General features: G+C 48.8%; 1 protein-coding gene across 1 annotated transcript; it reads right to left on the bottom strand.

The window, feature by feature from the left end:
- Nucleotides 1–25,129: 25,129 nt before the first annotated feature.
- On the bottom strand, nucleotides 25,130–62,793 carry ERI1 (exoribonuclease 1). The gene is made up of 7 exons (XM_075337804.1): nucleotides 62,532–62,793; nucleotides 59,802–59,962; nucleotides 58,401–58,605; nucleotides 37,935–38,018; nucleotides 26,697–26,806; nucleotides 25,730–25,844; nucleotides 25,130–25,563 (listed from the first exon to the last, which is right to left on the bottom strand). Exons 1-7 carry the CDS (start codon nucleotides 62,625–62,627, stop codon nucleotides 25,321–25,323), a joined length of 1,014 nt encoding a protein of 337 aa, XP_075193919.1. The 5' UTR covers nucleotides 62,628–62,793; the 3' UTR covers nucleotides 25,130–25,320.
- Nucleotides 62,794–72,089: the final 9,296 nt, after the last annotated feature.

Raw genomic sequence — 72,089 nt, 5'->3', positions numbered from 1 at the left:
GGGATGGTTAGTATAGAATTCAGTTTCGCTTACATATTTTTATGGAAGAAAAAACAAAAAACAATCTGTACATGACCATTACTTCCATTTGTTACTTGTCATTTAGTAAAAATTAAAAGGCAGGTCTGGGATTATGCAAGAAGTCTATTTTTAAGAAAGACTAAATTACTTACCGGTAATGGGATTTCCCGGGGTCCACGACAGCACCCACAAGACAGGGATCCGCCCCCTTCAGGACAGGAAACCTACAGATAAAAAAGGGGCAGTCCCCCTCCCTCATCAGTTGGTTTCAGAGTATGTGAGAGGAACCGCCATGGATTAGTAAAATAACCAGAGAACACCAGATGACACCGAAGAGTGAAAGAGAAGAAGGGTGGGGTGTAAAGGTTGCTGTTGTGGACTCCGGAAAATCCCATTACCGGTAAGTAATTCAGTCTTTTCCATTCGCCACGACAGCACCCACGAGAGACTTGGAGAGAAGCAGACACCTAGGGAGGGATCACCACTTGAAGGACCGATCTCCCGAATGCAAGGTCTGAGAAAGAAGAAAGGTCCAACCTGTAGTGCTTGTAAAAAGTAGAAGGAGAGGACCAGATAGCAGGCTTACAAATATTGTCGATGGAGACATCCGCCATTTCAGCCCAGGATGAGGCCATCGCCCTAGTAGAATGATCCCGCACACTGGGAGGCAGTGGCTCTCGCTTAATCGTGTATGCCAGGGAAATGGCGTCACTCATCCATCGAGCTAAGGTATGTTTCGTCACCTGGCGACCCCGTCTAGAACCCTGAAAAGCAATAAACAATGCCCTATCCTGTCTCCAAGGGGCCGTCCTAGAGAGGTACGTGAGTATGGCTTCCCTGACATCGAGGGTGTGAAAACATCATTCCTCCGGCGCGGTAGGGTCAGGAAAAAAGGAAGGGAGAATGATCTCCTGACTCCTGTGAAACTGGGAAGCTACGTTGGGTAAATAAGCCGGGTCTGTCTTGAGAACGATCCTATCCGGAAATATCCGAAGGAATGAGGATCTATGGACAGGGCCTGAATGTCGCTGATGCGACGGGCAGACTTAAGGGCGACTAATAGGCAGGTTTTGAGGGATAGCAATTTATCTGACGCTGAGGTGAGGGGTTCGAAGGGTGCAAGGGTTAGGGCATCCAGTACTAGAGCGAGATCCCAGGGGGGGTGGACTGGCCATACGGATGGCCTGGCTGCGGTCGCATGCCTTAATGAAACGCATGATCCATCGATTACCCGCTATGTTGGTATTGTAGAGGGCGCCCAGGGCAGAAACATGAACTTTCAGGGTACATACTGAGAGACCCATATCCCGTCCAGACTGGAGAAAATCCAGAATAGAGGAGATCGGGACCACAGCTGGAGAGGAGTCAGGAAATGAGGCAAAAAAAATGCTTCCATACCCGGCCATACTGTCTGGTTGTGACGGGTTTTCTATTGCGCAACAGGGTGTCAATAAGACGGCTGGAAAATCTGTGGGCGGCTAGTAACTCCCTTTCAAATTCCATGCCGTCAAGTGGAGACCCTTGACGCGTGGATGAAGGATAGGACCTTGTGACAGGAGATCTGGCCTGGATGGGAGAACCCAGGGGTCTGTGACCGACATATTCGTCAGGAGGGAGAACCATGGTCGCCTGGGCCAAAAAGGAGCTATAAGGATGATTCGTGCCTGTTCCTCCCTGATCTTCCGGAGGACCATGGGTAGGAGAATCAGTGGAGGAAAGGCATAGGCTAGGCTGTACTGCCAGGGAACCTGAAGGGCATCTAGGACCGTCGGCTGATCCCCCCTGTTCCGGGACCCAAACAGTTCCAACCTCCTGTTGTCTCTGGTAGCAAAATAGGTCTATAACCGGTTGACCCCACCAATGGACTATCTGAGCGAAAACGTCCTGATGCAAAGTCCATTCCCCCTGATGGAGAGTGTGACGGCTGAGGAAGTCTGCCTTCACGTTGTCCACCCCCCCCGGATGTGTACAGCTGAGAGGGACAAAAGATGTTTTCGGCGAGTTCCAACACCTGTACTGCTGTCTTCATTAGGGAACATGACCGTGTCTCCCCTTGGTGGTTGACGTAGGCGACCACTGTCCGGTTGACCGTATAGAGTTGCACGTGGATGCCCATGAGGAGAGCCCCCCACCCCCAGGGGCTGACGTCGGTAGTGATCAGACTGGTGGGGTGAACATGCCATTCCTTGCCACTTGTCAGGTTCGTGTCAGTCAGCCACCAGTTGAGGGAATCTCGGGTGGTGGTGGTCAAGGTTAGAGGAGAATCGAGCAACCCCCGATTTGACCTTGCAGCTTCCAGGATTTCCCACTGCAGTTGCCTGGTGTGAAGTGGGCCCACTGCACAGGGGGAATACATGAAGTTAGTGATCCTAGCAGAGACATGGCAGTCCGGAGGGAGAGTGACGGGTGACCTTGCGTGTGTCGAATGACCCCTTGTAACCTTGCGACTTTGTCTGGTGGTAGAAAGCAACGCTGTTGTCGGGAATCCAGGAGCATGCATAGGAAAGACTGAAAGGTGGTAGGTGTGAGTGTAGATTTTTGCAGATTTAATATCCACCTAAGACGTTGCAGGGTCGACATAGTATGACTGGGGTGGGATGAACATTGTGCTGCCGTGCTCCCCATTACCAGAAGGTCATCTAAATATGGGATGATTAAAGTAAGGTGTTCGCGAAGGTGAGCTGTGGCCTCAGCCATGATGCCGAAGGGCATGGCCGTGAACTGAAAATGGTGAATGGAGTGGTTAATCATGAGAGATACCGGGAGGTATTGTTGAAAACGCGGGTGGACAGGTATGTGGTAATACGCATCCATTAAATCGAGGACCGCCATGTAACAATCAGGAAAGAGCAGTTTCATAGTGGACAGGAGGGATTCCATTTTAAACGGACGGTATCTCGTGAAGAGGTTAAGCTTTTTTAGATTAACAATGGTTCTGTATGACCCATCTGGCTTTGGGACCAAGAAAAGGGGAGAGTGGAACCCCCGACCCCTTTGATGTAACGGGACCGGTGTCAGGACCTGTTTATCCACCAGAGTGAGAACCTCCGACACCAATGCGTGTTTTTGTTCCGCTGATCTCCTGGTGGGTGTAACGAAAAGGGACTGCGGAGGGAGGGATGAAATTCCAGCCGGAGGCCCTCCGAGATCGGGTCTAGAATAAAGGAGCTGGAAGTGATGGTCTTCCATACGTCCCCGAAAAAACGGAGTCTGCCTCCAACCAGAAAATCAGGATTACTGTTTGGGATATTTTCGGCAGAAGGAAGGGTTGCCAACCAGGGCACCGTTGGACCCAGAAGCGGGATGGTCAGATCTGTTCCGGCGCTCGGGTCTGATGGGCTGGAAACTGCGCTTGTGAAATGGGTGCCTAGAGGGAGGAGTAAATGTATTAGGGAACCCCTTCTTACTATCTCCTGCCTTGGTGAGGATATCATCCAGTTGGGGGCCAAATAAGAACTCACCCTCACACGGAAGCGTACACAGTCTCGATTTTGAGGATGTGTCCCCCTTCCATGATTTCAGCCATATAACTCTCCGGGCCGCATTAGAGGACCCTGCTGTCCGGGTTGCCAGGTGGACAGAAGCAGCCGATGCGTCTGCCAGGTAATTTGCCGCATTCTTGAGTAGAGGCAGAGAGGATAGGATCTTATCCCTTCAGGTTCCGGACTTAAGTTGCCTCTCCAACTGGTGTATCCAGACCGAGAGTGATCTGGCCGTACATGTGGCAGATATGGCCAGCTTCAGTGCCCCCGCTGAAGCTTCCCAGGTCCGTCGAAGAAATGCATCTGATTTTCTATCTAGAAGATCTTTCAGAAATCAGATATCCTCAAACGGCAGGGCAGATTTATTGGAAGATTTTGCAACGGCCACATCCACCTTCGACCACTACGAGAGGTCCTCGTCGTCAAAGGGGTATCGCTGTTTTGAAGAGGATGGGAGGAATCCCTGGTGGTCTTGCTTCTGCCACTCCTTACGGACAAGGGATTTGAGGGCATCATTCACTGGGAAGGACTTTCGCTTTCTCTGGGTTAAACCAGCGAACAAAGCATGGTCCGCAGATTTGGGGGTTTTCTCCTCTGCAATTCCCATAGTCGAGCGAACGGCTTTTGCAAGGCCGTCCATCCCTTCCAAGGAAAAGCACGCCTTCCCTGCTTCATCAGAGGAAGATGACAAAGAAGACGAAGGTGAGTCACTGTTGCTACTGTCTGAGCCAGAAGATGGGGGGGGGGATCTGGATGTTGGTGATCTTTCTTGTGCTTCTTGGGCCCTTTAAGGGACTTTAAAGAAGCCTGGATCTCTGAGCGGATCAGTTCCCGCAGATCCGGAGGGGGGGGGATCGACGAAGCCGGAGCTTCCTCCTGTATAGTGGCCTGTATACATGTCCCACAGAGGCGCTTCTTGTAGTCCTTTGGGAGGGTACGGGCACACAGGGGGCATTCCTTATTGTTTTGCTTAGAAGCACACTTCCTAGGACCCTACAATATAAACCGGAAGGGGAACATCAGTATAGGGGAGCATTCACGCAGGTCACTCACCCATACCAGGCAAAAGACGGATACCGGCTTCGGAGGCGGAGATGAGATCTTCGTCTGGTGACCCTTAGAGGATGTGGAGCCGGTGTGGTCCTCCTTCCTCTTGCGACCTGCAGAGTCCCTGGAAAGCTGGAGTCCTTATGGCCAGTATCCCTGGAAGGAGAAGGGTCCTGAGATGGTGATGTGTGCGGGCTACCCATAATGGAGAGGGCCGGAGCACACTCTAGCAGGTTCAACTCCACCTTTAGTAGTGGAGGATCCTACAGCCCTCTCCAGGCCACCTCTTCCGGATCATTCCCCCCGGAAGGGTCAGTGCACTTCCGGGTTACTGCTGTGGAGGCCGCGTTCTGGTGCGGCAGGCCCCGGACACTCTCCCCCCTGCACACACATGCCGTGCAACCCAGAAGCAGGGCCATGCCACAGGGAGAGCTTCCGGTCCCACCGCGCATACGATACTTACCGGCAGCCTTCCGCAGGTGTCATTTCCCTGGCGGCGCTACCCGGACCAAGGCAAAGGGGATGCGATGCACTAAGAGGACGGAGTCCATGAGGGGAGCTCAACCGGCCGTGCTTCTGGATCTTAAACTCCGCCGTTCCCCTTGAAACCGCACGGACGCTTACTGGACCCAGGTACCTGTAGGTTCCGATCCATTCAGGACAGGAAACCAACTGATGAGGGAGGGAGAGCGCCCCTTTTTTATCTGTAGGTTTCCTGTCCTGAAGGGGGCGGATCCCTCTCTCGTGGGTGCTGTAGTAGCATATGGAAAAAAAACCCTCATAGTTTTGCCCTTGGGTTGTGTCTGGTATAAGAGCTTACCTAACCCTTTCACTGCTAAGGACACGTGTATTATATTGAGACTTTATTGAATTTATATGACCCCTTCCTGTTAATGAAGCAAAAAAATAAATCTTGTACACAGACATTTGCACTTACCAACCGTTTTCAATGCATTAGACTCGGAGAGTCAGAAGACTTCCAAAGTATGACAATTAAACTATTTGAGTGCAGTCGTAAGCAATCTCATTAATGATGCTTAAAAAGCATACTTGTTGAGCATGTATTCAGGGAAATATAAAATACGTATTGAGAAAGTGCAGCAAACTAGAGACTAAAAACTATTTTTGGAATTTTAATCCCCCCCCCATTCTGTTCAATCTCACCGGAGTGTGATAAATACAACATGAATTAAGAGGGCACAGACACTTGTCCTCTTTAAAATTGTCACCCAATTAGCAAATGATTTATCACTTAGCTTTGATCCCAAGATTTGCAAAAGGGCATAACCACATGCTAAGGACCTAAAGGTCCAGTCACACTAAGCAACTTACCAGCGATCCCAACAACGATAGGGATCGCTGGTAAGTTGCTAGGAGGTTGCTGGTGAGATGTCACACTGCGACGCTCCAGCGATCCCACCAGCAACCTGACCTGGCAGGGATCGCTGGAGCGTCGCTACACGAGTTGCTGGTAAGCTCACCAGCAACCAGTGACCAGCCACACGTGCAGAGAGCAGGGAGCAGCGCACACTGAGCGCTGGCTCCCTGCTCTCCTAGTTACAGCACACATCGGGTTAATTACCCGATGTGTGCTGCAGCTACATGTGTACAGAGCAGGGAGCAGCGCACACTGCTTAGAGCTGGCTCCTTGCTCTCCTAGCTACAGCACACATCGGGTTAATTAACCCGATGTGTCCTGCAGATACATGTGCACAGAGCAGGAGCCGGCACTGACAGTGAGAGCGGCTGAGGCTGGTATCAAAGGTAAATATCGGGTAACCAAGGACAGGGCTTCTTGGTTACCCGATGTTTACATTGGTTACCAGCCTCCGCAGAAGCCGGCTCCTGCTGCCTGCACATTTAGTTGTTGCTGTCTCGCTGTCACACACAGCGATCTGTGCTTCACAGCGGGACAGCAACAACTAAAAAATGGCCCAGGACATTCAGCAACAACCAACGACCTCACAGCAGGGGCCAGGTTGTTGCTGGATGTCACACACAGCAACATCGCTAGCAACGTCACAAAAGTTGTTCGTTAGCAGCGATGTTGCTAGCGATGTTGCTTAGTGTGACGGGGCCTTAAAGTGCTCATTGGCACCAAGGAGAGCTTCAAATTTAGATAGTGAGAGCATAATTTTAGAGCGCCAAATTGGGCCCCGTGAGAATGGTGGAACTGGAGTGCAAGAATGTAAATCACAGGATCACATAGTTTTCTAGAAGTACATTAAAAGTAGGTTGCCTGTTATGAGAAAATACATGGATTAGATTTTTAACTGTTGCACTTGCTCACATTTAAGCCCTGGAAGATCCTAAAGAGGAGGTACGTTAGGATTGGAACACAGGGGAGGTTTGGGCAAAATAGTTAGGTTAATGCTAGCTAACAACTGTCCTCAAGACATTGAATGTACTTGGGTAATGGTTTTAAGAAGGATATGATACCATTGGGCCTTCATATAAACACAACATCCCCAGTCAAGGCAGTTGCCCCATTGCTTTAGGTTAGTATTAGTGATGAGCGAGTACTAAAATGCTCGGGTGCTCGAGGCTCGGGCCGAGCATCCCAAAATACTCGTGTACTCGGCCCGAGCACCGAGCCCAATGTTATCCTATGGGAGACCCGAGTATTATTCTGAAATGACCCCCGGCAGCATGTAGAAACTATAAAACTGTAAATTATAAAAAAAACGTGCGTGTGTGTGTAAGCGTGCATATATATATACACGCGGAGTGGAGTGCGGGAGGGGCCGTAGCCGAGCGGGGATGTGTCGGGCTAAAGGCACGGTCATGCTGTGAGGGCCGGCCAATCACTGCAATTCCACAAGTAACAGGGCTGTGGCATTGCAGTGGTCTGCCAGCCAATCCCTGCATGAGGGTTGGCTCTAAAAAGAGCGCCAACATGAAGACCACGAGTACAGCAAGAGTATCGCGAAATTACTCGGTCCCCGCCGAGTAGCCCGAGTACAGTGATACTCGTGCGAGTACCGAGTAGTGACAAGCATACTCGCTCAACACTAGTTAGTATTAATCCACCAGGAAGGATATCCAAATTGGAAAGTAAGAAAGTCTAAATACGTTAGGCGAGACCATTCTGACTTACTTTATGAGTGTGCAGGTGGTTATGCCACTTGTCGCCGGGCAGTCGCGGGTCGTGTCAGGCGATGTCATGGGTGGCCTTGCCCGGTTCTGTTGCCCCGAGGTGTGCAGTATATGGTTGGGGAAAGCGGGGTAATTGGGAGAGTGTGTCGTGACGCCACCTGTGGTATGCAGACAGGGAGTAGCCGCTGCTGCAGAATTCCCCGCCGGGGCAGGTGTTATGGCAGCCGGGATGGTGTCACTCCCCACAGGCGGAGTGGGCCCCGGGTGGATAACGGGAGGTTGGCGGTCCCTTGGGAGCGCCGGGCGACGGCGTCACTAATCAGAGTCTGAGTCGGCATTTGCGGTTCCAGGTTCTTTTACTCACTGAATTCAAGCTGCACCCAGGTGCTGGTCTCTGCCATCGCAGGCTCCGGTCAATCACAGGCAAGTAAAGGGGCCCCCACCGGTGTTAGAAGAGAGAAGGAGAGTGAGAGAGAGAGTGTCCTATTCCTAAGATATCCCCCTCAGCAGTCAAAGTGTTCCAGTGATGTCTTGTCAGAACTATGGTCCCGACGGATCTGTTTTTGATGTGAGTGTGTTGCGCCTATTTCTACCCCCAGTGGAACCCGCCCCCCACGTGGCTGGCTTCAGTGACCGGGGAAGTCCCATGATCGTGATGGCCACCCCCGTCAACCCTGAGCCATCTCACCCTGTGTGAAGGCTCCTAAACTGTATGTAGAATGTGAAACCCCGGTGATTAACACCCCCCCCCTCTTACCTGAGATGAATACTGCACCTTAACTGAGACGCAGTACCCTGTGGCTACCAGAGCCTCAGGGGCACCACAAGTGTATGGAGGTTGGCTAAGGTAAATGAGTTCTTTCCAGTAGAAGGATCAAAGCACATTATCCAAGGGACATTGGATGAAAAGTGTCTAGCATCAGTAGGTCCTTCCCCAGTTTCTTGAAATAACTGAGAATCATTCTTATGGATTCCAGAGACCCACTAAAAGTATGCCTTAAAAAATGTTCGCACAGCCTGGGAGCCACAATAGAGTTCACCAAGAACCATTCCCCAGGTGTCTAAAGATAGAATTAATCTATTAATTCATTTTAATATTGGTGCCAATATTGAAACCTTGGTCAACAGAGAATTGAGTCAAAACCAATCAAGATGAGGCCCAAAACAAAAGCCTTCTGTTGTCTCCCAATTCCAAGTTAGCAGCATATCCAACAGCAACATTAGTTCATAACAGCGGATGGTTTGGTATTTATAGCTGATAACGGCAGACAGTGTGGCGGGTGTAGCTCAAGGCCACATTACATAGGAGACTTATTTAGAACACAGTATAGACATATTTGTATGCAGAGGGCATTTTAATAACACTTAATTTTAAGGGCACTGTGTCAGGATGTGCTGCAGAAGAACAGAGAAAACACAAATCTGCAGAAACGAGCTGTGGATATGAAAAAGTCATCATGTCCTCTGGATCTGGACAGGTTGGAGGTGAAAAAAAGGAAACGACTGCCAATCAAAGAAGATTAAGCAAAGGAAGAAAAAAGGAACGGCACTCACCGGTAATTGCTGTGAAGTATTCAGGTTTATTTCATGGTCAGAGGATACATGCTTCGGCGTTACAGGGAGGGAATGAGGATGGTTAGGTGCTAACCATCCTCATTCCCTCCCTGTAAGGCCGAAGCATGTATCCTCTGACCATGAAATAAACCTGAATACTTCACAGCAATTACCGGTGAGTGCCGTTCCTTTTTTCTTCCTTTGCTTAATGTTCTATGCTCTGATGCTTTTGGAACAAGCACCCCGCAGCTGTATTCAGTATAGTCCGACCTGGAAGTCTCCTTTGGTCGCAGCAGAGATCAATAGCACCGCGTGTGCTTTCTATAACTAGCTGCTGATTGTTTGATGTGGACAGTCCTCAGTGAAAGTAGTGCCCCGCAAATCCTTCTTGTTACTAAATCAAAGAAGATGTCATCTAGTCACCTTGATGAAAATGTTTATTTGTTATACTGACTACATCTCAACATTACTGTGGTTACTCTATGGTTTGCTGTCTGATGCTGACTGTTAAACTCAACTCCCATTATCTCCTTACCATTGTTAAGGACATACTGGGAGCTGTAGGTTCATATGTTACAATTGTATATGGGGCTAAGTTGAAATTACAATTGATTGGTTTACCAAGCTTGGTTCTTGTATTCAAGTACTTATGGTGGTCCTGGCAATGTATTCATGTAGTGGTGTTGTATTTATTTACTAATGGTGGTTCTGGTGATGCATTCATGTACTCATGTGGATTCTAGCGACATTCCTGTACCGATAGCTTTGATGACATTCATATACTGATGGTGGTTTTAGTGACCCATTTATTTACTGATTATGGTTTTGGTGCTGTATTTACGTAAAGTTGATGGCTCTAGTGTTCTATTTACGTTCTGATCAGGATTTAGGTTTTGTAATAACTTACTATTGATGATTTTGGTGAGGATCCAGAGTAATAAATAGTGCAAAAATATGACAATGTTTATTAATATGCAAAATAGACACACAAAAGAAAAAATGGCCAGTATAAAACACCATTAAAAGCATCAATGGAGGAGATATAACCCCAAGATGGGACAAGGGAATAACTATATGAGTGCACAGAAAAAATGACATAAGTTAATGTAAGATCAATTAAATATTATATGCAGAGTACTACAAGTAACAGTAAGAAGAATTAATTAAGAAAGACAGAAAATGAGCCATAATGTAAGTGTCACAACATAGCTAGCATTTTAGCCAGCACAATGCAAATATAACAACTGGTAGAAAATAGGTCACTACAGACAGTTATAAAGTGCTATGTGCAAACACCACAAGTCCCAAAAAAGAGGACCCCCCATGGAGAAAAGCCCCCTAATCCTCAAACGTACGTTTCGCAGATCTATCAATACCCCTGTGGACACCACTTCATCAGGGAGGGAAGGCGATTGTCAAGCTTTATTTGTTGTATGATGTATGCAAAAAAGATACAACATATCACTATCTATATTGGGGTTTGCTAAGTTTCCATTAGGGTATCTACTAACTGCTGGTCACCTTAATTGAAACTAAACGCCCCCCCCATCATAGTTAAAGGGGTTGTCCCCAAGTTTCCCCTAATTAAAATAAAAAAGCTTATACTCACCTCTGCTGCTGTGCCATAACAGCAGTGTTAGCACTTTCATACCTGGAGCTAATGTGACTTTGGGTCGTCATGCAAGTCTCGCACCAATTCATCACCAACTTCTCTCTCCCCGCCTATGGACGTATAGGTAAATAAGAGGTAGTGATGTCACAAACTCACCTGAGCCTCGGGAACACAATTGCCGACATCACTGGGACAGCGCCGGAGGCGGTAAAAGTTTATTTTAAATTGGGGGAAAGCTGGAATGAGAAAGGGTAGTCCTACTACTGTACAACGCTTTTAAGCTATATTAGTTTCCATGACTGTTGCTTGTATTGTGTAAATGGTCCACAAATAATGAGTGGTTCTATATCAAACTGTGAAATTGCACTGCCTGATTAGGAGTATAACTTAGGTAAAAAAAAAGGTTGTGTACTTATTTCACCCAAAAATACCAGCAAAAGTTGTAGTTCTAGTGGAAGTGGTCATCAGAGCTTCTTACTGGACCAATCATGGAGTAGATAGGGTGCATTGGTGGTGTTGTTACCGTTAGACTCCGACCCATTCCTTTGTTTGGGGGCTGAGGACACCATTGGCTTCATCTGCTTAGGGCACCAAAATACTTTGTCCCAGTACTGGTAGTCAGCATAAAGGTCTCTGGTAATCCTTGGATCATTTTACAAGCTACTTATAAGCAAATTATGTTAAGAAAATGCTTTCAGAACATGAAAAGGAAAAGGTTACTCTTATATTTTGAGCAATGTAGTTGAATTTTAAAACTACTGCCATGGCTAGGACATAATGCCCAGAGAACTGATCTCATTTATCCACAAATGTTTAGAAGCATTTTGGTTGCAAAGATTTTTGGTCTCTTCAGGTTTAAAAGCAATAAGCTTGGGTGCTGTCTTCCAATAACAGCACCACACCTGTCTGCAGGTTGTGTGCTGCTTTCACATCAGCGTTTTTTTTCCAACTACGCCACAAATGGATTTTTTGCCGCAAAGCCAGATCCTTTACAAATGCGTTGTCATTTCAATGCATTTGCAATGGAATTGTGGCAATATGCGGTCACATGTGGTTGAATGCAGCACACACTGGATCCGTTGCTTTGCGGTATTTTACCTTTTTTCAAAAACGCTACTTGCAGCGCTTTTGTCCTCGGGCAAAATACTGCATGTCAATGGATCCGTTAGATTGCGGAGGTAGCTGCAATGTATTTCAATGGGAACCAGATCCTGCTGTACCGGAAGTCGCCGTATCCTGATAGACAGGATCCTATTTTCTGTACTGAGCATGCCTGGCATGGTCAGTACAGAAATCTCTCTGGCCGGTTTCAGACGTCCATGTTTTATCAGGTACAAGCCACACGCAAGGTTATGGTCATATGTGTGACAGTACCAGAGTAAAAACATGTCTTTGAAATAAAAAGATGTTCTATATTTACCTGTATCCAGCGGTGCTGTCTTGGGCTCTGCTGCCTCCCGCTTCTGATCGCCGCTCATTATACTCACTGAATATTCACTGCCCGAGGATCTGCAAGCTGGAGCGCCGCGGGGACAGGTGAGTATACAGCAAGCAGTGTGTGCAGTGATGTCCAGGTGGTCATTGGAGTTCCCAATGAACTCTGATGACACCCCCGCGACATCCGCACTACAGCTGGCGTCACCACGGTGACTTCATGGGTTCATCAGAGTTCATTGGGAACTTTGATGATTCCCCGATGCTGTACCCACGATGCTCCGGCTTCCAGGTCTACACGTGAGCATATATACACACACACATGTGTATACACATACACCGAGCACATACACACACATAGCGCACATGCATGTCTACACACACACACCTATCTACTCACCTGTCCCCAAGCGATGCTCCTGATTCCAGATCCTCAGTGGAGTGAGTAAATATTCAGTGAGTATAATGAGCAGTGGTCAGGAGCGGGAGGCAGCAGAGCCGAAGACAGCATCGCTGGATACAGGTAAATATAGAAAGTCTATTTAAAAGTCCCGTGTTTTCTCCGGTACCTCAGAGTGTGCGTGCGGGGAATAGCAGGGCCACACGGTCCGTGTGAAAACACGGCCAAGTGAGTATACAATAGGACAACATGGGTACGTGTGGCATCAGTGTTAAAAACGGATGTCACACGTACCTGAAACACGGACGTCTGAAACCAGCCTCTCTATCTCTCAGACAGAAGACGAGGATCATGGAGGGGTGAGAGGGAGTAATAAAGATGGAGTCCCTAAGTGTGTGTGTATTTATTTTTAATTATTTTTTCTCTGTGCGATGTCTTTTTTTTTAACCCTTAATTGGAGATTCTTAATGGCCGGGTCAAACTTGGCCTGACATTAAGAATCTCGGGCTTTACACCAGCTGGTACAACAAAGCTGGTAGTAACCCCTTATTACTCAGCGTGCCACCCAGCACCAGGGCCGCAAGAAGAGTTGGAAACAGCGCCAGAAGTTGGCGCTTCTATGAAACCGACATTTTCTGGGGCAGCTGCGGACTGCAATTTGCAGCAGGGGGGGGGGGGGGGCAGAAAGCTTGGGCCACCCTGCGCTGCGGATTCCAATCCCCTGCTGCCTAGTTGTACCTGGCTGGACATAAAAATTGGGCGAAGCCCACGTCTTTTTTTTTTTTTTATTTCATGAAATTCATGAAATAATTGAAAAAAGGGCTTCCCTATATTTTTGGTTACCGGGTACAAATAGGCAGCTGGGGGTTAGGGGCGGCCAGTACCTGCCTGCTGTACCTGATTAGCATACAAAAATATAGCGAAGCCCATGTCATTTTTTTTTTTTTTTTTTTAGTTTTTGGGCAAAAAAATTAAAGAGAAAAAATGAAGAAAAAAAAAAAAAAGCTTCCCTAGATTTTCCACTGCCAGTGAAGGTAATACCAAGCAGTGGGGTTAGCAGTCAGTAGCTGCTTGGGTTACCCTTAGCAATAGAAAATGGAGTGGGAGCCCTCGCATATTTTTTTTTTACCCCTAGCGTTGGGGTCGTGTGTTGGGGTTTTAGTTTTTTTATTTTAAGGAGTTTAAAAAAAAAAAAAAAAAATTAAACATGGGCTTCGCCCATCGAGCACCCGAGCATTTTACAGCTCACTCATCCCTACTCCTAACCACATAGCCAGCAGAACAAGTAATCAGATCAGCTGACTCCAGTGTCTGCCGATTATTTGTTCTGTGTCCCCCTGCATCCATTGCGTGTGCTGGCTGCGAGGACAGCTGAGTTCGACCAGCACTGGAGTTCGCTGATCTGAACTCAGTTGAACTCCAGCCCACACACTCTGTGATGGATGCAGGGGACACAGAACAAGTACCGTATTTTTCAGATTATAAGACGCACTTTTCCTCCCAAAACTTTGGGAGGAAAATGAGGGGTGCGTCTTAAAATCCAAATGTAGCTTACCGGGGGGTTGTGCAGAGGGGTCAGAGGCGGCAGGGAGATGCTCCGAGCAATACACTGTGCTGCCGGAGCTGCTGGTTTGTGCGACGCTGTTCTGTGCATCGGGCAGCGCCGCTCCGTTCTGCTCGGCTGCTCTGTGCACGGCTGCTCCGTCCTGCTCGGCTCCTCAGTTCTGCTTGGCACTCGGTTGCTCCCTCACCAGCCCCGCACAGAGCAGAGCGGCGTTGCCGGCCTCGCACAGAGCAGCACCCGCAGTGAGTATCTGGGCCCCCTCTATACTACTTGCAGTACTCCAGTATCGCCCCTGCCTCCTGTGACCCCCGCTCCTCTGCAGGCCCCCCCCTCCCTGGTAAGACACCACCAGATTATAAACAGACCCCTTTTTTTTTTAACCTTTCTTTCCCTCCAAATTTATGGTGAGTCTTATAATCCAGTGCGTCTTATAAAACGAAAAATATGGCAATTGTCCGGCACTGGAATCAGCTGATATGAACTCAGCTGAACGCCTGACCACACAACCCACACACGGTCACACATGATCGGCAGAATGTAGTGGCTGCTGTTAACCTGCATCCATTGCAGCAGCCATAAAAAGTAGAAGTAGATGGTAAAATAACAATCGAGGTTGTTTGCGTTGCCCATTCAATCCACAGGATCCCGGTCATAAGCGGTTTGTGGTTTTTTGCCTATAGGCAAAAAAACCGCTGATGTGAAAGCAGCCTAATATTGCAGATGAACTCTATGCAAGTAAATAGGGCAGGACAGCAATACAACACACAGCATGTAGAAAGGTGTAGTGGGATTTTTGGAACAAAGTTAAATGAGCTTTGAAATACACATCAGGCAAAACTTAATGAAATTTCATGATGGCATCAACAATAGTAAAACGGCTTTTTTCATGACTGAGGTGTCTACCTTCACAAAAGGTTTACCGTACATATAGGTGTATTTTTTTTTTTACTTTTACAATTCAGGGTTTATTTTTATATGTCTAATGTGTAATCATTACCCATAACCATAACACCTTTTTTGTAGCATATACTTTCTATGGAAGTCATTTTTTTTCCATTACATTTTTTGCACAGTAAGCAGGAAAAGGATAAAAGCAACAACAACAAAAAAACAAAGTACGGTATGTTAATGACACTTATGCTTAGGCATAAATGGATTTCCGGGGTCAGCCATCTAACAAATCACAGCTGCATTCTTGGTTAAACAAAACAGACTAAAGGCTGTGCTGAAATGGATCAGTTTGAGAAGTCTTCATTAACATCTTCAAGATATTTTTACAATAGTAGTAAAGTGAAGCAGTGATGTAAAACTGGCCTTATCCATAGGCATGCTGACTCAGGTATCATGTGTGCGAATGTGCAATTACAACGCACTGGTGCCATCTAGAGGATGCATTCAGCTCCGCTCCGTAAGAAGAACAGCTGTCCTGTTTGCACAATTTCCACTTGACCTATTTCTAGAGAGCTTGGAAAAATTAATATAAGTGCTTCCATGGTGAAATTAAGTATTCACATTATGTAATAAGTATACATCCCCAGATGCTAGATTCAATGAGCCATTCAGAGGTTGTAAATCCAAGCCATAATCAAATCATGGAGGTGAATAATCATGCTTATGTTAGGGTATTGTCAGTAGGATCAACCTTCAATTGTATATAGGGACATGTAGATAATAGAAAATTTAATAAAATCATACCTTGATATCTGCAATCTGATGTCCTATTCCAGACTAATCCACATTTTTCTTAACATGTAAAATTAGCTGTTAAGATCTATGGATCATAGATCTCCTCTAGAGGCTACCGCCAAAGCTTATAAATGAAAAGGGGATGATACCAGTTTGAGAAATGTAATAACTGACAGTCCGCTCTCCTGAAGGTCTCCCGATAGCAATACCTTCCTTCATTTAAATTATGCTCTGAAAGCAGATTCGCAGGTAGATTCATGTAGATGCAATAGTTTGTAACAGCTCATTTACATATAAATAAAATCATGGATTTCTTGGCAATAAGAAATTGGATCGCAGATATCAAGGTATCATTTTACCCAACTTGCTATGACCGATGTGCGCATATAGGACGCTTATGAGGGTTAATCCAAGTGACAGATTCCCTTTAAGGGCTTGCACACTTGCACCCATGTCATACCCCTGCACAGGAATTTTTTTATTCAGTACTAATTAAAAAAAAAAAAAAAGGTAAAAGGAACTTAAAAAACCTGATGCTATCTTATCTAGACTTAAGAAAATAATGTCATCTGGGCATAAATTGGGCCACAGCTGCCGTAAGATTGTAACAGCAGACTTCCAAGTCTCGGTATGGTGCTATCAACATAAGGGCACAACTCATAGTTTATGTTTCCACATAAGCATAAATACAGACAGCTATGGGTAGCTGCGGATTCCGGGGAGGAGCTGCTGCGTGAAACCTACGGACATACCTGCAGATATATCCGAGGGGGTACATTGTCCCATGGGCACATAGCCTAAGACTTCCTTTTCCAGGACCTACTGTTCCACCAGAGAACCTAGCTCCCTTATCACAAGGTTCTGAGTGGTTCTTGAGAATCCACTTATATGTGGATATCTGAGCTCAGGCAGGAATAAAGAATCTCAACCTCCCTTCAATCTGGGACATAGTGTCACTGTATAGACTGTTTGAGACGCGACCTCCAAACATGAATCCTCCAATTTTCTATTTTTGGTCACCCCACTGATCCTGGTTTCTTGGAAGACTTTTTACGATTATATTCTCCCTCTAAAGAATTTCCTATATGAGGCTAAGACCAAGTTTGGGGACCCTTTTTACGATCCCCTGGTTTCTCTAAGATTTCATCCAACATACGTCTATGAATAGACTAGGCTCTGATGGGTGCAAAGGGGTCTGGAAGAAACCAGGGAAAAATGGGCTAACTGAGAAATTTAAGAAACTGTTAAGTACGGTGGAGGAAGCCTGATAATGTGAGGTGTTTTCACAGTCAAAAGGCATTGGATACTTGATCAGGATCATTGGTGGTCTCAATGAAGAGCTATATGTAAGTATACTAAAGGAGAAATTATTTTGCAAACTCGACTACTCTAAATATGAAAAAGGATGACAGTGTTCCAGCAGGATAACGACGGTAGCGTATATAGAGATTGGTGAAGAAAAAGCTGTATATATGCCCAAGTTAGTCGACCAGTATGCACCACCAATGGGACTGTGTAGAAGTGGAGACTTGGGATAAGATGTCTGTAGAGACATCGATAAATCTGATTGAGCGCATGTGCAGAAAAAATGTTTAATGAAAAAAAAAAGGTGGATTTACAAAATCTTAAAATAATTAAAATTTGATTTTTAGGAGCAAAAAAGTACCAATGCAGCGAAATGAATGTGCATAACTAATTATATGCTAAATAGTTGCAAGTCAAATTTATGTATGAGATAGCCAAGATGATTGTCTATAAAATTAAGGTCGTCTCACGCTCAAAGCTGTAGTGAATGGGGAGATATTGAGCTTGAAAGTGTATCTCCCCTAAATTCTTTACAGTGAATTAGGGCTTTAAAAGGGAATATTTTTCCCCCAGCACTTGGCAGCTTCACTTTACATTAGACAAAGCACAGGAAGTGTGTGTTATCAACACATCACCTTGGCCTATCCTATAAGAAAAAAAAAATTATATAAGGCTATGTCCGCATGTTGCTTTTTACCTGCTTTTTTGCTGCTTTTTCAACTGCAGCGTTTAATGCCAAAATAGTTGTGTTCTGCTTTTCAAGCAAAGTCTATGGGAATTTGGGTTTCTTGTCCGCACTATGCAGTTCAAACTGCAGCCTTTTTGTTGCAGAACTTTGGTCAAAAACTCAGCTTTGCAGTGCAAAACCCAAATGGCAAAAACAATTGACATGTCAGTTGTTTTTGCCATTTGGGTTTTGCACTGCAAAGCTGAGTTTTTGACCAAAGTTCTGCAACAAAAAGGCTGCAGTTTGAACTGCATAGTGCGGACAAGAAACCCAAATTCCCATAGACTTTGCTTGAAAAGCAGAACACAACCATTTTGGCATTAAACGCTGCAGTTGAAAAAGCAGCAAAGAAGGGAATTTTGTTTACTTACCGTAAATTCCTTTTCTTCTAGCTCCAATTGGGAGACCCAGACAATTGGGTGTATAGCTATGCCTCCGGAGGCCACACAAAGTATTACACTTAAAAGTGTAAAGCCCCTCCCCTTCTGCCTATACACCCCCCGTGCATCACGGGTTCCTCAGTTTTAGTGCAAAAGCAAGAAGGAGGAAAGCAAATAAATTGGTTTAAAGTAACTTCAATCCGAAGAAATTTCGGAGAACTGAAATCATTCAACATGAACAACATGTGTACACGAAAAAACAACAGCCCGAAGGGAACAGGGCGGGTGCTGGGTCTCCCAATTGGAGCTAGAAGAAAAGGAATTTACAGTAAGTAAACAAAATTCCCTTCTTCTTTGTCGCTCCATTGGGAGACCCAGACAATTGGGACGTCCAAAAGCTGTCCCTGGGTGGGTAAAATAATACCTCGTAATAGAGCCGTAAAACGGCCCGTTCCTACAGGTGGGCAACCGCCGCCTGAAGGACTCGTCTACCTAGGCTGGCATCCGCCGAAGCATAGGTATGCACCTGATAGTGTTTGGTGAAAGTGTGCAGGCTCGACCAGGTAGCCGCCTGGCACACCTGCTGAACCGTAGCCTGGTGCCGTAAAGCCCAGGACGCACCCACGGCTCTGGTAGAATGGGCCTTTAGCCCTGAGGGAACCGGAAGTCCAGAAGAACGGTAGGCTTCGAGTATTGGTTCCTTGATCCACCGAGCCAGGGTGGATTTGGAAGCCTGTGACCCCTTACGCTGACCAGCGACAAGGACAAAGAGTGCATCCGAGCGGCGCAGGGGCGCCGTACGGGAAATGTAGATTCTGAGTGCTCTCACCAGATCTAACAAATGCAAATCCCTTTCACATTGATGAACTGGATGAGGACAAAAAGAAGGCAAGGAGATATCCTGATTGAGATGAAAGGTGGATACCACCTTAGGAAGGAATTCCGGAACCGGGCGCAGCACCACCTTGTCCTGGTGAAACACCAGGAAAGGAGCCTTGCATGACAACGCTGTTAGCTCAGACACTCTCCGAAGTGATGTGACTGCTACTAGGAAGACCACCTTCTGCGAAAGGCGAGAAAGAGAAATATCCTTCAAAGGCTCAAAAGGTGCCTTCTGAAGGGCCATCAGAACCCTGTTCAGATCCCAGGGTTCTAACGGCCGCCTGTAAGGAGGAACAATGTGACAAACCCCTTGCAGGAACGTGCATACCTGAGAAAGCCTGGCAAGACGCCTCTGAAAAAACACAGAGAGCGCTGAGACTTGTCCCTTAAGGGAGCCGAGCGACAAACCTTTTTCCAATCCTGATTGAAGAAAGGAAAGAAAAGTGGGCAATGCAAATGGTCAGGGAGAAAATCCCTGATCAGAGCACCAAGATAGGAATATCTTCCACGTCCTGTGGTAGATCTTGGCAGACGTTGGTTTCCTGGCCTGTCTCATAGTGGCAATGACCTCTTGAGATAACCCTGAAGACGCTAGGATCCAGGACTCAATGGCCACACAGTCAGGTTGAGGGCCGCAGAATTCAGATGGAAAAACGGCCCTTGAGCCAGCAAGTCTGGACGGTCTGGTAGTGCCCACGGTTGGCCCACCGTGAGATGCCACAGATCCGGGTACCACGACCTCCTCGGCCAGTCTGGAGCGACGAGAATGGCGCGGCGGCAGTCTGACCTGATCTTGCGTATCACTCTGGGCAACAGTGCCAGAGGTGGAAACACATAAGGGAGTTGAAACTGCGACCAATCCTGAACTAAGGCGTCTGCCGCCAGAGCTCTGTGATCGTGAGATCGTGCCATGAATGCCGTGACCTTGTTGTTGTGCCGGGATGCCATTAGGTCGACGTCCGGCATCCCCCAGCGGCAACAGATCTCCTGAAACACGTCCGGGTGAAGAGACCATTCCCCTGCGTCCATGCCCTGGCGACTGAGAAAGTCTGCTTCCCAGTTTTCTACGCCCGGGATGTGAACTGCGGATATGGTGGAGGCCGTGGCTTCCACCCACATCAAAATCCGCCGGACTTCCTGGAAGGCCTGACGACTGCGTGTGCCGCCTTGGTGGTTGATGTAAGCCACCGCTGTGGAGCTGTCCGACTGAATTCGGATCTGCTTGCCTTCCAGCCACTGCTGGAACGCTTTTAGGGCAAGATACACTGCCCTGATCTCCAGAACATTGATCTGAAGGGAGGACTCCTGCTGAGTCCACGTACCCTGAGCCCTGTGGTGGAGAAAGACTGCTCCCCACCCTGACAGACTCGCGTCCGTCGTGACCACCGCCCAGGATGGGGGTAGGAAGGATTTCCCCTTCGACAATGAAGTGGGAAGAAGCCACCACCGAAGGGAAGCTTTGGCTGCCTGAGAGAGGGAGACATTCCTGTCGAGGGACGTCGACTTCCTGTCCCATTTGCGGAGAATGTCCCATTGAAGTGGGCGCAGATGAAACTGCGCAAAAGGAACTGCCTCCATTGTTGCCACCATCTTCCCTAGGAAGTGCATGAGGCGTCTCAGGGGGTGTGACTGACCTTGAAGGAGAGATTGCACCCCTGTCTGTAGTGAACGCTGTTTGTTCAGCGGAAGCTTCACTATCGCTGAGAGAGTATGAAACTCCATGCCAAGATATGTCAGTGATTGGGCCGGTGTCAGATTTGACTTTGGAAAATTGATGATCCAACCGAAACTCTGGAGAGTCTCTAGAGTAGCGTTGAGGCTGTGTTGGCATGCCTCTTGAGAGGGTGCCTTGACCAGCAGATCGTCTAAGTAAGGGATCACCGAGTGACCCTGAGAGTGGAGGACCGCAACTACTGTAGCCATGACCTTGGTGAAAACCCGTGGGGCTGTCGCCAGGCCGAACGGCAGTGCCGCGAACTGAAGGTGTTCATCTGCTATGGCGAAGCGCAGGAAGCGCTGATGCTCTGGAGCAATCGGTACGTGGAGATAAGCATCTTTGATATCGATCGATGCAAGGAAGTCTCCTTGGGACATTGAGGCGATGACGGAGCGGAGGGATTCCATCCGGAACCGCCTGGTCTTTACGTGTTTGTTGAGCAGTTTTAAGTCCAGGACAGGACGGAAAGAACCGTCCTTCTTTGGAACCACAAACAGGTTGGAGTAAAAACCGTGACCCTGTTGCTGAAGAGGAACCGGGACCACTACTCCTTCCGCCTTCAGAGTACCCACCGCCTGCAGAAGAGCATCGGCTCGCTCGGGAGGCGGAGATGTTCTGAAGAATCGAGTCGGAGGACGAGAGCTGAACTCTATCTTGTAACCGTGAGACAGAATGTCTCTCACCCAACGGTCTTTTACCTGTGGCAGCCAGGTGTCGCAAAAGCGGGAGAGCCTGCCACCGACCGAGGATGCGGTGTGAGGAGGCCGAAAGTCATGAGGAAGCCGCCTTGGTAGCGGCACCTCCGGCGGTCTTTTTAGGACGTGACTTAGACCGCCATGAATCGGAGTTCCTCTGATCCTTCTGAGGCCTTTTGGACGAGGAGAATTGGGACCTGCCCGCGCCCCGAAAGGACCGAAACCTCGACTGTCCCCTCCTCTGTTGGGGTATGTTTGGTTTGGCCTGGGGTAAGGATGTATCCTTTCCCTTGGATTGTTTGATGATTTCATCCAATCGCTCACCAAACAAACGGTCGCCAGAAAATGGCAAACTGGTTAAGCACTTTTTGGAAGCCGAATCTGCCTTCCATTCCCGTAGCCACAAGGCCCTGCGTATTGCCACCGAATTGTCGGCTGCAACCGCCGTACGGCTCGCAGAGTCCAGGACAGCATTAATAGCGTAGGACGCAAATGCCGACGTCTGAGAGGTTATGGACGCCACTTGCGGCGCAGACGTACGTGTGATTGCGTCAATTTGCGCTTGACCCGCTGAGATAGCTTGGAGTGCCCATACGGCTGCGAATGCTGGAGCAAAAGACGCGCCGATAGCTTCATAGATGGATTTCAACCAGAGCTCCATCTGTCTGTCAGTGGCATCCTTGAGTGAAGCCCCATCTTCCACTGCAACTATGGATCTAGCCGCCAGTCTGGAGATTGGAGGATCCACCTTGGGACACTGAGTCCAGCCCTTGACCACGTCAGGGGGGAAGGGATAACGTGTATCCTTAAGGCGCTTGGAAAAACGCTTATCTGGACAAGCTCGGTGTTTCTGGACTGCCTCTCTGAAGTCAGAGTGGTCCAGAAACATACTCGTTGTACGCTTGGGAAACTTGAAACGGAATTTCTCCTGCTGAGAAACTGACTCCTCCACTGGAGGAACTGAGGGAGAAATATCCAACATTTGATTGATGGACGCGATAAGATCATTCACTATGGCGTCCCCATCAGGTGTATCTAGATTGAGAGCGGCCTCAGGATCAGAATCCTGATCAGCTACCTCCGCTTCATCATACAGAGAGTCCTCCCGCTGAGACCCTGAACAATGTGATGATGTCGAGGGAATTTCCCAGCGAGCTCGCTTAGGTGGTCTGGGGCTGCGGTCCGTGTCAGAGACCTCACCCTGGGATCTATGAGACACCCCGGGAGGACATGGTTGCTCCAACTGAGGGGGACCAGGGTGCAATGATTCCACAGTGCCCATGGTCTGAGATACCGGTCTGGACTGCAAGGCTTCTAATATCTTAGCCATAGTCTCAGAAAGTCTATCAGTAAAAACTGCAAACTCCGTCCCAGTCACCTGGACAGTGTTAGCAGGTGGTTCCCCCTGGGCCACCCTTAGCAGAGGCTCCGGCTGAGTAAGTGCCACAGGGGCCGAGCATTGCACACAATGAGGGTCAGTGGAACCTGCCGGTAGTATAGCCGTACATGCGGCGCAAGCAGCATAGTAAGCCTGTGCTTTGGCACCCTTGCTTCTTGTGGACGACATGCTGTTGTCTCCTCTGAGCAATCCAGGAGGGTATATAGCCAAAAATCAACCGTGCACCATACAGTGTAAAGTATAGCCTATAAGCATATAATCTATATGTACACTTCTGCACTAGTGGGGCCAGCACCTCAGGTGCTGCTTACCGCCCACTCAAAGCGGTTGTGTGATCACCAGAATCCCTGCCTGGGTCTCCCAGAGCTTGTCTCCCCTCTCCAGCGTCAGGAGAGCTGACAGGAATGGCTGCCGGCGTCCTGAGGAGAGGAGGGGGCCGTGGGCGTGCCCTAGAAAGTGCGGGAATCTGGTGCCCCACTGTGCACAGTGAGGGGGGTGGAGTATGCAAAGCACGTTCCAGCCCTCAGCGCTGACGTCCTGTACAGCGTCTTGCCCTTCCCCTGACTGGCAGGCCTGGGGGCGGGAAAAGAGTGAGACTAGGCCGCAAAAGCCGGGGACTCAAGTTATAAGCGCGGCCGGCGTATAAGCGCGGTCGGCGCGGTAGTCCCCGGCGTACTAACACTCCCAGGCGCGCTGCAGTGTAAAATGGCAGCGCGCGGTCAGCGCGGTAGTCCCCAGTAAACTAACACACCCAGCCACGCTGCAGTGTGTGATGGCACAAGCGCGGTCAGCGCTGCGGTCCCCGGTGCACTAACACACCCAGCAATGCTGGAGTGTTTGTGCGCGGTCTTCACGGGGACACAGAGTACCTCAAAGTAGCAGGGCCTTGTCCCTGACGATACTCGGCTCCTTGTCCAGCAGAGACCCCAGGGGCTGTGGATGGAGCACGGTCTCAGTGCCTGGAGACCGATTAGGATCCCACTTCACCCAGAGCCCTAAAGGGATGGGGAAGGAAAACAGCATGTGGGCTCCAGCCTCCGTACCCGCAATGGATACCTCAACCTTAACAACACCGCCGACAAGAGTGGGGTGAGAAGGGAGCATGCTGGGGGCCCTGTTATGGGCCCTCTTTTCTTCCATCCGACATAGTCAACAGCTGCTGCTGACTAAGCTGTGGAGCTATGCGTGGATGTCTGCCTCCTTCGCACAAAGCATGAAAACTGAGGAACCCGTGATGCACGGGGGGTGTATAGGCAGAGGGGAGGGGCTTTACACTTTTAAAGTGTAATACTTTGTGTGGCCTCCGGAGGCATAGCTATACACCCAATTGTCTGGGTCTCCCAATGGAGCGACAAAGAAAAAGCAGGTAAAAAGCAGGTAAAAAGCAACGTGCGGACATAGCCTAAAACCCCTATTACAAGGTGTACGTTCATGGTGATCACTTACCCCCACAGGAAACTTCAAATAAGAGATTAGGGATCACATCTTCTGAAGGATGCCCTCTTGAGCCTGTCAGCTTGTTCATCGTAAAGTCCAGGCACGATCCTGCAGCAGAGGCTACCACGCTCCGCGCTATAGCCGGCTGACCGGCAACACACTGTCGTTAGATCAAGGCATCGCAGTCTTTCAAATTGTCCGCCTCCATTCAGTGTAACCCGGAAGCCTAGCGTGTGTTCCTGACGTCATCAGGGCAAGCTCATCAGATGCCCCATGCCTGCGCAGTCCCAGGGATCATTCAAGCGGACGGCTTGCTTCAAATACGCACTTTTGTAGTCACTCCTCAACTCTGCAGCAGCATTCCCGCCCTCCACCGGAAGTGCGGAAATGCCCCAACAGTCCACCTAACCGACCGCAGGCAGTACACTGACTGCCCTTAGAGGGTGATTGGACCAGGAACTGGGTGAGTATTCCATGAGGAAGATCTCCCCGTACAGACCTCAGGGTGTAGATTCCCTCTCCAAACACACTCACTCACTCATACTGCTGCAATCATATTGACCACCGCATTAATCAAATATTGAAGAGATTTGAAAAAGCCCTGATACTCCTTGGGTTCAGTGTACTATCATTAGTATACCGGTAAAATGTACAAAATTACAGACTTTTTTTTTTTTTTTAAGAACTTTATTTTATAAATTATGAAAACACGAGCACTATTACAACTTCTATTACTGAAAGCAATGAAAATTCAAAACCCAACATTATTTATATCTTTGCCCCCACATGGACAGTGGGAATTTAACAAACTGATACTTTGTCTTTAAAATATAGTTTTGATTAAAGTGCTCGAAAAATAAAAAACTTTGACTAAAAAAAATGCTAGCTTTTGAACTGTGGATATTGAGGAGCAGCAGCCCCTTCAAATGGCAGGGAGCTGGATACAGTCATTAACTGTCCTGAGTGGATTTTCTCATTCATACGAAGCTCACAGCCATCTTGAAGCATGCGAATTGCTATCCTCGCAATGTTCTTAGAGTCATCTAAACCAGAGTGAAGGCGTCCATTATATTTCATGCCTAGTTTCTCAAGCATCGTAGTTAGCTTTGTCCGATTTCTTAGAACCTATGAAATCAGAGAAAACAACATTTGAAAGACACACGGATCGAGTTTGAGCTTTCAAGACATTTTATATGTAAAATATTTTATGATCTGAATATAATAAAAAAAAAAAAGTGTCTCTACACTGGCATAAATAGCTACAGGCTAAAATACGCTATTTTGTACCAACCTTGTAAAAATTTCCATAACACTTGCGAATGTTAATCCATTTCTTAGCAAACCGTGGGTATTTTATACCACTGATGTGACACTGCATATTTAAAAACTTGCTCATATCCCATGACCTGCAAAGGAATATTGAGAAGAATAGCCTACGGTTATTACACCTGATTATCAATGACCAGATGCTACACAATTCTTCTTTACGGATATTACATCTCTATAATGTAGGATTAACCCTTTAAATTTACTTAATGATCCACCTCTATTGGTCAGATTAATCCATTACTAGTAAAGTTTTGCAGTGTAGTGTAATCCTATGAAGCCCTTACATAAGTAAAGTAAAATACAGGAAGATGTTAGTTATCAGATTACCTTCTGAGCAAGTGAACTCCGGAAAGTGGAGATTTCTCACTTCGAGTCAGTGATCACCTAGTAATCACATTTCATATCACTCAAATCAACTTTCAAAGCAATTTTAACATTACTATTACTAGTATCAAGACACAAAAAATTACCCAAAATTACATAAAGCAGATGTGTCATAATATTATGCAGCCTGAGCTACTTTAAAACGTATATATTCATATCTGAAATATATCTATAGTTGATCTTGATACGATTTTTTTCTCTTTGATATCATTTTGGTGTAGATCCTTCTACGTAATTTGAAGCCTTATTTTCTCATATCTGAAATATATTATACTCCTACTTGTGGCCTATAGGCGCAAACGTTTTAATCTACATCTCTGACAACAGGCAATCAAAAAGTCAAAGGGAACACACTGCAGCAAAGGTCTAAAGAAAGATGGTCTTTCATGGGATCAAGGCATATAGAGTTAATTGACATTTGGGGATGAGCAGGGCACCTAAACTCCAGGTAATAGTGGGTTTCAGCATATATCTAACTTCAGATTAATAAAGGTCCTTCATAAAGATTAAAAGAATGGAAAAAAACAAACAAAACCAAGTCCTACCCATCAGTCAGGATGGCATATTTAAACTTTGTACCCAGATCCTTTTCTTTCATCCAGTCCACGGCACTGTGGAGAACCGCAGGAAATGTGTCAGCCTGGTCAACAACATCCTGCAGATAGAAAACTAACTTTACAAACCTGAATGAAATAGGAGTACATGTAAGAAACCAAATACAATGTGTCAGAATTATAATTCACAGGTATTCGCAGAAGCATGTGTTTGTATAAACACTCCCCTCAAGAAAATAAGGGCTACACTAAAATACCACATCCTACAATGAATGAAATATTCCAGTTGCAAATCTTTATTCATTACATAGTAGAACGAGAATGCATTGAGAATAAAACACAAAAATGATCAATGTAAATCAAAATTAATATCCCATGGGGATCTGGATTTGGAAGGATACTCAATATCAGACTGGAAAATCAAATTACAGGCTGTTCCAATTTCACTGGAAATTCCTCTCCACAAGGAAATATGGCTCAGTCACATTCCTGTATGACCTCCCTACAATGCCTGGGCATGTTCCTGAGGAGGTTGCGGATGGTCTCCCGAGGGATCTCCTCCCAGACCTGGATTAGAGCATCAGTCAACTCCTGGACAGTCTGTGGTGCAACGTGGCATTGGTAGATGGAACAAGACATGATGTCCCAGATGTGCTCAATTGGATTCAGGTCTGGGGAACGGGCAGGCCAGTGCAAAGCATCAATGCCTTCATCATGCAGGAACTGCTGACACACTTGAGCCTCATGAGGTCTAGCATTCTCACGCATCAGAAGGAAACCCAGGACGCATTGCACCTAGATATGATCTCTCAATGGGTCTGAGGATCTCATCCCATTACCTAATTGCAATCAAGGTACCTCTGGCTAGCACATGGAGGGCTGTGCAGCCCTCCAAAGAAATGCCTTCCCACACCACTACTGACCCACTGTCAAATCAGTAATGCTGGAGGATGATGCAGGCAGCGGAATGTTCACCAAAGCATCTCCAGACTGTTAAGTCTGTCACGTGCTCAGTGTGAACTTGCTCTTATCTGTGAAGACCACAGGGTGCCAATGTCGAATCTGCCAATATTGGTGCTTGCTGGCAATGCTAATTGCCCTGCGCGGTGTTGGCCTGTAACATCAACTTTTGGACATCAGGCCCTCATACCATCCTCATTGAGTCAGTTTCTGACAGTTGGACCTCCAGCAGGCCACGAATATCCATGCGTATGCTCATTTTGCAGGGCTATGGCACAGCTCCTTCCATTCCTCCTTGCACAAAGGAGGAGGTAGCGGTCCTGCTGCTGGGTTATTACCTTCCTACGGTGCCGCCACATCTCCTGGTATCTGCTTAATGATCTGGACACTGCGCTGACAGACACCGCTAACCTTCTTGCTACAGCTCAGATTGATATTGCATCCTGGATGAGCTGCGCTACCTGAGCAACTTCTGTGGGTTGTAGACACCACCTTATGCTACCTCTAGGGGTAAGAGCAATGACAAAATGCAAAAGTGACTAAAATCGCAAAAAAGGATGAGAACAGAGAAATGGACTGTGGTCACAATCTGCAAAACCACTCCTTTATGGGGTTCTTGCTAATTGATTAACATTTCTAAATACTATCTGTTCCATTTTCACAACAGCAGGAGAAATTCATTCACAATCAGTGTTGCTTTATAACTGGACAGGTTGATTTCACAGAAGTGCGATTGGCTTGGGAGTTACATTTTGTTTAAGTATTCCTTTATTTTTTGAGCAGTGTATATATAAAAGCACAATGACAGTAGTATACTTCCAGTAGATTTTATAACTTTCTATGCAATCCTTCATAAGGAAAAATATTTATTGCAGATATAGAATATATAAAACATTCACTTAAGTGGCAAACTTAAGTTATCACTGTAGCCGTGCAGTGCAGAAACCTGGGTTCCCACCAAGGACAACATCTGCAGCACATACTGATAAGGGAATGTAGATCTTGAGCGTCAGTGGTGACAGTGATGGTAATGTCTATAAAGCGCTTCAGAATATCATGGCACTATATAATAACAGATCAATGAAGGGAATTTTGTTTACTTACCGTAAATTCCTTTTCTTCTAGCTCCTATTGGGAGACCCAGACAATTGGGTGTATAGCTTCTGCCTCCGGAGGCCACACAAAGTATTACACTTTAAAAAGTGTAACCCCTCCCCTCTGGCTATACACCCTCCCGTGCATCACGGGCTCCTCAGTTTTGGTGCAAAAGCAGGAAGGAGGAAACTTATAAATTGGTCTAAGGTAAATTCAATCCGAAGATGTTCGGAGAACTGAAAACCATGAACCAAAAGAACAATTCAACATGAACAACATGTGTACACAAAAGAACAACCAGCCCGAAGGGCACAGGGGCGGGTGCTGGGTCTCCCAATAGGACCTAGAAGAAAAGAAATTTACGGTAAGTAAACAAAATTCCCTTCTTCTTTGTCGCTCCATTGGGAGACCCAGACAATTGGGACGTCCAAAAGCTGTCCCTGGGTGGGTAAAAGAATACCTCGATAAAAAGAGCCGAAACGGCCCCCTCTTACAGGTGGGCAACCGCCGCCTGAAGGACTCGCCTACCTAGACTGGCGTCTGCTGAAGCATAGGTATGCACCTGATAGTGTTTCGTGAAAGTGTGCAGACTAGACCAGGTAGCTGCCTGACACACCTGCTGAGCCGTAGCCCGGTGCCGCAATGCCCAGGACGCACCCACGGCTCTGGTAGAATGGGCTTTCAGCCCTGAAGGAAGCGGAAGCCCAGAAGAACGGTAGGCTTCAAGAATCGGTTCCTTGATCCACCGAGCCAAGGTTGACTTGGAAGCCTGCGAGCCCTTACCCTGGCCAGCAACAAGGACAAAGAGCGCATCTGAACGGCGCAGGGGCGCCGTGCGAGACAAGTAGAACCGGAGTGCCCTCACTAGATCTAATGAGTGCAAATCCTTTTCACATTGGTGAATTGGATTAGGGCAAAATGAAGGTAAGGAGATATCCTGATTGAGATGAAAAGGAGATACCACCTTAGGGAGAAATTCCGGGACAGGACGCAGAACCACCTTATCCTGGTGAAAAACCAGGAAGGGGGTTTTGCATGACAGCGCTGCAAGCTCCGACACTCTTCGGAGTGATGTAACTGCCACTAGAAATGCCACCTTCTGCGAAAGACGTGATAAAGAGACATCCCGCAGCGGCTCGAAAGGTGGTTTCTGAAGAGCAGTTAGCACCCTGTTGAGGTCCCAGGGTTCCAGCGGACGCTTGTAAGGTGGGACTATGTGGCAAACTCCCTGCAGGAACGTGCGGACCTGCGGAAGCCTGGCCAGGCGCTTTTGAAAAAATACGGAGAGCGCCGATACTTGTCCCTTGAGAGAGCCTAGTGACAAACCCTTGTCCATTCCGGATTGAAGGAATGAAAGAAAAGTGGGTAAGGCAAACGGCCAGGGAGTAAAACCCTTATCAGAGCACCAGGATAAGAAGATCCGCCAAGACCTGTAATAGATCTTGGCGGACGTTGATTTCCTGGCCTGTCTCATGGTGGCAATGACATCCTGAGATAATCCTGAAGATGCTAGGAGCCAGGACTCAATGGCCACACAGTCAGGTTGAGGGCCACAGAATTCAGATGGAAAAACGGCCCTTGTGACAGCAAGTCTGGGCGGTCTGGAAGCGCCCACGATTGACCCACCGTGAGATGCCACAGATCCGGGTACCACGATCGCCTCGGCCAATCTGGAGCGACGAGAATGGCGCGACGACAGTCGGACCTGATCTTGCGTAACACTCTGGGCAGCATCGCCAGAGGAGGAAATACATAAGGCAGTGGAAACTGCGACCAATCCTGAACTAATGCGTCCGCCGCCAGAGCTCTGTGATCTTGGGACCGGGCCATGAATGCCGGGACTTTGTTGTTGTGCCGTGACGCCATGAGATCGACGTCCGGCTTTCCCCAGCGGCGACAGATCTCTCGAAACACGTCTGGGTGAAGAGACCATTCCCCCGCGTCCATGCCCTGACGACTGAGAAAATCTGCTTCCCAGTTTTCTACGCCCGGGATGTAAACTGCGGAGATCGTGGAGGCTGTGGCTTCCACCCACTGCAGAATCCGCCTGACTTCCTGGAAGGCTTGACGACTGCGAGTGCCGCCTTGGTGGTTGATGTATGCGACGGCAGTGGCGTTGTCCGACTGGATACGGATCTGCCTGCCCTCCAACCACCGATGGAAAGCCAATAGGGCTAGATACACTGCCCTTATCTCCAGAACATTGATCTGAAGGGAAGACTCTACCGGAGTCCAGGTTCCCTGAGCCCTGTGGTGGAGGAAAACCGCTCCCCACCCTGACAGGCTCGCGTCCGTGGTGACCACAGCCCAGGTTGGGGGTAGGAAGGATTTTCCTTGCGATAGAGAATTGGGAAGGAGCCACCACTGAAGAGACATCTTGGTTGCAAGGGACAGCGAGACGTTCCTGTAGAGGGAAGTCGACCTCCTGTCCCATTTGCGGAGAATGTCCCATTGGAGTGGCCGCAGATGGAATTGCGCGAACGGCACTGCCTCCATCGCTGCCACCATCTTCCCCAGGAAGTGCATGAGGCGCCTCAAGGGGTGTGACTGACCCCGAATAAGAGACTGCACCCCTGCCTGCAGAGAAAGCTGTTTGTCCAGCGGTAGCTTGACTACCGCTGACTGTGTATGAAACTCCATCCCGAGGTAAGTCAGTGATTGGGTCGGTGTCAACTTGGATTTTGGGAAGTTGATTATCCACCCGAACTGCTGGAGAGTCGCCAGAGCGACGGTAAGGCTGTGTTGACATGCCACCCGAGAAGGTGCCCTGACTAGGAGATCGTCTAAGTAGGGAATCACCGAGTGGCCCTGAGAGTGTAGGACCGCCACAACGGATGCCATGACTTTGGTGAACACCCGTGGGGCTGTCGCCAGGCCGAAAGGCAATGCCACGAACTGAAGGTGTTCGTCCCCGATGGCGAAACGCAAGAAGCGTTGATGTTCGGGTGCGATCGGCACATGGAGATAAGCATCTTTGATGTCGATCGATGCTAGGAAGTCTCCTTGTGACATCGAGGCGATGACCGAGCGGAGAGATTCCATCCGAAACAGTCTGGTGCTCACATGCCTGTTGAGTAGTTTGAGGTCCAGAACGGGACGGAATGATCCGTCCTTCTTTGGCACCACGAACAAGTTGGAGTAAAAGCCGCGACCCTGTTCCAGAGGGGGAACAGGGATCACAACTCCTTCTGTCTTCAGAGCGTCCACTGCCTGAAAGAGTGCGTCGGCCCGAGCGGGGGGCGGAGAGGTTCTGAAGAAACGAGTCGGAGGACGAGAGCTGAACTCTATCCTGTAACCGTGAGACAGAATGTCTCTCACCCATCGGTCTTGAACATGTGGCCACCAGGCGTCGCAATAGCGGGAGAGCCTGCCACCGACCGAGGATGCGGTTCGGGGATGCAGAGAGTCATAAGGAGGCCGCCTTGGAGGCAGTGCCTCCGGCGGCCTTTTGGGGGCGTGACTTAGACCGCCACGCATAGGAGTTCCTCTGGCCTTTCTCCGGCCTTCCGGACGAAGAGGATTGGGACTTGGCGGAGGGACGAAAGGACCGAAACCTCGATTGAATTTTCCGTTGCTGAGGTCTCTTAGGTTTGGATTGGGGTAAGGAGGAGTCCTTTCCCTTGGATTCCTTAATAATCTCATCCAATCGTTCGCCAAACAATCGGTCGCCAGAAAACGGCAAACCGGTTAAGAACCTCTTGGAGGCCGAGTCTGCCTTCCATTCGCGCAGCCACATGGCCCTGCGGACTGCCACAGAATTAGCAGATGCCACCGCTGTACGGCTAGCAGAGTCTAGGACTGTGTTCATGGCGTAGGAAGAAAAAGCTGACGCTTGAGAAGTCAGAGACGCAACCTGCGGAGCAGAATTACGTGTGACTGCATTAATCTCAGCCAGACAAGCTGAGATAGCTTGTAGTGCCCACACGGCTGCAAAGGCCGGGGCAGAAGACGCGCCCGTGGCCTCATAGATGGACTTCACCAGGAGCTCTATCTGCCTGTCAGTGGCATCTTTTAGCGATGAGCCATCTGCAACCGATACCACAGATCTAGCCGCCAATCTAGAGACTGGAGGATCCACCTTGGGACATTGAGCCCAACCCTTAACTACGTCAGAGGGGAAGGGGTAACGTGTGTCAGTAAGGCGCTTAGTAAAGCACTTGTCCGGAACTGCTCTGGGCTTCTGGACAGCATCTCTGAAGTTAGAGTGATCGAAAAACGCACTCCGTGTACGTTTGGGGAACCGAAACTGATGTTTCTCCTGCTGAGAAGCCGACTCCTCTACAGGTGGAGGCGGGGGAGACAGATCTAACACCTGGTTGATGGACGAGATAAGATCATTTACTAAAGCGTCCCCTTCAGGTGTATCAAGATTGAGGGCAACGTCAGGTTCAGAGCCCTGAGCTGCGACGTCCGCCTCGTCCTCCAGAGAGTCCTCAAGCTGGGAACACGAGCAGCGTGAGGAAGTCGGGGAAGATTCCCAGCGAGCCCGCTTAGCTGGTCTGGGACTGTGGTCCGGGCCGGAGTCCTCTGCGTGGGACCTAGGGCCCAACCTGGGAGCGGGCTGCGGCGCGGACCGAGAGGGGCCTGGAGGCGACGATCCAACAGGGACCGGGGCCTGTGTAAGGACCGGTCTGGACTGCAAAGCTTCTAGCAGCTTGGCAGACCATTTGTCCATAGACTGAGCCATGGATCGTGAGAGTGACTCAGAGTTTCTCAGCCAAAGCAGCAAACTCTGTCCCTGCCGCCTGGACAGGGGGAGCAGGAGGGTCTACCTGAGCCGAGGGGCCCACTAGTGACCTAGGCTCCGGCTGAGCAAGCGAGACAGGGGCCGAGCATTGCTCACAGTGAGGGTAGGTGGAACCCGCAGGTAACATGGCCCCACAAGAGGTACAGGCCGCAAAAAAACCCTGTGCCTTAGCACCTTTGCTCCTTGTGGACGACATGCTGTTGTCTCCTAGGAGAGTGATCACTGAGGGTATATGGGAAAGGGTATACAGCCCGACCGAACAGAAATATCTATAAAGAATATGTATCTATTCCGGCACCCTATGGGGGACCAGCACCAGGTGACCGGTGTCGCTTACCGACCGCTAAAAAGCGGAGTGTGTGTCCTCCAGATTCCCTGCCTTAGGTCTCCCAGAGCTGCAGAGCTCTTCCCTGATAATCCTCCACCGGCAGAATGCCAAAAACATGGCTGCCGGGGCTCTCAGGGGAGGAGTGGAGCCGTGGGCGGTGTTAGAAAAAGTGCGGGAATCTGGGGTCCCCACAGTGATCAGTGAGGGGGGAGGAAACATACAGGATGCTCTGGCCCTCACATCCGACGTCAGGTCGGCAGTCCCGCCCTTACCCCTGACAGGCAGGCCCGGGGGCGGGATTTTTGCTACTAGGCCGCAATGAAGCCGGGGACTAAATTTAAGACCGCGGCCGACAAGCAGGCGCGGTCGGCGCGGAAGTCCGCCGGTCTTCACAAAACAGCAGCTGCTGCAGCGTCCGGGAGAAAGGCGCTCCATGGACAGTCCCCATGGGGACACAGAGTACCTTATAGATGCAGGGCCCGGTCCCTGAGGATGAATAGACTCCTGTCTGGCAGATTCCCACAGGGGCTGCGAAGGGAGCCCGGTCCCAGTGAATGGATGACCGGTCAGGATCCCACTTCTCCCAGAGCCGCTAAGGGATGGTGAAGGAGACGGCATGAGGCTCCGGCCTTTGTACCCGCAATGGGTACCTCAACCTTAACAACACCGCCGACATAGTGGGGTGAGAAGGGAACATGCCGGGAGCCCCGTGGGGGCCCTCTTTTCTTCCAACCGACATAACTAATATGAGAATGCATGAGTGGATGTGTGCCTCCTTCCACACAAAGCATAAAACTGAGGAGCCCGTGATGCACGGGAGGGTGTATAGGCAGAGGGGAGGGGTTACACTTTTTAAAGTGTAATACTTTGTGTGGCCTCCGGAGGCAGAAGCTATACACCCAATTGTCTGGGTCTCCCAATGGAGCGACAAAGAAAATGTCATTTATATTAACATCCGGTTTGTCTTTATATTGCAGCTATAAAATACTCCATTTAAAGTAAATTAAAGAGAACCTGTCAGTAGGATTTAACACTAAGGCCCTGTGCCCATTGGAGCTTGCTTCTGCGGATTTTGCCACGGAAAACCTGCAGATTTATCTGGATTTTCCAGAAAAATCCGCAGGTTTCAGCATGTACACAGTGCTGTGTCCACGTTGCGGAATGTGCGGTTGCGGAATATACTGCGGATATCCCACAGCCACACATAACTGCATATCAATTATTCCTGCGGCATTACCTGCGGAAATCCCCTGCTTTGGCCCATACTTACCTGCCTTGATAGCAGACACCCAGTCATTTTCCCTCGGTGCACACGAGCAGGAAGGAGGAGGTGGGCGGGGCCTGCACAAGCTCCGGTCATGTGACAGCCGTAGCTAGTTCAGGCCCGCCCACCTTTTCCTTCACAGTGTAAACACGGCCGGAGACGGGAGAGAAGTGCTGCGTGATGGAGGTATGAACGCCCCGATCACTCAGCACTTGTTCTGCATTGAGGATGCAGTGCCGAAGCCATGGTACTGTATCCTCAATGCAGAATGCCCGCACCATATCCGCAGGACATTCCGCAATAAAACCGCAGCATGTAAACAGGCAAAGTTGTGCTGCGGTTTTCTGGGAGCTCCTGCGGATATAACAGCAGGACACTTCCCCCGTGGGCACATAGGCTTAAGTAAATACACGGCCTTAATGGTGCGGTGATGCTGATTAAATATCTGCAGTGAAGGAATCCGTTTTTTTTTGTTTGCAAACGTGCTCGGCACTGCTCATTACTCAACCATTGGGGTGATTGGATGCTTGCAGTCTTCGGCCGAGTATTGTGGGTGCTCAGATGTGTCATCCGTGAAACAATGATCAAAATGGACAGGCTTGCTTCATTGCATGATGTGTGCAGGCACCCCAGGGAGATATATTTGCATTCTCTCAATTGCTCTCCTAAGGGATAAAACAACGTTCTCGAACAGAGAGCCTAAAACCCCCACACCCCCTAAAAAAACAAAAAAAAACAAAACCCTGCTTTCCCTTCCACTGCAAATGTTCTGTTTATGGCTAAATGTATGTGGGAGGAGACCTGACCAGACCAATCATTAATTTTCCATAATGTCATTACTTGCTTTGAGCTCATCCGAGCGTCTGACCAGCTCAAAATCGAGTAAAGAGCATTTGATTATTTTAGTTCTTTCCCATCACTATTGCCGAATAATCTTCCTTTAAAGTTTTCATTATGACATTGGGGCACAACTTGTGGGAGTAGGGTCTTGCGCTTCTTCCCTGAGCACCGCCTGCTTTCTCCATTTCTTCTACAGATCACTGATGATTCAGTGACCTGCCTTCTATTTCAAATTCCGCACTGCCATGATTGCGGTGGGCTGCGCATGCGCAGGGTGACACTGCAGGCGGTCTGCAGGTCTTCAATAATATGGCACCAGATGCGGCCCATGCACAGACCAAGATTTCAGCTCAATGACCCCTTCATTAAGCCAAAAATCTTGATCTGCGCATGCGCCACAATCGGACGCCATTTTATTGAAGAACTGCAGATCACCTGCAAAATTACAGTGTGCACGTACTTCCCACTGCAATCATGATGGTGGCACAGAATTTCAAAATGCAGGCAGGTCACTGAATAATCAGGGACCTGTAGGAAAAAAGGAGAAGAGACAGGTGGAGGGGCAGAAAAGAAGAAGATGAACCTATCCGCAAGCCCTGCCCCGATGCACAGTTGACATCATGAAATTTTAGAAGATTATTCAGCAACCAAAGATCGGATCTCTTCACTACAGCATCACAGCGGAACTATGGCAATGGGTTTACTTTAACCCCTTCACGAGCTGCCGATTTTTCGCTTTACATTTTTTTTTCGCCATTTTTCCGAGACACAACTTTTTTTTTTCTTTTCAGTCAATATGGTCATGTGAGGTCTCATTTTTTGCGGAACGAGTTGTACTTATGGTTTCATTTATAAGTACACCATATATTGTACTGGAAAACGGCAAACAAAAACCAAATGCAGAAAAATTGCAAAAAAAAGTGTGATTGCACTATTGTTTGAGATATTTTATTCACTGTGTTCACTGTATGGTAAAACTGATGTCAGTTTGATGCCTCAGGTCAGTGCGAGTTCATAGAAACCAAACATGTATAGGAAGTTTGTCCGAAAAAAATAGCGCACGTTTTACGCCATATTCCGTGACCTGTAGTGTTCTCATTTTTCGGGATCTATGGCTCAGTGATGGCTTATTTTTTGCGTCTCGAGCTGACGTTTTTAACGGAACCATTTGTGCGCAGATGCTACTTTTGATCGCCTGTTATTGCATTTTGTGCAAAATTTGTGGTGACCAAAAAATGTAATTTTGGCGTTTGGAATTTTTTTGCCGCTACGCCGTTTACTGATCAGATTAATTGATTTTATATTTTCATAGATTGGGCATTTCTGAATGCAGCGATACCAAATGTGTATATTTTTTATGTTTTTAACCCTTTCATTTTCAATGGGGCGAAAGGGGGTGATTTGAACTTTTAGGGGTTTTTTTAATTTTTTTTACTTTTTTTTTTTATTTTACTAGTCCCCCTAGGGGGGCTATATGGATTAACAATCCGATTGTTCTGCCCTATCTGCTTATCACAGCTATACAGTTGTAAACAGCAGATATGCTCACTTTCTGCTTCACTCGGCTCCGGGCCGAGTGGGGCCGAGTGAAACCGAAAGTAATTGATGTCAGCTACAGGAGTCATCATATGACCCTGTGCTACCATGACAACCACCGGAAGTCACGTAATCACGTCACGTGGCTTCCGGTATTGGCCGGTAAGTCACTGTTTACCGCCGATGCCGTTATATTGCGCTGTCAATATGTGACAGCGCCATTTAAGGGGTTAAACGGCATTAGCAGATAACGATTCTACTCGTGCTTAGAAGGCACACATCTCAGCTGTGAAAATCAGCTGAGATGTGCGCTGATCGCGGCAAGCTGCCGGCAGCAGACCGCGGGCAGTAATACTATGACCGCTAGGACGTAATATTACTGCCCGTGGTTGTTAAGGGGTTAAAGAGAATCTGTCAGCAAAATTTAGAACTATAAAGTAATTTAATCAAAACACTTACCTGAGTTATTCCAGTAAGATTAACACAGAATTCAGAGAGTTGAAGATTTATTTCCGGCTTCACATACTGCTGGAAAGTATCCTCCTTTAAAGGAGAGGGAAGAATAGTTGAAGAGTTAATCAATATAATCCCTGGAAGAGATTTACAATTGGAATCAAAGCTATTCAACCCCTAATTAGGGTTATTAGGAAGATGTACAAAATTTCTGCTGTTGGCTTGGTTTCAGAAGTCTTAGACGATTCTGGAGTGGCCAGCACAGTTACCTGACTGAATCCCCCAAAAATTATCTGTGATGGGATTTTAAGAAGGTGGTTTCAGCACGCAAATCCAAGAATATTAGTGACCTGAAGGTCATTGCCCATGAGGAACGTTCAAGGTTCCTCACTGAATACAGGAAGAAGCTGGTGCCTGAATATATGTCAAGTCTGCAAGTCATAACAGTCAGAGGTGTTCAACTTAATACTTAAGCTTGTCTTGAAGGAGATGAATAATTCGGAGACGGCAGTTGTAATTAAAAGTGGCATTAAAGTGAATTTAGAGACACCAATTGTTATTAGATTTGATCAGCTATTTAGATTAGATTTATTAGAACATTTTACATACAGGGACACGATTCGGTGGTCAATAGTTACTCCTTCATGTACTGTTCATATTTGTTATTAAAAGAGGTTATCCTGTCGCCACTTTTACTTGATCTAGCTTTAGAGTCTTTGTCCAGTTATCTGACAAACTACAATATGTACAAGGGTTAATCTGTTCTCAAAAGGCTGAATTGAGGCTCATCACCGATAATATGTACTTTTTATAGTTCTAACATCTACCAAATATCTTCAAACTGTTGGAGGGGGTTGGTTAATTTTTAGAATATATGGTGAACATACACAGGAAATTCTGGATCGTGGCCAACACTGGAAATGGAGCTAAATTTAAACTGGACAACCTCATACATCACTTACCTGGGAATACTAAGTGGGTAGATCATCTGACAAATTATGTTCTTTAATAGGGAAAATCATGTCAGAACTGCAGGACGTCCCCAGTTACAAGTCTTTTTTTTTCTTTTAGAGAAGAAGGGAATTTTGTTACTTACCGTAAATTCCTTTTCTTCTAGCTCCAATTGGGAGACCCAGACGATTGGGTGTATAGCTACTGCCTCCGGAGGCCACACAAAGTATTACACTAAAAAGTGTAAAGCCCCTCCCCTTCTGCCTATACACCCCCCGTGGGATCACGGGCTGCTTCAGTTTTAGTGCAAAAGCAAGAAGGAGGAAAGCCAATAACTGGTTAAACAATTCAATCCGAAGGAACATCGGAGAACTGGAACCATTCAACATGAACAACATGTGTACCCGAACAACCAAAAATCCCGAAGGAACAGGGGCGGGTGCTGGGTCTCCCAATTGGAGCTAGAAGAAAAGGAATTTACGGTAAGTAACAAAATTCCCTTCTTCTTCGGCGCTCCATTGGGAGACCCAGACGATTGGGACGTCCAAAAGCAGTCCCTGGGTGGGTAAATTAATACCTCAAGTTTGGACTGTAAAAACAGCCCTTCCCTACATGGAGGCAACCGCCGCCTGCAGGACTCTTCTACTTAGGCTGGCATCCGCCTAAGCGTAGGCATGCACCTGATAACGCTTGGTGAAGGTGTGCAGACTCGCCCAGGTAGCCGCCTGGCACACCTGCTGAGCCGTAGCCTGGTGCCGTAATGCCCAGGACGCACCCACGGCTCTGGTAGAATGGGCCTTCAGCCCTGATGGAACCGGAAGCCCAGCAGAACGGTAGGCTTCAAGAATTGGTTCCTTGATCCATCGAGCCAGGGTGGATTTGGAAGCCTGCGACCCTTTGCGCTGACCAGCGACAAGTACAAAGAGTGCATCCGAGCGGCGCAGGGGCGCCGTGCGGGAAATGTAGATTCTGAGCGCTCTCATCAGATCCAACAAATGCAAATCCAATTCATATCGATGAACTGGATGAGGACAAAAGGAAGGTAAGGAGATATCCTGACTGAGATGAAAAGGGGGATACCACCTTAGGGAGAAACCCCGGAATCCGGCGCAGCACTACCTTGTCTTGGTGAAACACCAGGAAGGGAGCTTTGGATGACCGCGCTGCTAACTCGGACACTCTCTGAAGAGACGTGACCGCTACCAAAAAAGGCCACTTTCTGTGAAAGTCGAGAAAGTGAAACATCCCTCAGAGGCTCAAAGGGCGGCTCCTGGAGAGCAATTAGTACCCTGTTCAGATCCCATGGGTCTAACGGCCTCTTGTACGGAGGGACAATGTGACAAACCCCCTGCAGGAACGTGCGTACCTGAGGAAGTCGTACTATGCGCTTCTGAAAGAATACAGACAGCGCTGGGACTCGTCCGTTAAGGGAGCCGAGCGACAAACCTTTTCCCAAACCAGATTGCAGGAAGGAAGGAAAAGTAAGCAATGCAAATGTCCAGGGAGACACTCCCTGAGCAGAGCACTAAGATAAGAATATCTTCCACGTCTTGTGGTAGATCTTGGCAGACGTCGGCTTCCTAGCCCGTCTCATGGTGACAATGACGTCTTGAGATAATCCTGAAGACGCTAGGATCCAGGACTCAATGGCCACACAGTCAGGTTCAGGGCTGTAGAATTCAGATGGAAAAAACGGCCCTTGGGACAGTAAGTCTGGCCGGTCTGGTAGTGCCCACGGTTGGCCGACCGTGAGATGCCACAGATGCAGGTACCACGACCTCCTCGGCCAGTCTGGGGCGACGAGGATAGCGCGGCGGCAATCGGAGCTGATCTTGCGTAGCCCTCTGGGCAACAGTGCCCGAGGGGGAAACACATAGGGTAGCTGGAACTGCGACCAATCCTGAACTAAGGCGCCTGCCGCCAGAGCTCTTTGATCGTGAGACCGCGCCATGAAAATCGGGCCCTTGTTGTTGTGCCGAGACGCCATTAGGTCGACGTCCGGCCTCCCCCAGCGGCTACAGATTTCTTGAAACCCGTCCGGGTGCAGAGACCATTCCCCTGCGTCCATGCCCTGGCGACTGAGGAAGTCTGCTTCCTAGTTTTCTACGCCCGGGATGTGAACTGCGGATATGGTGTATGCTCTGTCTTCCACCCACATCAGAATCCGCCGGACTTCCTGGGAGGCTTGCCGACTGCGTGTGCCGCCTTGGTGGTTGATGTATGCCACCGCTGCGAAGTTGTCCGACTGAATTCGGATCTGTTTGCCTTCCAGCCTCTGCTGGAAGGTTTGCAGGGCAAGATACCCTGCCCAGATTTCCAGAACATTGATCTAAAGGGTGGACTCCTCTGAAGAGAGTCCTTGCCCGTCTGAGAAAGGGGTACGTTCCTGTCTAGGGACGTCGACTTCCCATCCCATTGGCGAAGAATGTCCTATAGAAGTGGACGCAGATGAAACTGCGCGAAAGGGACTGCCTCTGCATGAGGCGTCTTAAGGGGTGCGACTGGTCTTGAAGGAGAGACTGCACCCCCGTCTGTAGTGAACGCTGTATGTCCAGCGGGAGCTGCACTATCGCTGAGAGAGTGTGAAGCTCCATGCCAAGATATGTCAGCGATTGGGTCGGTGTCAGATTTAACTCTGAAAAGTTTATGATCCACCCGAAACTCTGGAGAGTCTCCAGCGCCACGTTCAGGCTGTGTTGGCATGCCTCTTGAGAGGGTGCCTTGACAAGTAGATCGTCCAAGTAAGGAATCACAGAGTGACCCTGAGAGTGCAGGACTACTCCCACTGCTGCCATGAACTTGGTGAAAAGCCGTGGGGCTGTCGCCAGACCGAAGGGCAGGGCTACGAACTGAAGATGCTCGTCTTCAATAACGAATCGTAGCCAACACCGGTGCTCTGGAGCAATCGGTACGTGGAGATAAGCATCCTGATGTTTAATGACGCTAGGAAATCTCCTTGAGACATTGAGGCAATGACGGAGCGGAGGGATTCCATCCGGAACCGCCTGGTTTTCACGTGCTTGTTGAGCAGGTTTAGGTCCAAAACGGAACGGAAAGAGCCGTCGTTTTTGGTACCACAACCAGATTGGAGTAAAAACCGTATCTTGTTCCTGAGGAGGAACAGGGATTACCACTCCTTCTGCCTGCAGAAGAGCATCGGCTCGGTCGGGAGGTGAGGAAGTTCTGAAGATCTAGTCGGAGGACGAGAACAGAACTCTATCCTGTACACGTGAGGCAAAATGTCTCTCACCCACCGGTCTTTGACCTGTGGCAGCTAAATGTCGCCAAAGCGGGAGAGTCTGCCACCGACCGCGGATGCGGAGAGAGAGGGCCGCACGTCATGAGGACACCGCCTTGGTAGCGGTTCCTCCGGCTGCCTTCCTTGGGCGTGATTGAGCCTGCCAGGAATCTGCGCCTCTCTGAGCCTTTTGAGTCCTTTTGGACGAGGACAATTGGGACCTGCCCGAGCCTGGGAAGGACCGAAACCTCGACTGTCCTTTCTTCTGTTGTGGTGTTGTTTGATCTGGGCTGGTGTAAGGAAGAGTCCTTACCCTTGGATTGTTTAATGATTTCATCCAATCGCTCACCAAACAGTCTGTCACCAGATAATGGCAAACTGGTTAAGCACTTTTTTGGAAGCAGAATCTGCTTTCCATACCCTCAACCACAAGGCTCTGCGTAAAACCACGGAGTCGGCGGACGCCACTGACGTACGGCTCGTAGAGTGCAGGACAGCATTAATAGCGTAAGTCGCAATGCAGACATTGCGAGGTTAAGGACGCCATCTGCGGCACAGATGTACATGTGACAGTGTCCACGTGCGCAAGACCAGCTGAAATAGCGTGGAATGCCCATACGGCTGCGAATGCCGGAGCAACCGACACGCCGATAGCTTCATAGACAGAATTCAACCAGCGGACCATCTGTCTGTCAATGGCATCTTTAAGTGAAGTCCCATCTTCCACTGCAACTATGGATCTAGCCGCAAGCCTGGAGATTGGGGGATCCACCCTTGGACACTGGGTCCAGCGCTTGACCACGTCAGGGAGAAAAAAGGATAACGTGTATCCTTAATACGATTGGAGAACGCTTATCTGGATAAGTGTGGTGTTTCCGGATTGCTTCTCTGAAGTCAGAGTGGTCAGAAAAGTACTCAATATACGCTTGAGATACTGAAAAGGGACTTCTCCTGCTGTGAAGCTGACTCCTCCACCGGAGGAGCTGAGGGAGAAATATCCAACATTCCCTTGATGGACGCTAGAAGATCATTCACTATGGCGTCACCATCCGGAGTATCCGGATTGAGAGCGGTCTCAGGATCAGAGTCCTGATCAGCTACGTCTGCCTCATAATACAGAGAGTCCTGCTGGGACCCTAACCAGTGGTGAAGCCGAGTGCCGCTCCCAGCGAGCTCGCTTAGACTGTCTGGGACTGACGTCCGTGTCAGAGCCTGCGCCCTGGGATGCATGGGACCCCCCCGGAGCACTGATTTGTTCCAAATGAGGGCGGCCAAGGAGCATTGTATCAACATTGCCCATGGTCCGTCTGGACTGCAAAGTCTCTAAGATGTTAGTCACGGGCACAGACAATCTATCAGCCGAAAACTGCAACTCCGTCCCTGTCCCTGGACAGGGTTCACAGGTGGTTCCTTTGGCCACCTCTAGCAGAGACCCCGGCTGACCAAGTGGTACAGGGGAGCATTGCACACAATGGGGACAGTGGAACCTGCCGTGTGGAACAGTATCACGTGCAGTACAAGCAGCATAAAAAGCCTGTGCCTTGGCACCCTTTCTTTTTTGCTGCTGTTGTCTAGCCATCTAGAAGCATATAGCCAAGAATAGCGACCGTACAGTGCAATGTATAGCATACAAGCAGAAAGTACAAATGAACACTTCAGCACATGCAGTACAAGCAGCATAGAAAGCCTGTGCCTTAGCACCCTTGCTTTTTTGCTGCTGTTGTCCAGCCATCTAGGAGTATATAGCCAAGAATAGCGACCGTACAGTGCAGTGTATAGCATACCAGCATAAAGTACAAATGAACACTTCAGCACATGCAATACAAGCAGCCTAGAAAGCCTGTGCCTTAGCACCCTTGCTTTTTGCTGCTGTAGTCTAGCCATCTAGGCATAAAGTACAAATGGCATTAGTGGGGTCAGCACTTCAGGTGCTGCTTACCGCCCGCACAAAGGCGGGTGTGTGGTCGCCCGAATCCTGTGACTGGTTGCCCAGAGCTTGTCTCCCTTCTCCAGCCCAGACTGCGTGCAGGAATGGCTGCCGGCGTCTTGTGAAGAGGGGCGGGCCGTGGGCGTGCCCCAGACAAGAGCGGGAAACTGGCGTCCCACTGTGTCCAGTGAAGGGGGCTGGAGAATGCAAAGCAGACTCCAGCTCTCGGCGCTGACTTTCTGTACAGCGTCCCGCCCCTCCCCTGACTGGCAGGGCTGGGGGCGGGAACGAAGCGAAAACTAGGCCGCAAAGCCGGGGACTCGAGTAATAAGCGCGGCCGTCCTATGTGCACGGCCAGCGCGGAAGTCCCCGGCGCACCACAAGTCCCAGCCGCGCCACAGTGTAAAAACACCCCGCAGCGGCCGGCGCGGCAGTTTCTAACACATAAATTCACTCAGCTAAGCTGCAGTGAATAATAGCACAAGCGCTCCGCGCTGTTGTCCCCGGCGCACTAACACTCCCAGCAATGCTGGTGTGTGTGTGCGCGATGTGTACGGGGACACAGAGTACCTTAATGTAGCAGGGCCCTGACCCTGACGATACCCAGCTCCATATCCAGCAGGTTCTCCGGGTCTGTGGATGGAGCCCGGTCTCAGTGCCTGGAGACCGGTAAGATCCCACTTCACCCAGAGCCCCGAGAGGGGATGGGGAAGGAAAACAGCATGTGGGCTCCAGCCTCCGTACCCGCAATGGGTACCTCAACCTTAACAAACACCGCCGACAGAAAGTGGGGTGAGAAGGGAGCATGCTGGGGGCCCTAGTATGGGCCCTTTTTTCTTCCATCCGACATAGTCAGCAGCTACTGCTGACTAAACAGTGGAGCTATGCGTGGATGTCTGACCTCCTTCGCACAAAGCATAAAACTGAAGCAGCCCGTGATCCCACGGGGGGTGTATATGCAGAAGGGGAGGGGCCTTACACTTTTGAGTGTAATACTTTGTGTGGCCTCCGGAGGCAGTAGCTATACACCCAATCGTCTGGGTCTCCCAATGGAGCACCGAAGAAAATGGTCAGCTTTGACAGGTTGCATTATACCTTAAAAACTTTGCCACCGTTGCTTAAACAAATGGAGGTTTCTCACCTTCTTAAAGGCCCCTTTACACACAGACTTTCTAGCGATCCCACCAGCGATCCCAACCTGGCCGGGATCGCTACAAAGTCTCTGGTGAGCTGTCAAACAGGCAGACCTGGCCAACGACGCAACAGCGATCCGGACCTGCAGAACGACCTAGCTAGTCATTGGGGACGTTGTCAGACCTAAAACACACATCCGTGAAAACTGTCGGCAGACAGCAGACAGAGTAGCGCGATGAGAATGAACTCGGGTGAACTTCACCCGACTTCATTGTCATGCTGCGGCTCTGTGTGCCGTGTACTGATTAGCGGTCACCTGTGAAGGATTCACCGATGACCGCTAATCCCCCAAGTGACTGAAGTGTCCCCCCCTCTCTCATACTCACCGATCCCCGATCACCGGCGCTGTACGGCATTCACACTGCTCCGGCGGCTTTTTCTAATTTGAAAGACCGGACGCTCATTAAGCAATCTCGTATTCCCTGCTTTCCCCCCCCACCGGCGCCTATGATTGGTTGCAGTGAGACACGCCGAGTGACAGGTGCCTCACTGCACCCAATCACAGCAGCCAGTGGGCGTGTCACTATGTAGTATAGAAATAAATAAATTAAAAAAAACGGCGTGCGGTTTCCCTCAAATTTAATACCAGCCAGATAAAGCCATACTGCTGAAGGCTGGTATTCTCAGGATGGGGAGCTCCACGTTATGGGGAGCCCCCCAGCCTAACAATATCAGTCAGCAGCCGCCCAGAATGGCCGCATACATTAGATGCGACTGTTCTGGGACAGTACCCGGCTCTTCCCGATTTGCCCTGGTGCGTTGGCAAATCGGGATAATAAGGAGTTATTGGCAGCCCATAGCTGCCAATAAGTCCTAGATTAATCATGTCAGGCGTCTCCCTGAGATACCTTCCATGATTAATCTGTAAATTACAGTAAATAAACACACACAACTGAAAAATCCTTTATTAGAAATAAAAAACAAACACATTCCCTGGTTCACCAATTTAATCAGCCCCAAAAAGCCCTCCATGTCCGGCGGAATCCAGGATGGTCCAGCGTCGCTTCCAGCTGTGCTGCATGGAGGTGACCGGAGAAGCAGAAGAAACCGCCGCTCCTGTCACCTCCACGCAGCAAATAAGAGCCGCGTGATCGGCTGAGCTATCACTGAGGTTACCTGGATCTAGCGGTGGCCGCGGGTAACCTCAGTGACAGCTCTGGGGATGCTTCAGCAAGGATGGAATTGGGCGGATTAAACTTTGCGAAGGATGTATGAATCAAGCCGCATAGAAGGTTATCCTGGAAAAACAGTTGCATCCTTCTGCTCAGGCAATGTTCCCCAACTCCGAGGACCGTTTTTTCCAGCAAAACAATGTGCCATGCCACACATCTAGGTCAATGTGTGGATGCAGGACCACCACATCAAAACCCTGTAATGGCCAGCCCAATCTCCAGACCTGAACCCCATTGAAAACCTCTGGAATGTAATCAAGAGGAAGACGGATAGTCACAAGCCATGAAACAAAGAACTGCTTAAATGTTTGCACCAGGAGTGGCATAAGAACACCCAAAAGCAGTGTGAAAGACTGGTGGAAAGCATGCCAAGACGCATGAAAGCTGTGATTAAAAATCATGGCTGTTGCACAAAAAATTGATTTCTGAACTCTTCCAGAGTTAAAATATTATTAGTATTGTTGTTTCTAAATTATTATGAACTTGGTTTTCTTTGCATTAATTTGAGGTGAGAAAGCAATGCATGGTCTTGTTATTTTGACCATTTCTCATTTTCAGAAAATAAATACAAAATTTATTGCTTGGAATTTCGGAGCCGTTAGTAGTTTACAGAATAAAAGAATTTACATTTTACTCAAAAATATACCTATAAAGAGAAAAATCCGAAAAAAAAACTGCAAATTTTGCAGTGGTCTCAATTTTTGCCAGAGCTGTATCTCAACACAGTATCCCCAAATATTTCCCAATAGACCAATGCACTGCTTAATGCATGTAACAGGCTATTTAAATCAAATACCACCAATAAGTAAAACAGGATCAAGATGCAGTCATTTTAGACCAATTCAAATACAAAAGGTACTTCCCATGAAGGATATCCAAGGGCCATGAACGTGGACATCCCTTCAAGGGAGGTACATTTGTACTTCTGGTACAGTACATCTGGTGCAATTGGAAGACAACAGATGTGGAGCTCCTAAAAGTGCCAGAGGAGCAGAAGACTCACCAAAAGTGGTCTCATTTTAGAAATTGTACCATTCAATTAATTCATCTATGGCTATAGTGACTATTTGTGCCTTACTATGGAACATTACTCCAAGCTTTTTTTCTGTAAAACTACAAATATGCCAGCCTTGTGTCTACAGATAGCATCCAGCTTGTGCTTATGGAGACTTAGGCTACTTTCACACATCAGTTTTTTTCCCATCAGGCACAATCCGGAAAAAAAAAAAACAGATAAAATGGATCCGGCGCCGAATCAGTTTTATCCCCATTGATTTGTATTAGCGCCGGATTGTGCCTGATGGCCTTGCATTGCATCCGGCTTTTGCCGAATCCGTCGTAACTGGCTAATGCGGCGGCCGGACAGAACATATCTTGTAACTTTTTTTGTCTCTGACAAAAAAAAAAAAAAGCATTGTGCTGCATCCGGCGCAATTTACAATGGAAGCCCATGGATGCCAGATCCAGCGTAATGTGGCAAAAAACGGATGCGGCCGCCAGATCCTTTTTTTAAACTGCGCATGCTCCAACTTATTGTAAAACAGATCCAGCAAAAAAAAAAAAAAAAAACGGACGAAACTGATGCAAAAACCGGATGCACCAGATCAGTTTTTTTGAATGGATCAGGTATACCGGATCCGTCAAAAAAAAAAAAAAAAAAAAAGGATCCGGCGCATCCGTTTTTGCATATTCTGCGCCTGATTCGTTGCATCAGGCACACGCCGGATTGTGCCTGATGCCAAAAAACTGATATGTGAAAGTAGCCTTATACCCCATGAATTGATAAATGGACAGGCGCTACAGTGATACCAAACGTGGTTGCTTACTGCGGTTAATTTACACTGTGGGGTTCCGAAGAGAGGGGTGCATTTATGAGTAAACATCTCACAGGATTTTATTTTGGGGGAGCAGTTTTCCTGCCTTTGTGCTATCAGAGTTGAAACCTATTACCGTTGATAGATGACGGACTTGAGTTGAAGCTTACAATGGTAACGTATTAGGGAACACTACAGTCTGGATCACTTTTTAGACTCCGTTCACATTTATCCTGTGCTCTATACTGAGTACTTCCATCAGTCTGTCTAAACTACTCTCTATAATGAGGCCAATGTCATCACTTAGTTTTTAGAGGTCTCCATATTTATGATTTATGCACACACATTATTGACTATGGCTAAAATTACATCTACATTATCTGAAAATCTGGTAGGAAAACTGCGCTTAAAGGTTATGATGACAGAGTGAAATTGAGCAAGGTTGCATGTCCATGTCTTAGATAATTATTAATTAGCAGTGTGTCAGTCCACAGCTATCGAGACAGTCATTTAACCCTTCCTGTTCAAGCCATCTTTTCCTCATCCGATTCCATAAGGAATCATTAATCTTTTTATTCCATCGATATAGCTGGATGAGGGTTTGCTTTTTGGCATATACATATTTTGTATTAATTATTGTATTTATAGCCTAGGATGAAACATACTAAAAACTATATAATAAAAATAAAATTTACTTTTATAACATACTTGAAGAATAAGACAAGTCATCCCGAGACATTTATTTGATTATCTTTCCATATTGGGGTCAAGTCTCATCTTTTAATACCGGCACTCACACACAAGTTTTGTGAGAATTTTATTGGACTTTACAGACGCAGTGATACTACATATATTTTTTTAGATCTTTTTTTCCTTTAAACAGAGATGAAAAGACTGTAAATTTAACTATATTCAGTGCCTATTTTTAACCCCTTTATGATGGGTAATTGAAAAAAAACTTGCGAGAGGAGGTTTTACCATATACTGACAAATGGTAAAAAAATAAGTACAAGCGTGGTAAAATACTTTTATGGGTCTCGTTTTTATGGTATTTAATGTAACGTTGAAAGAAAAATAAATAAATAAAATATATATATATATATATATATATATATATATATATATATATATATATATATATATATATATATATATATATATATATATATATATATATATATATATATATATATATATCTATATCTATATCAATTTTTTGGAGGATGCAAAATGACAAACCAAAATTTTGGGAGTTTGTTTTTTTATCGTAGCATTTATCATATTTGTTAACTTATTCTAGATGTTTAAAGATCGGATGATTACTAACATGGCGATAACGAAGGGAATTTTGTTTACTTACCGTAAATTCCTTTTCTTCTAGCTCCAATTGGGAGACCCAGACAGTGGGTGTATAGCTACTGCCTCTGGAGGCCGCACAAAGAACTACACTTAAAAGTGTAAGGCCCCTCCCCTTCTGGCTATACACCCTCCCGTAGGAGTACGGATTCCTCAGTTTTAGTACCAAAGCAAGAAGGAGGAAAGCCAATAACAGTTTCAAAAACAAATTCAATCCGATAACAAGATCGGAGAACTTAAGAAACAACATGAACAACATGTGCACCCGAAAAACGAAACCCTAAGAACAAATAGGGCGGGTGCTGGGTCTCCCAATTGGAGCTAGAAGAAAAGGAATTTACGGTAAGTAAACAAAATTCCCTTCTTCTTTTTCGCTCCTAATTGGGAGACCCAGACAGTGGGACGTCCAAAAGCAGTCCCTGGGTGGGTAAAAAGATACCACATGAACGGGCTGTCAGACAGCCTCTTCCTACAGGTGGGCCACCGCCGCCTGAAGGACCTGTCTACCTAGGCTGGCATCTGCCGAAGCGTAGGTATGCACTTGATAGTGTTTGGTAAACGTGTGCAGACTCGACCAGGTAGCCGCCTGGCACACTTGCTGAGCCGTAGCCTGATGCCGCAATGCCCAGGACGCACCCACGGCTCTGGTAGAATGGGCCTTCAGTCCAGATGGAATCGGAAGCCCAGCAGAACGGTATGTGAAGAATTGGTTCCTTGATCCACCGCGCCAGGGTGGATTTGGAAGCTTGCGATCCCTTATGCTGACCAGCGACTAGGACAAAGAGCGCATCAGAACGGCGTAGAGACGCCGTGCGAGAAATGTAAATCCTGAGTGCTCTCACCAGGTCCAACAGATGTAAACCCTTTTCAAATTGGTGAACTGGATGCGGACACAAAGATGGCAAAGTGATATCCTGATTGAGATGAAAGGAAGAAACCACCTTGGGAGAAAACTCTGGAATTGGACGCAGTACTACCTTGTCTTGGTGAAACACCAGGAAGGGAGATTTGCAAGATAACGCCGCTAGCTCGGACACTCTTCGAAGAGACGTGACCGCCACAAGAAAAACTACCTTTTGTGAAAGCCGAGAAAGGGGAACCTCTTTCAAAGGCTCGAAAGGCGGCTTCTGGAGAGCAATGAGAACCTTGTTCAGATCCCAGGGTTCCAATGGCCGTCTGTAAGGAGGAACGATATGACAAACTCCTTGGAGAAACGTGCGTACTTTAGAAAGCCGTGCCAAGCGCTTCTGAAAGAATACGGATAGCGCGGAGACTTGACCCTTAAGCGAGCTAAGCGACAAACCTTTTTCCAACCCAGACTGCAGGAAGGAAAGAAAAATTGGCAATGCAAATGGCCAGGGAGAAAACCCTTGAGCCAAGCACCACGCTAAGAATATCTTCCACGTCCTGTGATAGATCTTAGCTGAGGATGGTTTTCTAGCCTGTCTCATTGTGGCAACAACTTCATGAGATAAACCTGAGGCCGCTAGGATCCAGGACTCAATGGCCACACAGTCAGGTTCAGGGCCGCAGAATTCAGATGGAAAAACGGCCCTTGAGACAGCAAATCTGGACGGTTTGGTAGTGTCCACGGTTGGCCTACCGTGAGATGCCACAGATCCGGGTACCACGACCTTCTTGGCCAATCTGGAGCGACGAGTATGGCTCGATGGCAGTCGGACTTGATTTTCCGGAGAACTCTGGGTAACAATGCTAGAGGTGGGAACACATAGGGGAGTCGGAATTGCGACCAATCCTGAACCAAGGCGTCTGCCGCCAGCGCTCGGTGATCGTGAGACCGTGCCATGAAAACTGGGACCTTGTTGTTGTGCCGTGACGCCATCAGATCGACGTCCGGCGTCCCCCAGCGGCAACAGATCTGCTGAAACACGTCCGGGTGAAGGGACCATTCTCCTGCGTCCATGCCCTGGCGACTGAGAAAGTCTGCTTCCCAGTTTTCCACGCCTGGGATGTGAACTGCGGATATGGTGGACGCTCTGCTTTCCACCCACGTCAAAATCCGCTGGACTTCTTGAAAAGCTTGGCGACTGCGTGTTCCCCCTTGGTGGTTGATGTACGCCACCGCCGTTGAATTGTCCGACTGAATCCGAATCTGCTTGCCTTCCAGCCATTGTTGGAAGGCTCGCAGGGCAAGATAGATTGCTCTGATTTCCAGAACATTGATCTGCAGGGTGGACTCTTCCTGAGTCCACGTCCCCTGAGCCCTGTGGTGGAGAAACACCGCTCCCCACCCTGATAGGCTCGCATCCGTCGTGACCACTGCCCAGGACGGGGGAAGGAACGACTTTCCCTGTGACAATGAGGTGGGGAGAAGCCACCAACGCAGAGAGTCCTTGGCAGTCTGAGAGAGGGAGACAGTCCTGTCGAGGGACGTCGATTTCCCATCCCATTGGCGTAGAATGTCCCATTGTAGAGGGCGCAGATGAAACTGCGCGAACGGGACTGCCTCCATTGCTGCTACCATCTTTCCTAGGAAATGCATGAGGCGCCTCAGTGAGTGCGACTGGCTCTGAAGGAGAGATTGCACTCCAGTCCGTAGCGAGCACTGCTTGTCCAGTGGAAGCCTCACTATCGCTGAGAGAGTATGAAACTCCATGCCAAGATAAGTCAGAGATTGGGTCGGGGTTAGATGAGACTTTGGAAAGTTGATAATCCACCCGAAACTCTGGAGAGTGTCTAGTGCCACCTTCAGACTGTGTTGGCATGCCTCTTGAGAGGGTGCCTTTATAAGCAGGTCGTCTAGATACGGGATGACCGAGTGACCCTGCGAGTGCAGAACAGCTACTACTGCTGCCATGACTTTGGTGAAGACCCGGGGGGCTGTTGCCAGACCGAAAGGTAACGCTACGAACTGTAGGTGTTCGTCGTGTATGACGAAGCGTAGGAAACGCTGATGCTCTGGTGCAATCGGCACGTGGAGATACGCATCTTTGATATCTATTGATGCTAGAAAATCTCCTTGAGACATTGAGGCTATGACGGAGCGTAGGGATTCCATCCGGAACCTCCTGACTTTTACGTGTCTGTTGAGCAACTTTAGATCCAGGACGGGTCGATACGATCCGTCCTTTTTTGGGACCACAAACAGATTGGAGTAAAAACCGTGACCTTGTTCCTGAAGAGGGACGGAGGTCACCACTCCTTCCGCCTTTAGAGCGGCCACCGCCTGCAACAGAGCATCGGCTCGGTCTGGTGGTGGAGAAGTTCTGAAGAAACGAGTTGGCGGACGAGAACTGAACTCTATCCTGTACCCGTGAGACAGAATATCCCTCACCCAACGGTCTTTGACGCGTGACAGCCAAATGTCGCCAAAGTGGGAAAGCCTCCCACCGACCGCGGGTGTGGGAATCGGAGACCGCAAGTCAGGAGGACGCCGTCTTGGCAACGGTTCCTCCGGCTGTCCTTTTTGGGCGTGACTGAGACCTCCAAGAATCTGAGCGTCTCTGGTCTTTTTGAGTCTTTTTTGACGAGGCGAATTGGGACCTGCCCGGTCCTCGAAAGGACCGATAACCAGACTGACCCTTCCTCTGTTGGGGTTTGTTTTGTCTGTGTTGCGGTAAGGATGAGTCCTTACCCTTGGAGTGTTTGATGATTTCATCCAAACGCTCTCCAAACAATCGGTCACGAGAAAAAGGCAAATTGGTTAAGCACTTCTTGGAATGAGAATCTGCTTTCCAATGTCTCAACCACAGGGCCCTACGCAAAACAACGGAGTTGGCTGACGCCACTGCCGTGCGGCTTGTAGCGTCAAGAACAGCATTAATCGCGTACGACGCGAATGCCGCCATTTGCGAGGTCAATGGTGCTACCTGCGGGGCAAATGCACGTGTGACTGAGTCGACTCGCGCAAGCCCGGCTGAGATAGCTTGGAGTGCCCATACGGCCGCAAAAGAAGGCGCTAATGACGCTCCAATCGCTTCATAGATGGATTTCAGCCAGAGCTCCATCTGCCTGTCAGTGGCATCTTTAAGTGCCGCTCCATCTTCAACTGCAACCAAGGATCTAGCTGCAAGCCTGGAAATTGGAGGATCCACTTTTGGACACTGGGTCCAACCCTTGACCACCTCAGGGGGAAAAGGGTAGCGTGTATCTTTAAGCCGTTTAGGAAAACGCCTTTCAGGATAAGCGTGGGGTTTCTGGATTGCGTCTCTAAAGTCAGCGTGGTCCAGAAAAGTGCTTAATGTACGCTTAGGGTATCTGAAATGGATTCTCTCGTGCTGCGAAGCTGACTCCTCTACAAGAGGAGCTGGTGGGGAAATATTTAACATCTTATTGATGTTAAATATAAGATCATTAACTATGGCGTCACCATCTGGTGTATCTAGATTGAGAGCGGTCCCAGGATCAGAATCCTGATCAGTTACGTCCGCCTCATCACCCATAGATTCATCTCGCTGGGATCCTGACCATTGAGATGAATGTGAAGGCCCGTCATAGCGAGCCCGCTTAGGCTGCCCGGGGCCATCGTCCGAGTCAGAGTCTTCACCCTGAGGTGTATATGCCCGTCCCGGAGCTTGGAGCTGAGGGGGACCAGGGGGCAATGATTGCACAGTGTCCGTGGCCTGAAGTACAGGCCTAGCTCGCAATGTGTCAAGAATTTGTGACATAGTGAGAGACATTCTGTCAGCAAAAGCTGCAAACTCAGTTCCTGTCACCTGGACAGCATTCACAGGTGGTACACCCTGGGTCACGTCCAGCAGAGGTCCCGACTGTGCAAGCGCCGCAGGGGCCGAGCACTGCACACAATGGGGGTCCGTGGAGCCTGCCGGTAGAAAAGTCCCACATGCGGTGCAGGAAGCATATAATGTCTGTGCCTTGGCACCCTTGCGTTTTACGGACGACATGCTGCTGGCTCTCTGCAATGTGAGAGAGTCTATAGCCAAAGGGCGACCAGCGCTATGTAATACCAAGTATTTGTAGAAACAAAATACTAAGAATACTACTGGCACAAGAGGGGGTGAGCCCTGAGGGCTGCTTACCGCCCGCTGAATAGCGGGTAAGAGGCGCAGAATTCCTTGTCTGGGTCTCCCCGGCTCCCCTCTGCAGCTCAGCGTGTCAGCAGGAATGGCTGCCGGCGTCTGTGGAGAGGGGCGGTCCGTGGGAGTTCCCAAACAAAAGTGCGGGAAACAGTGTCCCCTCTGTGCCGATTGTGAGGGCTGGAGTATGTAAAAACGACTCCAGCCCTCGGCGCTGATGCACTGGCCAGCGTCCCGCCCCTCTCCTGACTGGCAGGTCTGGGGGCGGGAACGAACGGAAGCAGGCCGCAAAAGCCGGGGACTCGAGTTATCAGCGCGGCCGCCGTAAAAGCGCGGGCCGCGCTGAAGTCCCCGGCGCACCACAAGTGCCAGCCGCGCCGCAGTCCCAGCGGCCGGCGTGACCGATTCCCAGAAGTGGCCAGCGTCCCGCCCCTCTCCTGACTGGCAGGTCTGGGGGCGGGAACGAACGGAAGCAGGCCGCAAAAGCCGGGGACTCGAGTTATCAGCGCGGCCGCCGTAAAAGCGCGGGCCGCGCTGAAGTCCCCGGCGCACCACAAGTGCCAGCCGCGCCGCAGTCCCAGCGGCCGGCGCGACCGATTCCCAGAAGTGTGCCTGCTTCAGCGAAGCTGAATGAGGCCATGGCACAAGCGCCGTAGCGCTGATGTCCCCCGGCGCACTACAACACCCAGCATGCTGCGGTGTGAGCGCCAAATGCACGGGGACACAGAGTACCTTGAGGAAGCAGGGCCATGTCCCTGATGTACTCCGCTCCATCCAGCATCTTCTCCAGGGGCTGTAGATGGAGCACGGTCTCAGTGCCTGGAGACCAGTAAATCCCACTTCACCCAGAGCCCTGTAAAAAGGGATGGGGAAGGAATCAGCATGTGGGCTCCTGCCGCCGTACCCGCAATGGGTACCTCAACCTTACAAACACCTCCGACATACAGTGGGGTGAGAAGGGAGCATGCTGGGAGCCCTGTATGGGCCCTCTTTTCTTCCATCCGACATAGTCAGCAGCTGCTGCTGACTAAAAACAATGGAGCTATGCGTGCGTGTCTGACCTCCTGCGCACAAAGCTAAAACTGAGGAATCCGTACTCCTACGGGAGGGTGTATAGCCAGAAGGGGAGGGGCCTTACACTTTTAAGTGTAGTTCTTTGTGCGGCCTCCAGAGGCAGTAGCTATACACCCACTGTCTGGGTCTCCCAATTAGGAGCGAAAAAGAAAAAAGTTTACCTTTTTTTCTTATTTTTGAACAGGTTTGTTGATTCAAACTTTTAGAATAAGGATCATCAATGAAAGCCAGCTACACCTGAACTTCATGAGAGTGTAAATATGGCTGCGACGTGTATGTGTGGTGTGTGTGTGTGGTGTGTGGTGTGTGGTGTGTGGTGTGTGGGTGTGGGTGTGTGTGTGTGTGTGTGTGTGTGTGTGTGTGATTGGCATCTGAACCGTTGTAGCTACAGCCACAAAATTTTGCACACTCACACGTCTGGACCCCGAGAGCGTCATAGGCTATGTTGTGAGGCGAAATTTTAACCCTGCGCGTTCCAATTTACCAATCAATTTTGCCCCTATCTACATAATGGGGAAAAAGTGAAACAAAAAATGTATCCGCACCGTCACATTTACAATCACGAAATTTTGCACAGAAACCTCACGTGACCCAGGGAACGTCATAGACTATGTTTTGACAGGAAAATGTAACCCCGCCCTTTACAGTTACTCTCCAAAAAACATGCCTCCATTAAAGTAAATGGAGCCTGGAACTACAGGTTATTAGTAGGAGCTGTGATTGGTTGCTATAGGAAACAAAGGACATTCATAGTATAAGAACCTTATATGTGCGGTAATAAGATGTTGGTGGGGAACGAGGCAGAGACGGGGAACGAGGCAGAGACGGGGAACGAGGCAGAGACGGGGAACGAGGCAGAGACGGGGAACGAGGCAGAGACGGGGAACGAGGCAGAGACGGGGAACGAGGCAGAGACGGGGAACGAGGCAGAGACGGGGAACGAGGCAGAGACGGGGAACGAGGCAGACGGAGCACATTACTTGGTCAATTTAGTTAAATCTGTGTGGAATATCTGTGGTATTGAAATATATGTTGTGAAATGCTTCTATTAGCTTAGCTTTTGCCTTTTAATAATTACATTTCTATCCATTTGTTTTGTGGTTTTTGTGTGCGGAATAAATTTTTGTTAATACATTATATTTTGTTAACAGCAGTTATTAACCCAGGCGATGTCGGGTAGTACAGCTAGTATATATAAATACATACACTACTCATAAAAAGTCAGGGATATTTGGCTTTCGGGTGAAATTTTAGGATGATCCTAAGATGCCCTCTAACCTTTTCAGGTGACCTTAATGTGACCTTCTCTAACCTTTTGAATGCACATGTCCAACTGTTCAATGTCACACTACTTTTTGCCCAACTTGCTGTTCTATGTCAAGCAGATTAATGGCGAAATTCCCAACAGGTGTTTAATCCACGAATCACCCAAAAAATCTCAGGGTTCAGTTAGAATAGGTATTTAAACCGTCCTCATCATGCTGTTCGCATTTTGACATCACGAGACCAAAACACCACCTAACAATTGATAAACATAACCTCGTCATTGTGAGGCTTCAAGTAGGATGTTCTCATACAAAAGTGGCCGCTGAACTTAGAGTGTCACAGTGTCATCAGCAGATTGCAACAGAGATGCAGAGAGACTGGGAAAAAAAAAAAATAAAAAATATAACAGAAATGGGTGTTCTTTGGCCACATTGATGACTGCTTCATTGTGAACAATGCCCTTCGGAAGCGGATGATGAATGCCACAGAACTCCAGGCACATTTAAGGGAGGTGAGAGGCACCCATGTGTCAAGTGATACCGCTCAAAACTGTTTGCATCAGCAAGGGTACCTTACCACATCTACAGGCACAGGCATCATCATCTTGCATGGGCCATGGAGCATCTAGGGTGGACGAGGGTCCAGTGTGCCTCAGTCCTGTTACCTGACAAAAGTCAATTCACGCAGAGCAGAAACGATGGCTGCCAACTATGCCGAAGACATCAAGGAGAGCACTATGTATCAGTCACTTGTCATCAGACGAGCCTTTGGCTGTGGTGGTGATACAGTGTGATGTCAGTACAGAACTGGCCTACATCTTGTGAAAGCCCCTACTACTTGAATAACATTAATCCAGTCAGTGTACCTTTGCATGAACAGCACAGGCCTAATTTCATCTTCATGGATGACAATGCTCCTGCTCATCAAGCTGCATCATTAGGGAACTGCTGCTGGAGACTGGAGTACCTCAAATGGAGTGGCCTGCACTTTCTCCAGACCTGAATGCCATAGAAAACCTATGGGATCAGCTGAGTTGTCATGTAGAGGCTTGTAACTCTATACCCCAGAACCTTAATAACCAGAGGGTCGCTCTTCAAGAGTGGTATGCCATGATTCAGCAGATAATAACTTGTGAACAGCATGAGACATCATTATCAAGCTGTAAGTAATGCTCAGGGCCACATGACATGTTATTGAGACAGTGACATTTTGGGTTGTTATACCCAACACTGTCCTTTGCTTCTGTATCAATAACTTGTTTGAGATAAGGAAATCCCCATTGCCTGCTTCTACCTAAATGTTCTACTTTCATAAAATATCACTGTAGTGTAAATTTCACCTGAAAGCCACATATCCCAAACCTATGAATTGTGTATATGTATAACAGGATATTTATAGGATTTATAATACATTATTTCACATTTCCAATGTACCGTTCAAGCTGTACAAATGTGATATCATATGGAATAAATTACAAACTTACAATTTCCAAAGTCTTTGTGTTGATCAATGCAATTGGGAATTCGATGATCTCATGGATGTAATCCGGTGGATTGCCATCTTCACAGGTGGCCTCAAAGTCAATAACACAGATGTAGTCATAGTAGGTGCCAGTGTCACTGGACTCCTTTAGCTTCTGTTTCTTGTAGTAGTTCTTGAGACGCTTCTTCAGAATATCCTTTACTCCTCTTTGTTAAGGGAAGAAAGGAACAAAAACCACAAACATAAGTTTCCCAGAAAATTTTTGGAAATTTACATTTGGTTAAAATGGGCCTGGTCATGTAGAATGCATTAAAGGGAATGTCCACTTTCAGGAAAATGAATTGAAATGCTCTAAAATACCAGAAATAACTCTTAGGCGGGCTTTACACGCTGCGACATCACTAGCAATTGCTAACGATGTCGAGAGCGATAGCACCCGCCCCCGTCATACATTCGATATCTGGTGCTTGCTGCCGTAGCGAACATTATCACTACGGCAGCTTCACACGTAAATACCTGCTCTGCGACGTCGCTGTGACCGCCGAACAATCCCTCCTTCAAGGGGGAGGTGCGTTCGGCGTCACAGCGACGTCACTAAGCGGCCGGTCGATAGAAGCGGAGGGGCGGAGATTAGCGGGACATAACATCCCGCCCACTTTCTCCCTTCCGCATTGCCGTCGGGACACAGGTAAGGAGAGGTTTGTCGCTCCTGCGGCATCACACACAGCGATATGTGCTGCCGCAGGAACGACAAACAACATCGTATCTGCAGCAGTAACGACATTATGGAAATGGACGTGACACAGATCAGCGATTTTTTATGCTTTTGCGCACGTTCATCGTCGCACCTAGGATTTACACATTGCGATGTCGCTACCGGCGCCGGATGTGAGTCACTAACGACGTGACCCTGACGATATATCAGTAGCGATGTCGCAACGTGTAAAGCCCGCCTTAGTGTTTTATCTGCCGAGGTGAAGTTAAACCAACAGCATGCATCATTGCTATAGCCAATCACTAAGCTCAGCCAAGGCAGACATCACAAGCCACTGAGCTCAATGATTGGCTATAGCGGTGATACAGGCTGTGAACTTGAGATCACCATTGTAGCCAAAGCCGCAGTGGGGGCCGACGATAGACCCCGGAACGCGAATATCTGCTATGCTAACTATACAGTGTTTGGGGTCAACTTTCCTGAAAATGGAAAACCCCTTTAAGCATGTAACCACACGTAACATAACTATGGGCAAGGGTGACTGTATTACAAGCATAGCAAGTAGCTGAGGGACCCCCTTTACAAAATGGAGTGAGAATATGACATGGCACGCGTGCTGCTCCAGAAAACATCATACAACACATTTGATGAAGCCTATAAAATAAAACTATATATAGTTTGCTTTACCTGGTGTCCAGTTTTAATTCTGTAAGTGTAGCCTTCAGCTCATCTTTACTCATCCTATTTACACACCCATTGGAAAAGGCAATCTCTTTGTAGACTGGATCACTAAAGTCACCGACACTTGTCTTCGTAGAACAAGTCCCTCCTTCCTGACTGTCCATAACCTAGAAATTAATATTTCATAAGGGTTAGCAGTGCAACTGATAAAATACAAAGACCTTCACTGTCCCTTCTTGGTATGACTCGAAAAGGTAAATCTGCCAGCCCCAGTAATCCTAACGCACAGCTCCAATAATTACACTGAGGACGCAGAATGGGGCGTGGTCATAATCTGAATCCTTAAATCAGCTACATGAAAAACACATCGTAGGGAAGGTAACCTACACAGGAGTGCGCAGCCTAAGGGACACAATGTCAGTAATCCCCACAGCCACACTAAAAATTAAAGGGAGACTTTAGAGCCACTCACTTTTGCATCAAGCGGCAAGTAGCTGACCCAACAAGCATGCTAAGAATAAACCCCGCCATTGGCCATTGTGGCTCTGTTTTCAACTGTTCAGACACTGATTATACGTTGCTCCAACAGATTATCATAGGAAACAAAAGTCCTGTATGCAATTTTTTTTCTGCTTTTAAACATAAAATAAAAAAAATAATCAATATTGTCCCTTGTGGTTCCGTTTGCATAGGTGATCCACTGGATCCCTGACTGTTCCTGAAACAGACCTAGGAAATGAGGCTATTGTGCACACGGCCTATTCTAATGACTTGTACTGGTGCATGACACTCGGCAGCTGCACCCGCATCCCGGAAACATCTGCCAATCCAAAGTCATCAGTGCCCATGACCTCCCCATGTAGAGCCCTTTAAGATGACATTAGCGTCAGAGAGATGTATGCCATAATGTTCCCTGCCATCAGGTAAGAGCCTGTCCTCAGAGCTGCCATCCAGCGGCCACATATTACTGAGGTCACAATGGACCAGGTCTTACAAATCGATTTGCACTGATCAGGATTTCAGAGATGGCCACATTATTAGTATCGCCTGATCCTGCTGATGTGCTATATAGAGCGCAGACATGGCAGTGCCCACAAGGTTGGGGGCCGCACATACGGTATCACAAGCTTCTGTGCTTCTATGTGTCCCCCCACCCCCAGCGTTCCCTGCCGTCACCCCCTCCGCGTGTCCCCCTCCAGCGTTCCCTGCCGTCACCCCCCTCCGCGTGTCCCCCTCCAGCGTTCCCTGCCGTCACCCCCTCCGCGTGTCCCCCTCCAGCGTTCCCTGCCGTCACCCCCTCCGCGTGTCCCCCTCCAGCGTTCCCTGCCGTCACCCCCCTCCGCGTGTCCCCCTCCAGCGTTCCCTGCCGTCACCCCCTCCGCGTGTCCCCCTCCAGCGTTCCCTGCCGTCACCCCCCTCCGCGTGTCCCCCTCCAGCGTTCCCTGCCGTCACCCCCTCCGCGTGTCCCCCTCCAGCGTTCCCTGCCGTCACCCCCTCCGCGTGTCCCCCTCCAGCGTTCCCTGCCGTCACCCCCCCCAATGTGTCCCCCCCAGCGTTCCCTGCCATTACCCCCCCCAATGTGTCCCCCCCAGCGTTCCCTGCCATCACCCCCTCCATGTCTCCCCCCCAGCGTTCCCTGCCATCACCCCCTCCATGTGTCCCCCCCAGCGTTCCCTGCCATCACCCCCTCCATGTGTCCCCCCCCAGCGTTCCCTGCCATCACCCCCTCCATGTGTCCCCCCCAGCATTCCCTGCCATCACCCCCTCCATGTGTCCCCCCCAGCATTCCCTGCCATCACCCCCTCCATGTGTCCCCCCCAGCATTCCCTGCCATCACCCCCTCCATGTGTCCCCCCCAGCATTCCCTGCCATCACCCCCTCCATGTGTCCCCCCCAGCATTCCCTGCCATCACCCCCTCCATGTGTCCCCCCCAGCATTCCCTGCCATCACCCCCTCCATGTGTCCCCCCCAGCATTCCCTGCCATCACCCCCTCCATGTGTCCCCCCCAGCATTCCCTGCCATCACCCCCTCCATGTGTCCCCCCCAGCATTCCCTGCCATCACCCCCTCCATGTGTCCCCCCCCAGCATTCCCTGCCATCACCCCCTCCATGTGTCTCCCCCCAGCATTCCCTGCCATCACCCCCTCCATGTGTCCCCCCCCAGCATTCCCTGCCATCACCCCCTCCATGTGTCTCCCCCCAGCATTCCCTGCCATCACCCCCTCCATGTGTCCCCCCCCAGCATTCCCTGCCATCACCCCCTCCATGTGTCTCCCCCCAGCATTCCCTGCCATCACCCCCTCCATGTGTCTCCCCCCAGCATTCCCTGCCATCACCCCCTCCATGTGTCTCCCCCCAGCATTCCCTGCCATCACCCCCTCCATGTGTCTCCCCCCAGCATTCCCTGCCATCACCCCCTCCATGTGTCCCCCCCAGCATTCCCTGCCATCACCCCCTCCATGTGTCCCCCCCAGCATTCCCTGCCATCACCCCCTCCATGTGTCCCCCCCAGCATTCCCTGCCATCACCCCCTCCATGTGTCCCCCCCAGCATTCCCTGCCATCACCCCCTCCATGTATCCCCCCCCCCCAGCGTTCCCTCCCGTCACACCCTCCATGTGTCCCCCCCAGCATTCCCTGCCGTCACCCCCTCCATGTGTCCCCCCCAGCATTCCCTGCCATCACCCCCTCCATGTGTCCCCCCCAGCATTCCCTGCCGTCACCCCCTAAGTTACCCTTCCTGAGAGCGCCACAGTCTTCATCGTCCCGCACAGCTCGTCCTCCTCACATGCCCCGTTCTGGAGAGGCCTGTTCTCCTTCTGGTCCTCCATGCTGTCCGCCAGTCTAGCGCTGTAGAAGTGTCCGCAGACACGTATGGCGGCCGGCTGTGTTCTGACCGGTCCCCTGGATCGCAGCAGACCCGCGGCCCCACTCGCCTCACACACCACAGACTACAGCTGACTTGTCTATCCCGCGTTCAGCACAGCTCTGACGTAATTCCGGGATACAGGGCGCCGAATGTCCGCTGTCTTCAGAAGCTGGAGTCGCCATCTTTGTGTCGGGAAAAGGAGTGCTGTGAGGATGTAACCGGCCGCATGAGGGCGCCAGCAGACCTGTGGACCCTGCAGCGCGCTGCGGACACTCCAGGCACACCGCCCGTCTGCAGCTGTGGCCGACTGCTTATTAACACCTTCCTGACCAGAGGCTTCTGTATTGGGCTACGTTCCCACAAGCGGTGTTTTTGATGCAAAATCTCTGCACCTTAGCTTACGTTCTTTTTTTTGTTTAATTGCCTTTATTATGTGTGGTTTTATGCACACCAAATAACGTTGAGTCAAAAACGCAATAAAAACATGTTGGCCTCGTGCGCACGCTGCGGGTTTTTTTCTGTGTTTTTTCAGGCGCGGTTTTGATCTCAAAACTGCTTTCATTTCCTTCCGCAGCAAAGTCCATAAGCTTTCTATTTTGCTGTGCACATATTACAATTTTTTTGGCTGCATTTTTGTGGTGACCACAGAGATGCAGCATGTCAATTCCCGCTGGACTGGCAGATCAATTCCCCGCTGGACTGGCAGATCAATTCCCCGCTGGACTGGCAGATCAACTCCCCGCTGGACTAGCAGATCAACTCCCCGCTGGACTGGCAGATCAACTCCCCGCTGGACTAGCAGATCAATTCCCCGCTGGACTGGCAGATCAACTCCCCGCTGGACTAGCAGATCAATTCCCCGCTGGACTGGCAGATCAACTCCCCGCTGGACTGGCAGATCAACTCCCCGCTGGACTGGCAGATCAATTCCTTGCTGGACTGGCAGATCAACTCCCCGCTGGACTAGCAGATCAATTCCCCGCTGGACTGGCAGATCAACTCCCCGCTGGACTAGCAGATCAATTCCCCGCTGGACTGGCAGATCAACTCCCCGCTGGACTGGCAGATCAATTCCCCGCTGGGCTGGCAGATCAATTCCCCGCTGGACTGGCAGATCAACTCCCCGCTGGACTGGCAGATCAATTCCCCGCTGGACTGGCAGATCAACTCCCCGCTGGACTGGCAGATCAATTCCCCGCTGGACTGGCAGATCAACTCCCCGCTGGACTAGCAGATCAATTCCCCGCTGGACTGGCAGATCAACTCCCCGCTGGACTGGCAGATCAACTCCCCGCTGGACTGGCAGATCAATTCCCCGCTGGACTGGCAGATCAACTCCCCGCTGGACTGGCAGATCAATTCCCCGCTGGACTGGCAGATCAACTCCCTGCTGGACTGGCAGATCAATTCCCCGCTGGACTGACAGATCAATTCCCCGCTGGACTGGCAGATCAATTCCCCGCTGGACTGGCAGATCAATTCCCCGCTGGACTGGCAGATCAACTCCCCGCTGGACTGGCAGATCAATTCCCCGCTGGACTGGCAGATCAATTCCCCGCTGGACTGGCAGATCAATTCCCCGCTGGACTGGCAGATCAACTCCCCGCTGGACTGGCAGATCAATTCCCCGCTGGACTGGCAGATCAATTCCCCGCTGGACTGGCAGATCAATTCCCCGCTGGACTGGCAGATCAACTCCCCGCTGGACTGGCAGATCAATTCCCCGCTGACTGGCAGATCAATTCCCCGCTGGACTGGCAGATCAATTCCTCGCTGGACTGGCAGATCAACTCCCCGCTGGACTGGCAGATCAATTCCCCGCTGGACTGGCAGATCAACTCCCCGCTGGACTAGCAGATCAATTCCCTGCTGGACTGGCAGATCAACTCCCCGCTGGACTAGCAGATCAATTCCCCGCTGGACTGGCAGATCAATTCCCCGCTGGACTGGTAGATCAATTCCCCGCTGGACTGGCAGATCAATTCCCCGCTGGACTGGCAGATCAATTCCCCGCTGGACTGGCAGATCAACTCCCCGCTGGACTAGCAGATCAATTCCCCGCTGGACTGGCAGATCAATTCCCCGCTGGACTGGCAGATCAACTCCCCGCTGGACTGGCAGATCAATTCCTCGCTGACTCAGGGTCGGCAGGGGATTGATCCCTGGTATCTGGCCAGTTGCCGGTCCCCATATAAAATCTATGGGCACCAGAATCCAGCACAAAGGGGTAGGAGCAAGCGATACGTACTCACTGGGGCGGCTGTCGCACTGCTCCCGCTACCTCTCATTCTTCTTCCCGGGCCGCTCATTCACACTTATTCACTGCTTCCCCCTCCCACCAGCGTCTATGATTGGTTGCAGTCAGACGAGCCCCCATGCTGAGAGAGAGCATGTCTCAGGCTTCCAATCACAGACATGGTGGGTGGGTCTATATTGAACAGTAAAATAAATAAATTAATTAAAAAAAATTGGCATAGAATCCCCCCATATTATGATGCCAGCACAGATAAAGCCTGACAGCTGGAGGCTGGTATTCTCAGGCTGGGGAGACCCATGGTTATTGAGCGCCCCCCATCCTAAAAATATAAGCAAGCAGCCGTCCAGATTTGCCACAGTCCCGGCACTGTACCCGGCTCTTCCTTATTGCCCTGGTGCAGTGGCAATCAGGGTAATGAGGGAGTTAATGGTAGCCCACAGCGGCCACTAAGTCCTAGATTATTGATGGCACAGGCGTCTATGAGATACCTGCATCACTAACCTGTAAGTGACAGTAAATAAACACAAACACCAAAAAAATCCTTTATTTGAAGTAAAAGACAAAAAAGCACCCTCTTTCACCACTTTATTAACCCCAAAAACACCACTGCAGGTCCAATGTAATCCACATGAGGTCCCACGATGCTTCCACCACTGCTACATCTGAAACTCACAGCAAGCCCATAGAACATGACTGCCCACTGTGAGCTCCACGCAGCAACTGAAGTGAGCCGGAGCGATCAGCATTGACGTCACTCAGGTTACGCGTGGCCACAGCTGGAGTCCTTCACCTATGACCGCTAATCACCTGAGTCACATCACCGCTGATCGCGAGGCTCACTTCAGTCGCTGTGTGGAGCTCACACTGGGCAGTCATTTTTTTTGTTGCTCGCTATGAGCTTAAGATGTAGTGTTTTTCCCGCGGGTGCATTTTTTCGGAGCCAGAAACATGCATATTTGTGGTCACCACAAAGATGCAACGTGAGCACATAGCCTTAAGCTGCTTTGTTTTTTAAACTTCCTGCTATTGACATCATTTTAGGTACGGATTACATGCATTTGATGCGTTTCCACTGTGTAAACGCACTAAAAAGGCATGTGTGGTTTTTTTCACCTGCGAATTTTCCGCATTTAATGCAAGTCTATGGGGAAATTCCACAAAGAAAACTAACGCAAGAGAAATGGACATTTGAAAATGGCATCGCAGATGAGGTTACGCAGCATAATAATGAAGAACAGTGAACAGGAGAATTCTATAAATCCCATCTACTTTGGTGGAACTGTAAGACCCTGGGCGGATCATTTGAAATTTGAATTCGTCAGCTTCACCAAATTTTCCAAAATGAAGAATCGCAATGTTGAAAAGCTTCTAATTAACCAGTTTAGGTCCAACATGGTCAATAAATAAAGCAACTCTTGTTTATTCTGCCTTCCAAAGGCACGTCTCACATTTATCCTGCACTCTGTGCTGAGCGATATCACCTGGGAATATGTTTAAATCTCTGAAAAACGTGATTCAGCCAAAATTCCCAAGGGAAAATTCACTGTAATGAAGCAGATGAAGTCATTTTGAACTCTCACCTGGCCTGTGTTTCGGCAGTGTCCATCTTTTTACATGTCTTTTTGACGGGTACAAAAATGTGTTCAACAATAATTTTGGACAGATGCCACTAAACACAGGATAAATAGAGTCTAGAGTAGGGGTTTCAAACATGCAGCCCGTCAGGCTGCTTCTTGCAGCCCACACGCACGTGCTCCCCTTGATGATCACGGCCAGTGCAGGGGCCGCAGCCGTCACTGCTCACTGCATTATTTCAGATGAACATTTCGCCGCCACTGCGCAAAGTCAAGCTCTCTGTTCATAACTATTCCAAAGGCAGCTGCTGGCCAATCAAAGGCAAGCAGCTGATGCTTATGACGTCACCTGCTTGCCTCTGATTGGCCAGCGGCTGTCATTGCAATTGACTGTGCAGCGGTGGCAAAACGTTCAACTGAATTTCAGATGAAGTGCTGACAGCGGCCGCGATCGTCAAGGGGGGCTTGTGCCTGCTGGCCGCAAGAAGCAGGGAAGAGGATGCTGAGGGAATGGAGGAGAGGTGAGAAGAATGTTTTGGTGTGTGTGTGTTAGGCCCCCTTCACACGTCCGTGAAACACGTGCGTGTTTGGTCCGTGTCCGTATGTACCAGAGACACGGACAAACGTGGACCATTGTTATTCAATGTCTGTGTATACACGTACGTTTTTCCATACGCTCCGTATGTCCGTGTGCGTGACACGTATGTGTATCCGTGCCTCACGGATGCTTGTCCGTTTTTGGCACGGAACACGCACACGCGCATCCAATGATAGTCTATGGGTGCGTGAAAACACGTACGTGACACGGATGCATCTACGTGTGGTCCGTGTCCGTTTTTTCAACTTTGCTTGTAATTAATGTATCTCTTTATTGCCAGGTGTCTTCAATTTACTTTGAGCTGTATTTAATGTCATTTTGCAGCCTGCAGGCATTAAGGAAGGAGTGTGAGGCTTCATTTGAGCGTTTGTTCAGCTTGTTTTTGGTTTAGTGCTTGAAAAACTCAACAAGACCCAGTATGGAAGCACACCAAAAAAACCAAATCCGGATTAGTGGCTCATTAAGTTGGAAAATGTTAATTAACACCAGCATCAACACATTGAATCATTAATGTGATGACAATCCACAGAAAAACGTTCTTGAAAAACGGATGGCAAACGCTAGTGACACGGATCACACACGGACTCTAAAAACGGACAAACGGATGAATCATACGGACATACGGAGACAACACGGATGTTACACGGAACAAGAATACGGATGAAAAAACGGACAACGGACATGAAAAACGGACCGTGAAACACGTGCGTGATTTTAACGGACGTGTGAAGGGGGCCTTAGTGTGTGTGTGTGTGTGTGTGAAAAATGACCAAGAAAGAACAAAGAAGCAGATCATAGAGGCACTCCATTAACAATAAGTAAACATAATAATAACCAAAAGGGGGGCTATTTAAAGGGGAGAGAGAGTTAGTGACGCCACCCGTGGTTCACGGTAAGGGGAGTACCTCTGCTGCCGATGGGAGTACCCGGGGGAGATGGAGTGAGGGCAGCCAGATGACGTTTCCCTCCACGAGTAGGGGAGGCCCTGGGACTCTATATGCTGAAACGCTAGTGCAGGGGAGCACTGGGCTAGTGGAAAGCAAGGGAGGACCATGTACTCAGGCAGCATCGGTGATGAAAAGCAGACTCTGACAACAAGGTAAACCAAGTCTCTGGGTACCCTCTTGGGGGAGCCCGTCTGTCCCCTATAGTACTGCCGGGTGGTCCGGAGCCTGCCTCCGTGCACAAATTAGAAGTGTTCTGGTGGCCCGTTGGCGTAAAGCTGTCCGGGCCCCACTCCCTACTGTTGGTAGTGGAGCTGTGCTCTTAAGGGCTCACGCTTGGGATTTCTGTGGGCTGCATGGGTTGGGAAGCCCTATCCCCCTCGTTGCGCTAGTGCCCCTGATCTCTGAGCTTCTTCGGGACAGTCCATAAAGTCATTATCCTCCTTAGGTTAATTGCCGGTTTGCCTGAAGCTACTCCCCGACCTAGGGTCCAGTACCCCATCATGCTTTCGGTCCCGTACCGGTTATTAAACTCGAGCTGCTGACCGTCCTCCAAGACCAGGTCTAGGCACCCAGCCTCAATACCCTGCGACCGGGTCTCCGACTCCTCCGGTTCCAGACCACTGTCTGCGACCCAACCTGTAACCCCTGGGAGCCACACACTCCCAGCTCCTCACTTCACGAGGGCTAACACTCAACGCCCTCACTTCTCTTCCCTTTGCTCCCCTGGAGCCGACTGCACTCTCACCTCCTACAAGTCTGCCTGACTACTAGGTGGGCGGCCTTATTACAGCTCAGCAGCCCATTGGTGAGTCTGACAGGGTGTGGTGTGAGGTGTGGTTGCGATTTGGATGCGGATGGAGGCAGTACCATAGGTTGGGAACCCAGAACCATGGGGGGTTGAGTCCTGCACTAAGAAGTAAAGAGCGTGCAGTACCCTGTGACGCCCTGACTAGTCCAGGGGCGTCACAAATGCGGTCCCCCAAATGTTTTTTTTCTATGTGTGGCCCATACACCCAGCCGAGTTTGAGATCCCGGGTGTAGAGTAACTCTGCTGCCTCATTATAGTGAATGGATCCGCTGGGGGTTTCACCTGAATCATGTAATGGAAACCCCAATATACAGGTGCATCTGAATAAATTAAAATATCATCAAATAGTTAATTTATGTCAGTAATTTATACAAAAAAGTAAACACATATATTATATAGAGCCATTACAAACACAGAGATTTATTTCAAGTGTTTATTTCTGTTAATGTTGATGATTATGGCTTACAGCCAATGAAAACCCAAAAGTCATTATCTCAGAAAATTAGAAGAAATACCACAAAACATGCTGCATGACAGTCGGTGAAGTTTGTGCAAAACTCCGTGTGACAGTACCCCTCCCTATAAGAGGGGCCACTGGACCCTCAGGACCCAGTCTCTCAGAATGGAGGCAATGGAATGTCCTAACCAAGCGATCAGCATGGATGTCTGAGGCTTGTACCCAAGTCTTCTCCTCAGGACCATAACCTAGCCAATTAACCAAATACTGTAAAGATTGGCAAACGAAATGAGAATCAATGAGTTTGGACACCTGAAATTCTACTATATAGAATGACAGGGCACTTCTATTTTAAGGAATGGGTGCTCTGGTAGGGTCCAAATCCGTATTCAAAATTAAGATAGACCAGACACTCCAAAATGGATGCAAAAAGGAGAACTTTATTCAAAATATAGAACAGTTCAAATATTGCAAGACGTTTCGGTCAACGCAGTTAACTTCGTCAGTGGAACTGAAAGGAATAAGTATATACAGACAAGAATACAAAAGTTACATCAAAATAATACAAATGCAGTCCATCATTACAATAATATCAAATTTTCAGAACTGCTGAATATAAATGAAATCAAATATGACATATTATGAATAAAAAAAAAACAATGTTCAATACAGTGAAATTATCACAAAAATTAGTTCTGAGAGACTAATGTGGCGCCCCAGGACCTGGTCGCCACAACAGCATTGCCCCTCCAAAGGGTTAATGCTGAGCCTGGAGGTAATTGGGAGGTCTATTGGCCAGTAAGTTCAACATCCAACGCAGTTTCTCCCTCAGGTAGGCAGGGGGAGCTCTGAACCTGGAGTTCCAGGGAGCATTCCTTAAGTCTGACCTGAGGGAGGAGTTAGTGTTCAGTCTGTGGAAAAAAAGCAGAGAGAGCAGACGCAGAGTAGTGCTGTCCTGCGGACTGGGGCCTGGAGCTGGAATAGGTTGGCCCAGTGAAGCAGGAAGAGCAGAGAGGCACAGAAGAGACTCGGACATCGGAGTCTGTGGCCACCAGGGCCTAAAATATTCCCTGGTAGCCGAATCCAAAGGGCAGGAGAGCTGCAAGCACCTGGCCCATAAACAGCCCGAAGGTACAGCTGCATCACCAGGGCCCGGTGTGGACTCCAGCAGAGAAGCACCAGAGAGGGCCTGCGCAGCCTACCACACAGGGAGAGGGATGTACCACCGGTCCCAACAGCAAGAGGGCCATTGCTAATCCAGGGAGCAGGGTCCTATAACAGTAAAGAAAGAACAGGAGTAGGCCTCATACTCATCTGGCCAAAAAGATACCTCAGTTACTTCCAGGCCGGCCGGAGCCCTCAACCATCTGTAACGGTCTCCCAGGACTAACCGTTTGCAAAGTAAAAGAGGAGAAGGTAAAGAGACTGTTGTTTGTGTCCGGTCCTTTCACCGCCTGTCGACCCTGCACTACACCTCAACTGCATAGACACATACAAGCATCAACTGTGCCCCGGGGTCTAGCTCTACCTGTGGGGAGCAGTACCACCATTGCTGCCATTCCATCACCCCGGAGGCCCCATACAGCAGCGGCGGCTTAATAGCCGCAAACCACAGGTGGCATCACGACAAATATACACTTTAATTGACACCCACCAGGGTCACGGAGTCGGGCACCGCCACCACTGACAACCCCCGGACTAGTCCGGCCCGGCACCGGGTGTCCCATAGCCCTGGGGTGGGCGAGTCACTAAAGGGGTAGGAGGATGGGAAGGGAAGGAGGGATAAATGGGAATAATGGAACAAGTACGCCACCAAGGGAATGATGGAAAATAATGAAGAAAAAGAAGACAGGAAAGAGTGAAATCAAAGGGTGAAATGAAATGCTTACCTGGCTATATGTGGAGAAATAGATGATCCGTGCAAAAGAGAAAAAGAGAGATGGAACAATGTTCACTGTATTGAACATTGTTTTTTTCATTCATAATAGGTCATATTTGATTTCATTTATATTCAGCAGTTCTGAATGTGATATTACTGTAATGACAGACTGCATTTATATTATTTTGATTTAACTTTTGTATGCTTGTCTATATATACTTATTCCTTTCAGTTCCACCGACGGTCACTGTGTTGACCAAAACGTCTTTCAATATTTGAACTGTTCTATTTTTTGAATAAAGTTTTCCTTTTTGCATCCATTTTGGAGTGCCTGGTCTATCGTAAACCTGAAATTCTACTGACCAATCGACTAAAGGCCTCATCACACACATAGATAAATCTTTGGCAGATCTGTTGTTGCAGTGAAATCATGGACATATTGTTCCATTTGTACACAGCCACAAACCTAGCACTGATTGTCCACAATTTCACTGCAACCACAGATCGGCCGCAGATTTATCTCTGTGTGCGACAGGGCCTTAAGACTGGAGGTGGACGTAAGGGATGAAGGGTTTCCGAACCTACATATTTATTTAACAGAGAACTATAAAACACATTTTGAATCTTGTAAGATGCCGGTAACGCCAGGTGGAGAGCAAAAGTATTAATGACTGCTTTGATTTTGTATGGACCAATAAACCGAGGTCCTAACTTCAATGAAGGTATCCTAAGCTTAATGTTTCTTGCAGATAACCCCACCAGGTCACCCACACACAGATTTGGACCAGGCAGACATCTAGTCAGCCACACGTTTATACTTAGAACCTATATAACTGAAATGCTACTGAACCCTCTCCCATTTAGATGATAATGCTGAGAGCAGTTTGTCCTCCCCAGGTACCCC

The sequence above is a fragment of the Anomaloglossus baeobatrachus genome, chromosome 1 (genome assembly GCF_048569485.1).
Source record: "Anomaloglossus baeobatrachus isolate aAnoBae1 chromosome 1, aAnoBae1.hap1, whole genome shotgun sequence".
NCBI classification, from domain to species: domain Eukaryota; kingdom Metazoa; phylum Chordata; class Amphibia; order Anura; family Aromobatidae; genus Anomaloglossus; species Anomaloglossus baeobatrachus.
The sequence above is the reverse complement of the archived record's forward strand: the minus strand, read 5'-3'. Positions and strand labels throughout refer to the sequence as shown.

What these genes read in the sequence shown, in the direction of transcription:
- ERI1 (XM_075337804.1), bottom strand. Translation starts at nt 62,627, where the DNA reads ATGGAGGACCAGAAGGAGAACAGGCCTCTCCAGAACGGGGCATGTGAG. An exon ending in TATGCCATCCTGACTGATGG is followed by an intron (nt 25,845 to 26,696) that starts GTAGGACTTGGT and finishes ATTCCTTTGCAG; the next exon opens with GTCATGGGATATGAGCAAGT. An exon ending in GTTATGGAAATTTTTACAAG is followed by an intron (nt 25,564 to 25,729) that starts GTTGGTACAAAA and finishes CTGATTTCATAG; the next exon opens with GTTCTAAGAAATCGGACAAA.